Source organism: Cupressus sempervirens, chromosome 3, assembly GCF_028749045.1.
Source record: "Cupressus sempervirens isolate cs-2001-9-10 chromosome 3, ASM2874904v1, whole genome shotgun sequence".
NCBI classification, from domain to species: Eukaryota; Viridiplantae; Streptophyta; class Pinopsida; order Cupressales; family Cupressaceae; genus Cupressus; species Cupressus sempervirens.
The window spans coordinates 288,806,373-288,878,461 of NC_143120.1; the positions used below are offsets into that span (position 1 = coordinate 288,806,373).

General features: G+C 34.0%; 1 pseudogene; it reads right to left on the reverse strand.

The window, feature by feature from the left end:
• Positions 1-17,701: 17,701 nt before the first annotated feature.
• LOC149566090 (SUMO-activating enzyme subunit 1B-1-like) lies at positions 17,702-53,655 on the reverse strand (annotated as a pseudogene).
• Between the last annotated feature and the right edge of the window lie 18,434 nt (positions 53,656-72,089).

Consider the following 72,089-nt stretch of genomic DNA (forward strand, 5'->3'; position numbering starts at 1 on the left):
CATTCACAAATTTTAGATCACTAATGGTGAGTGTACTTTCGCCTCTTGAATGTGATGAGTACAAAGAGAATGGAGGTAAAAATATGCTCAAATAGTGACGTTTTTGAACTAGAGAGGGCATGGTTTTGATGCAAACTTCTGTCAAGATTAGACTTTAATAGAATGATAGTAGAAGGAGAGCAGTTGATAGTCTTAATCCTCCCTCTATATCCTCCTTCCATAGTCCCGACCTGAAGCTTCCAGAATGCTGACAAATATTATTATTATTATTTAGATATTGATTTTTTTAGAGTAGAATATTTAAAGTATTAGCTTTTTATTTTAAGGTTGAAGGGAATGCTATTGTAAAAAGAAAAATAATTATACTATTGTAGAAATTATTTATTTAAACTGTTGTTAAAAATGAAAAAATAAATGAATTTTAATTTATTTAGAATGTTGCAAAAAAAATTTAAAAATGAATTATTATTTATTACCGCATAGATACTACAAAAAATTAAGTTCTACATATTGTAATAGATTTTTATTCTATTTTTATTGCCTAAATAAATAATTAAAAATTAGAGTTATTGTCTATTTATGTTTAACATCTTAAAATACCAAAAATATTAAATTCTTCACTTTGTTTTGATTATTGTATATCCTTTTTTTTTTTGAGATAAAAATAATTTAGATTTATTTCTATTAAATTAAGATTAGAATAAAAATTCTAAAAGAAAATATAAAATATAAATGATTATATTTGATTGTTCATTAAATTATTAAAAACAAAAAATAGATTTTTTAATGCATTTATCCATTTCAAACTCTCACTTTGTTTTTATTATTAAATATCTTTTCTTAAAATAAATATAAGTTAGATTTGTTTTTATTAAATTAAAATATAAATTATAAATTATAAAAATAAAAATAAAATGTAAGGAAAAATATTTGAATATTTCAAATATAAAGTTAAATTATTAAAAATCAAAATAATCTTTTCAACTTATTAGAATGGAAAAAGTTTTTACATTTTAAAATTCACTAGAATCAAAATTAATTAAATATATAAGTAAAATGATTAAATCTTTGAAAATAACTCTTAATCCCATTCAAGATAGTAGACAAAAAAATACGTTACTTATTCCAAATTTTATACTATTCTCATACATCAAGAATTATTATTAAAATATATACATAACATTAAGTAGTACAAGTAATAAAAAAATTCTTTCCCATTGGAAAAGTATTTTCATGTTATTATTATCCATAGTTCATGGAAATTAGGTTAGTTAATCCTTTGTTTTATGAACTAATATTGTAAATTGGCTAAAGCAAATTGATTCCTACCATAGAAATTATTTAAGTTGTTTAAAACTATTTTATTTTTAAAAGAAACCTGTAAACTACACATATAACCTTCCAACAAATATAATTCATTGTAAAAAGTATCATCTAAGTCTGTTTTTCTTAAACAATAGGCGGGGACTCTAGCTCTACAAGAGCTCTTGTTTATTTAGTCTATAAAAATTGTCAATAACAACACATTTCTTTTGTTTAAAAAAAAATGTCTAGGCGTAATAGTAATTTTTAAAAAATTAAAGCTAGGTGTGACCCATATGGATATTATCAAGATTACAGCAAATAACACAGGTATAGAGCATGATTTTTTTCCCTTTTAGTTGAAATAATGTAATAAAAATTTATTAAAATAATTTTGTTAGGTTTCTAGTCTTTATATAAGAACAAATGCAAATGACTTAAGACGAAGAAACTTTCACATTGAGTTACAATGGGCAAGCCCGCGTAACTGTCGCACACAAAACTCCAGAAGGCCTCTACAACCTCTTCCATTTTTATAGATTTCAGAAGGAAATAATCTTCATCTTTAAAAAAATTTAAGTTCCAGATGTATTGACCAATACATTACACAATCTCATCTTCTTCTGTTACACATTCAATTATCCCATATAGCACATCTTCTACCAATTCCTGCACCCTAGAATACTTCATCTTTCCTACCTTCTCATGAGTAGCACCTGCCTCATCTCCAAGCCTTCTTGCTACATGACCCATGCTTTTGTTCATCTCTTTAAATCTAGTGGCATTGATGAGTGGTATATTTCCTCCTTTTAGGTTTGTCGGGTTAATCATCTCTAATTTTGGCAAACATTTTAAGCCATTTCTTGATACTATTGTTCCAGCTTGCCATACTTATGGTAAAACATCCAAAGCTGGGGTTGCATACCTATTGAGAGCTAGAGCTAGAGCCAAAGCCACATATACAAGGCCAGAGCCATATCTAGAGATAGAGCCATGTATTTGTCCAATTTCTATAGAGCCAGAGTGAGAAATTGAAATGGTAATTTATCTAGAGCTAGAGCTGGAGCATCTATTTAGAGCCAAAGCTACCATTTGATTTGAAAATTTGTGAAAAGAAGGTTGATATTGCACTCCACGTGATCAAAGACTGTTTGGCAAAGAACACTCTTTGCGGACATCAAAAATATTTAAGCCGACCTAAGATTATCAGGAAATCTAGACAATCCAGTCAATGATGCTCAAGGAGTGAAGCCTATCAGCTTAATAAAGAGACCTCATGCAAATGTTGTACATAATGATTTACAATCACATCAACCTGCAAAGATTGATCATGTAGAGAATGGACATGAGGGTTAGACTTAGCCCTCACAACAACTACAGAAGGATCATCCTCATCAAAGAGAAGCTTTATATCATCAAAGAAGTCTTCCAAGTTTGTTATGTGTGACTCCACGAACAGACTTGAAATATCTGTCAAGGAGTCATCCACTCAATGCTGAAGTTGGAAGACAAACTGTACTTTTTTGTGCTAGACCTATCACTATGGCAATGGATGAAGTATTCACCTCAAAGAGAAGACGAATATCATCGATGATGTTTCCCACATATTTAATGTGAGACTCCATGAACAAACCTATAATGTCTAGGAAGAAGTCGTCACATGAAGGTAAAGTAGGAAGACATGAAGGTTCCTACTACACTAAATCTGAAGCATCTATGGCTAGACCTAGATCAGTAGTAGCAACAATAGCATCAGGAGGTGTGATTACATCTGGAGAGGATGCAGATGCAACTGGAGGTAAAAGATCTTTTGGGAATGGAGGAATTTGGGGATCTCTATACAACTCCCAAAGATATATCCAAACATCATATGGATTAGTGGACTTCATGTGATCAAGCGAATCCATAACATCTATATCCATAAATAGACAGAGTGTATGAAAAATGAGGGAAATTGTGTCCTCATTGTAGATAAGTCCTCTTACATATGGCAGTGCATTGTGCTGACTAAGATATGTGAGAACTAATTGACTCCACTACTAATAGTTGTCTGGTGTCAAGATAATTAAATCCTCCTCTTCCATGATGTACTAATCAATGTATCCCCCCAAAATGCAAAAGAGATCAATCAACCCACCACCCCCCCCCCCCCCCCCCCCCACCTCACCCCACCCCTAATGTATGATTTGGGCACTCTATAGCCACATGCCAATTTTGGGCCTATTTATGAAAGTAGTATTTTTATACATACAACTTATAATCTGATTGCAGATCTAGAAAGTAGACAAAAAATAAAGCACTTTAAAAAAAAAGAACCTGATTATGTGTTCGGATGAGCCTATACTAAGCATTTGAAGTGGAAAAAATTAGAATTTGCGAGTTGCAAAAAAATTTAGGAACATAGATCTCAGACCATCTGCATTACTGTGTATATCATGAAATTATACCCAAAAAAAAAAAAAATTGCTCGCAAAAAGGAGTCCATATGAGGGAGATATCATTGTTTGAAAATCGTTGTTGTTATTTTTCATGAATCGTCGTCACACCTCCAAAAATCAAATGACTCTAGATTTCACCTTGGATGTCCGATTTTGATGAAACAAAAGTCAATTTAGGGGTTTATTGACCTTTTGAATGTGATGCAAATATCTAATTTTCACAAGAAAGATTAAATATTCACCTCCAAAATATCTCTCCCATAGGCCTGATGGCCAATTTTTTCAAAAAATAATGCAGATCCAAAAAAAATTGTAGAGTTGTAGATGAAAAAAATGCAGATCTAAAAATTAAATATACAGATCTATAATGATCATACCAATTTTTCCTTATGGTTGACTTTGGCCTAGGGTAGCTAAATTTATAGCTGATTTTCACCGAATTGATGTTTCGAACGCAATGGTGAGGTAAGATCTGGCTCTAGACACTTCCATTGATAGCGATACTTTGTATTCGAGCCGAGGTACTAAAGCAACAAGATGGTCTCAAATGGCTATGTGAAGAGAAATTTTCCAAGAGCTCTGATACCATGTAAGAATTTGTCTTAGGGCAAGATCGAAGAACTCAAACATAAGCACAACTCTAGACCAAAAAGATTATGATCAATAATCAAAGCATGTCCTCATACATCACTCTGTGTGTATAAACACACTAGGAGTGCCTACATATAAAGGCCTCTCAAGATGTATCTAGAATGGGTCTAGAAAGAACCAAGATAAGATAAGCATGACAACTAAGCACACCTCTTAACCTTCATTCTAGATGAGAGGATAAAAATGAAAATGTGTATCTCAAGTGGAGTTGTTGTAGACATCATGTGCTTAATTAGTGTGCTAACTCCTATCTTGTAGACACCATGTGCATAAAAGAGGTGTGAAATCTTGTGTTCTCAACATGACAACTCACAAGAGTATGCATACTCATAGGTGACTAATAAAATAAACAATAAAATATGCATTAACATAAGTAAACTTAAGTAAGTGTAAATAGTGAATACTAATTTACACCAACAATTACTTCTAGATGACTCTACATTGCCAAAAAAATGAAGTCAATGTAAAAATAAAATCAGCAAGCTTGACTTGGCATATGAGAACATCCATACATGTGTAAATGGTTGCATATTGTTTCACAAAACTCTTGGTTATGTAAAGGATCATGCTATGCCAAAAAGTGGTGATCTAAAAAAATGTAGTTCTAAAAATCTTCAAAGCATTTCAAAATCTATTCTGGCTATTTCCCCACCCATCCTGATATGAAACCAAAATATCAATACCTTTATAAGGCCTAGTATTTATTTGAATACCAACCATACATGGTCAACTTTTAAAATGTACCAAAAACATGGTTTTGGCTTGTTTTTATGTGTCTTTTTTACTTCAAAGATGTGTCTGATGACTATTTTTAACCCAACTTTGATGATATGAAAAGGGTTTCTTAAGAATGTTCTTATCTTTCCATAAATGTAATATTTGTCAAATTACAAGCTTAGTAAGTAATTATTATTCATTTTCTAATGGAGTTATGCAAGACGTGTTTACTGACACACTAATTGAAAAATAAATATAAATTTGAAAATGGTATGACATTTATAAATTCAAAAGATGTGTCACATTATATACTTCTTCTACTATAAGAAAAATAAATAAATAAATAAATTTTTTAAAGTTTTGAATTAGTTAAGGTGGTTAGACAAAAGAGTATTTTTATTCTAAAAATACTATAGGAGAAAATTCGTAATTAATTTTTTATTTGGAATAAAAATACCCAAAAATATGTTTCATATCTAGGCATGAGTTTGCTTATATCTATAATCTTAGTAAAAATATTATCATATGGTTTTATTAAGATGGTCAGACATATGCCTACTTCTTATTTTTCTCCTAAAATTTTTGTAGCATTGCATTAAAATTTGAAATTTTGATCAATCAATCTTTTCTTTCTTTAGATAATGCATAGTAGTTCAAAAACTAAATTTAATTTCAAACAGATTCTTTTTTAACAACATTTTGATTAAAAGTCAATAACAAGTTTAAAATTGAACATCAAGTTGGCATAACCCTAATTTTCTGGATTTTCATTGCCACTTAAGGGCATAGTTTGGTTGACCATGATCCTACACATACCCTCTTTAAAATGAGAGTGATTGCCCAAGATTTCATGAAATTAGGTATAGACAAGGGATCAAATCAGCTATTATTCCTAGAAAGGTTCTTTGACACTTTCCAATAATCACACAATTACTCAGAATGTATAGGTGCAAAGACATTGTTGAACTTACACAATCGAATGATAAAAATAAGACCGCTAATGAAAAAAATAAGACATGTGCCTAATTCTAAGACATGGATGGAATTTTATAATAGGTGTCCATATTTTTCTCAAGATCCTCATAATATAATGTTGGATTTGGCTCTAAATAGGGTGAACCCATTTCCAAATCAAAGTGCTAAATGGTCACCTTGGCCAGTATTTCTAATAAATAATAACTTGCCTCCATGGTTAGCAACTAGGATTTTTTTCTTAATGTTAACATTGATTATATCAGGAAAGAAGAGTGTGACTTCATAAACAATAAATTCTTATCTAGCATCATTATATGATGGGCTAATGGAATTATCAAAAAGAATTAATGTCATTTGATCTTTAATAGATGGACATTCAATCATATTCCCTTTAAGAGCTTGCTTATTATTACGATTCATGACCTTCTTACATATGGCACATTATCCGGTCTCTCTATTCATTGATACCATAGATTTTGTGCTTACAATTTTAAGGATTTTGTGATGCGCAAGTGTATTTATCAATGACATTGTCCTTACCTCAAAATGGACCATCCATATCATCAACAAAAAATATGTTTCAGTGATCAAGAAGAGAATCATGAAGTACCATTATTAATAAGAAGTGATTATATTATTTAGAATCGATAAAAAATAATGTCATTTATTAAGAATGATGGGATTATTGGAAGCAAGTATGATCCATTTAATGAAAGTGGTGTAAAAAAATTGTGCATATTGTACAAGTTTTCATACTTCAAGGACATATCCATTAGGCATAATATTGACTTTATGCATACCAAAAAAAATATAGCTTATGCTATTATAAAAACTCTTTTTGTTGCTCTTTATACTATTTCATCAAGTGAATATTTTCTAGAAATAAAAATTCATCAATTTTTTTGGGTTGAGTGAAAATATATATAAATCTTAATGCTCCTTATGTCTAGACAAGGGAGCAACATGCAAAATTATTACAATTAATGTCTTAGACTATCTTTCCTATAGGATATGTAAGTAGAAACATTAAAAGTCAAAATGACATTAATAGCTTCAGAGGCCTTAGGACTCATGACTATCATGTCATCATTGAGAATATTTTACTTGTTGTGATAAATATATCTAGACTAAAAAAGGGACCAAGAATTGCAATTATAAGGTTTCACCTTATATTAAATAGAACGAGTTAACATGTATTAGATTCTTCAAAATTTTATATTTTGAGGGACGATGTTGTTGAAATCCTTTGTCTGTTGGAATAAGAATTCCCACCAACAATATTTAACATTTCTATTCATATATTAATACATCTAGAAAATGAACTAGAGTATTGTAGCCTAGTAAGAACAAGATGGATGTATCCTATTGAATGACATATGAAATTTTTCAAAAAAGTTATCCGTACGAGGACAAAATTAGAAGGTATCATGTCTAAGGGATATTCAGTGCAAGAAGCCATGGATTTTTGTACAAAATATATGAGGAATTTTAAAAAATTTAATTGACATGTATGGGATGATGACAAAGATGAGAGAGTTATTGGTGAATTATTATAAGAAGATTGATTTCTCTTCAAGTTATCATATCAAGAAAGAAGTGCAATACATGTCTTTGTTCTTCAAAACACATCTCCATTTGATAAGTGACACACGTAGAAAAAAAATTAACAATTTTTTTCTCAATTGTATTTACATATTTATGTTATTTATCTTACTATTAATATTACATTATTCTATGTTAAAAATATTAAGAATACCATCAAATTTGGATGCAAAATTGACCTCAAAAGTGCAAATATTGTAGTTTGATTAGAGATGATTCTTTTCCAAACATTGAAGACTGGACTGCTAATGTGATCATTGATGCAAAAGAAGAAGGTGAAGATATAACAACATAGGAAAGTGAGATCTCACAATATCCACATATACAAGGGCTATAGGTTTTGGTGGAATGTGGGCCTATGGTAGCCATTTAGGAGTTGAAGAAAAAGAAAAAGGAAAGATAATTTGTGATTGTGTTGTTAGTGCTAAATTTTTTCATGGTACTGGGAAGAAAACTTATGTTGAATTCATTCATGAAATTACTCAAGTGGATTTTGGAAAAAATAGTCCTATATTATTAAAATGTAAGTGGATCCAACCATCTATAGTACAATTTGATGAATATGGATTTGTATGTGCACATACACAATAATTTTTATCAAAGACAAACATGAGTCGTACATTCCTCTTTTCAAATCAACCAATCATTATTGATTGATGATTATAGAAGCCCAAGTAATTCTTGAAGAAGTGGAAGAAGACAATGAGAGAATTCTTGAAGAAGATATTTTGATTACCAATAAATAAATTGGGAGAGAAAATGGATTACATGTCATAGATGACGATGATGAAGTAAATCAAGAAGATATATACATGAGTGATGAGGATTTTGGTCTTCTTCGAAATGCTAATGATTATTGAGAAGCCCCACTTTCTCAAGACCTTTGAATTTAATTTTTTTATGTTGCTTAATGTCAATATGATATTTTGAGGTCAAGCACCTTTAAAATTTAAATGTTTTCTAAATAGTAATATGGAATTAATATTGTACATGTTATGAGTCAAACATTTCATGTTGAGTTTCATCTTAAACTATTGTGGAAGTTAAAAGTAATGATTGAAAAAAAAAATTAATTTAATATTTTGGTGGTATTTGGAGATAGTTTGGAATCTTTCCCTCTATTTGTGGCATTTGAAAATATCTTGAAATTTTCATCTTCTTGATTTTTTTGATTGTTTTTATAACACATAATTAATGTTTCTTCACTGTCTTCAAATTTTGGTTGAAGTCTACTATATCCATTACTCCCCTTTTACATCTTATCATTGTTAATATTCCTTGGTCAATAGAAAGTTGAACATCAATCATATAATTCATTCCTATTTGCAAAAAGTAAGCATATTTCCTATAACTATTTCCTAAATTTCATATTCGTGTTTATAATTGTTTTTTCTAATTTCCATGTTACTTGTTCTATTTCTATCATGAGGGATGTCATTTTATCTTTTTGCTAATCTATAAATTAATATGATTTTTGGCATCAGAAAAATGAGGAAAAATAATACAAGGTGCACACTAGATGACAGTGACCAGAATCATATCATTCAATAACAAATTGTGAGCACCTTTGTGAAGAAAGAGTAGAAAAGAATAATGAATTTTTATCATGTCTTGGCTTGAAAAACAAGAAAGTTTTAAATCTACTTTATAGTATACTAGCATCTACTCTATTGACCTATCAGAATTACAATTTTATTTATTTTCGTATGATAATATCTATCCCTTTTTTTCTATGTATGAGACACTGCACTAGAATCTAGACAATTTCTATTTGAACAATTGATTTATTGATTTAGTTGTATGATTATTCAATTTTGATGTAGGTAGTTTAATGAAGAGGTCTCATAGGGCTATGTGGTCTATTTGAAAAAAACCTAGGGCTAACATTCTTTCCATGTCTCTAAATTTAGGTCTCATAGTAGTATGAAGTAGCTTTTGGGTTTCAAGACCTCTAGTTTGCCAAAATCTTTCCTTCTACTTACATAATATTGTAGGGGTTTACTCATGCTCTAGATCACTTTATCTTGACCTAAGATTTTAGTTTTAATCATTCCAAAAAACCTCTTTCATATTATTTTTCAAACTTTATGTTTACTTCCTTGTAGCACTACTATTTCATAACTAGCCTTCCTTTTAGGGTTTTTAGATAATTACTCCCAACTTCTCTTAAAGACTTATCAAATTAACTTCATTTCCTAACAACCATTTGGATTTTTCACAATATTTTTTTGGATTTGGATCCTGACCCTATCCACGCAACTTTGTTTCAAAAGTGAGGGTTTGTAAGGGTTTCATAGACTTTCATAGCTGTCATCAAGAATTGGTTTTATAACTCCCTTCATTTTATTAGAAAAAAACCTCCAATCATTATGAAATCACCTCCAAATATTCCACTTTCACCTCCAAAGCAATCAGGACTTGATCTCATTTCCCATGCACATTCTAAGCACTTTTCCCCTCTGCAACCTAATTGGATACATGCTTAACCTACCTAGGGCTTGCAGAGAAAATAGAAAACCACATCTTTTGAACTCTAATATTTTTTGGCATATAGTACAGGAGATCTATTTTCATTCCCCAAGTTTCACATAATTTTAACCATGGCATTGTATGTTAGGCCTTATTATCCAGGGGACTGTCTAGTTATGGCAGAAAACTTGTAGTGACTAAACAAATTAAAGAAAATGTAATCACAAATTAATAAAACTCAATCAAACTCTGTACACACCTAGGAATAGAAAAATTGTATCTACTACAATAGAATTTTAATTTAAATCCCTGATCATGTGAATGAAAGGCATTACATGTGATCTACAATCATTAAAAAAAAACTCAATTGCTCATTCATTTACTAAATGAAACTAACTCCCAACCATGCACTTGCCTTGGAATGGGATTAAGTATTCTCCAACATCTCATTACAACCTTTGATAGAGTGGAAATAAATTTTTTCACTTCCTCTTACAAACATGCAATTGTTTGTCCGAAATTGCTCAATATTCCAACATTGCAACATTTACAATATTTTTAAAATTGACAACTTTTTTAACAACATTGGGCTTCCTTTCCACAAATGGAAGGAAATTGATACCTAATGTTGAGTGAGAATTTATGAGACCCAAAATACCCTGGCTCAATCTCTTGACCCATGATGTATTGTTTGACCAAGTTTGACTGGCTTGGAAGCTCTTCCAGATGTGTATAGGTTATAGAATTGCATTGATCACAAGATTTTTGTGATTTTCACATATTTATATTCGAACCTTTCTTTCATCCTTAATTATTTAGTGCTTAACCATAAATAATCCCCGATGGTTGATTCTTGAAATGCTCATTTGTCCACTTAATTTTTTTGTGAATGATATAGATTCCTTTATAAAGTCTCTTTTACTATATGGTCATATCTCAATGCTTTTATCTTTGTCTTCTCATTCCTTTTTTTCTTCCTTTCCACCTGGTGTCAAGTGGAATCTCTTCTCTACCTTTTATAAGTCAGCCTCCTTCTTAGGACACCTATAGGATTGATTATCAAGTACTCCACAAGTAAAGCATTTACCATTGAATACACCACTGCCACTGCCATAACCAAATCTGCAACCTCCTCTCTTCCTTGCATCACTTGTTGGCGAGAGCCCACCGGATTTTCCTCACGCTGCTGCTTGCTCCAGGAAATTTTATCATCAGGAAGTTGATTTGATTGTCGGAAAGTTGGTTGCATTTTTTCTGTTTATACAACTATTCCCCAACTCCTTTCCCTATTTCTCTGACTCCACTTTCTGGTTCCCTCGGCTAGAATTCAAAATTCAATGGTTTCAGAGAGGTTAAAAGGACCAAACAATGTGGGTGTTGACTGCAACGAAAGTAACAAAGGAATCCATGGCGGAGTTCCCTGTTCGAAATTTCTCTACTATCCTTGATTGTCATATATGAAAGTCAATATTCTTGGGTTGTTCACAGTGCTTCATTTGTTCACATGATTCGTCTAACTTGAATTCACATTGAATATATTAGAAAGGGATGCCTTCTCTGGAAATTTCAATTTGGCTCTTCTTCCTCTAAAATTCAAAGTGGCATCGTCGTAAGCATTGGCAGCATCGTTTGCAGTGGAGAATGTGCCATGCCAAACATGAACTCCTTTGTAAGGGTCTCTTATTTCTGCGGCCCATTTGCTCCACGACCTCTCTCTCACTCCTTTGTAACATCTCTTCTTCTCAGGATTTGAATTTGCTTCTTCCACCACATGCACAAATGGAATGAAACTTTACCAAGATTGTATTCTTGAAAAAATATTGTTGTCACATCTTTCCCAAAGGACAACCCTACACCTCGTTTGCTGATCACTCCAATGTATTTCACACATCAGCCCAACTTTCATGATGAATAACGTAGGATTAAATATATTTTGTTCCTTGCAGAGAACCTAAAGAAAAACCTTCAAACATTCGTAAAGGAATTACTCGATTCATGATAACAATCTCACACCAGGCACTCAATTTAGCCATCCACAACATTAAATTATTAGAATTCTAAACAATAGATACTCAAATGGCATGCTAGAATAACATTAATGTCGGGAGGCACACATCTTAAAAAGCATTTCAAATAAACAAAGAGCAACATGTGTATGCAGAATATCTTGGTTATACATTTCACTCTATGATGAAAAAACGTTGAGCCTGTACATTGGATTTTTTTCATAAGAAAAATATATTTTAATTAAAAACTATTAACATAGAGCGATGTGGCTAATACAAAATTTCCATCCATTTACGTTTTACAAATGCAAAGAAAATAATGGTTACTATAAGGTTGTTTCCATCTCTGCATTCAACAGGGCCACTACAAGCATCGTTTCACTGCCTTATGCTTTCTTTGGAAGTGACATAACAAATAATTAATGTTGTAGAAAAGTCATTCAAGACATGCCCAAACTATTAACACAGTGAAGGAAGTGCTAAAAACTAATCCCTAACCACTTCATTTCTACACAATATCTTAGTGGATTTGATAATAGTATTGACATGTATAATGTTTTGAATCTCTTTTACTATGTCTTTCCTTTCATTTCATGGCTTCTATTTATTCATTTCATCAACTCTTTACATGTGAAACATTCTATTTATTTTAATCTCAAAATAACTATTATTTTAGTATGTATTTGATTTTAAACTCAAAATAATTATTATATTATTCTTTCTAGTTGAATTCTAATTTGATAACAAGTAAATACAATAGCGTGTCACATTTTTCATCATGTTGTGAAGTTAGATTTAACATTTCTTAATATTAGATTATTAAAAAACAAATTGTAAGCAATTATGATATGGTGGAGAAATAATGATTTATGAACTTACAATATAATAGTGTAAAATATATATATATATTATTTTTTGTCAAATTTTAGTAGATTTGTTTAAGTTATTTTATTTTTTATTATATAAGATTTTTCATAATATTTAAGATAGAGATTATCAAATTAATATCAAGTACATCAATATTTTTTAACAAAATTTGTCTATTCTTAAAAAATAATTATTAGAAATTCAATGCAATTCGATAGAGATTGTTTGATTTATTATTAATTATATAAAAATTTTTTAAATATTTGATTCTCCCATTTCTTATTATTTGATTTTTATGGGTTATGTTAAATGATATTAATATTTGATTTTTATATTTCTACATCAAACCATTACAAGATTGTAACAATTGGTCACAAGGATGGTCATAGGAGGCATTGCACTCAAGGCTTTATTAAATTATCAATAATAATTTCTAATTCCTATGACTTATTAAATTATGTACAAAAAACCAAAAACATAGCGAGTTGTGTATTAGTTGCAATGTCTCTAGATGAAATCAAGTGGTCAATAAAATAGGGCTTCATGGCAAAGTCAAGTATTCAAACCCTACCAAACCTATTGACTATACACTTGCACCCTACCTTGGTGCAAGCGCTAGTTTATGTTTTTGCCTTTGTCATCATTAGGTTGTCCCTTGTCATCATTGTATCTACCTCCTCTACCTCTATTTTGATTTCCTCTACCACCACCATTGCTCGAACAACCAATTTATAATATTCCTCAATTGATCTAGCGGTTAAAAGACTTAATTCATCTTGGATGTTGAATCTAAGTCCCCCCCAAATATTATGACATATTTTCTTCCAAATCCTCTTCATGGCCAACTCTATTGTCCAACTTAAATTTGTCCCATGATTTCATCCCAAATCACACATTCATGAAATAGGCATTTTGTTAAACACTTATGTGGATGTCTTATTCAGAAATCGTAACTGTCTTTTCCAAGTAATTCCTTCAAACACTTTGGATGCTTCCCCAAGAGATGTGGAATTTTACCTCATCAATAGGAGAGGGTGAGGATGTCAAATCAAATTCCAATGAGACCTAGGAATTATAAGACCTAAACATACCCAAGATTGAACGGGTATATGACCTAGGAATTATCTGTAATCCATATTTTACATCAGTTGTACCAACTATAATTGGGAAGTTATAACAATGGAGGAAACATGAACAACTAGTTCATTCTTAACACAGTAATTGATAATCCATCTTTTTGACTTTGTACAGAGAAATTGCACTCCATTAAACCTTCAACATGTAACATAGATGCCCTATAAAGAGGTACACTAATGTATGTAATGTATCATTCCAATGTCACTTCCTAAAAACTGATGCCTCTTAGCCTTGTATATTTACTATTCATTTCTATATACTAAAAATATCTTCATTTTTCAGCACAAGATATTTCTATGATTGTACTGCAACTTTTAATAGAAATTAAATTATATCAACCATTCCATGTAGGAATCATACTAGGATGTGGAGGGCTAGTGGTGCAATGTAATTGCATCCAACGATTGCAATGACTATAATACCCATGAATCTTCAATATGATGGATTCTAAAATTAATATTTTGATGCAAGCTTAGAGAAAAGGGTCAACCCAATAGTTCAGTCCCAAATACCATTCATAGAATAAGTATTTCAATACTAATTTGCCCATTTTAATTTCAATCTTTATTTTGAGTAATTCCTCTATCTATAAAATTATTGTCATTGTTCCCATGCTAACTGTTATTATTGAACTCATTCGAATTTTTGTTATTCATGTATCTTGCCACATGCTTGATATTTCCCTTTCTTTTTTTATGACAAGGTAATGAAATATTGAGTTGAATATATTGTCCAAGTTCTAGATTCTTACATGCTTATGTATGATGTGGGAACTTTATGGATCTTCTGACTACAACTATGTTGGATGTTCTATATTTGATGTGGCTGGGTAAGAACTTAGTTGATGGTTTATTTAAATTACATCTTCCCATTTGGCTCTCCATCCCTTATGTTCTCTAACTATCATATATTTTCTAAAATCCTATTATTCTCCCCCACGATTCCTTCTTTTGTTTTCCCTCGTATAGCTTCTATGGTCTCTCAATGGAATTTTTTCCCCAACCCTGATCTTACATCCCTTATGTTCTCTAACTATCAAATATTTTCTAAAATCCTATTATTCTCCCCCATAATTCCTTCTTTTATTTTCCCTCTTATAGCTTCTCTAGTCTCTCAAAGGAAGTTTTTCCCCTCCCTGATCTTCAAAATTATCAACATCTTCTAACCTTCTCTTTCCTTTCTTTCCAAGTATAGTCAATCTGCCAACTAAAGATCTCATCTCCTTATCCTTCTCAAACTACTCCCTTCTCTCTTCTCTCTTGTTCAAGGGCTACTCTCATTATTTTACTCTCTACCATTTTCTCCTTCACAAGATTGGTAAGTTCAGCATTAGTGACCCTCTAAGGGCTCCCATCAACTTCTCCTTCTAACATCTAGGAAAGGGAGATTCCAAGGCCCCAACAAAGGATCAAAATCCCAAAAGACCCCAAATTTCTTCTTATTTCTATCAACCTAGGATAATCCTAGGTTCTAAGGTAAAGTGTGGTGAGGGGTCAAATCAAGATTGTTCCCACTTAGACCTATAAGGAAAATAGAAGGTTCCCCAAACCCTTCAAAGAGAAAAAAGTTTACAAAAAACTCCAACACCTCCCCAATGACAAAGGCAGATGTCTTAGGCTAATACAAGGTGGACTCAAAGGGTTTCAACCAATTTTGAGTTCTTCAACAACACCCAATGCCCAAATCCCCAAATTGTCCAATAGGCCTAATTACTTTCTTTGTAGGTATCTAGTGATACAAATGTGAAATTTACTCCCAAAAATTCCAAGAAAAAATCCCAAAAAATGGTGGATTAAAATACCCATTTCATTATTCTATACCATATCCCAACCCTAGCATAGGTTGTTTTGGCTCAACATACAAATCTTCAGACTGTGTACCTATTTTAGGCATAAAAATGGGTCATTTTACAAATCAAGTGTAAGCCCCATTTACTCCCCAACTCTAAGACTTTCAAAAGTATTTTTAAATGGTTCCAATAAAGGGGAAATTAAATCAATTTAGTCTCTAGACCCTTGCAAGTAAGAAACTGCCAAATTGCCTACAAACCCTTAAAGATAGGGCTTTCTCAATCTACACCTTCCTAATCAAATATCAAACTTATGAGAGTTGATACAACTTCTCCATACCATTAAAAACCACTTCTAGTCATGAAACACAGACCTCCAATGGGTAGAACTCCTACTTTTACTCCATAGCAATGAATTTAGTACCCTTCACACTCACAAACTTCATTAGTGATCACCAATCCTTAAAACTTCCCATCAAAACATTGTTAGGTTTACTTTGTACATACAATTACATGATCATTCCATGAGAATCAGGATCTTAGATTCATGGAATTTTCAACATTTCATGTGAGAACTCAAAACTATAAAGGAAAATAGTGAAACCCTTTAAGAAAAAATAACAAGCTTAAAAGGAAGAAATTTTACAAATATCAGTACATTAGAAATTGAATCAGTAATCATCATGACATAATTTCAATCCAATCAATTTGTTAATCTATTCCACAAATAATATACTCTCAAACATGTTCCATACCTTGATTCTTACTATTTCTAAGTTCTTATGCTAATTAACATCCTATTGAATATTTTCCAAAGGAATCTATGGTCCTAACATACATCAATTTGTAATTTAATTTTGATCATTATCCTTATTCAACCTATCACATGTCATAGCTTTTAAGAAACCATAACACCACCCTTAGGCCTCGTTTATCTATCAAGGAACATCTTCATACACTAAACATCATTTGCCATTAAAGTCATTTTATGTAATAGGCAGTACCTATAATTCATGACAGTAGCTTCATTTCCTAAACATCATTTCTTACCATTTACAAATAGGATCACCAACTAATCAGAGTTCCATATGATGTGAGGGAAATCATTAGCTCTTCAATGTAGCATCATTCAAATGTATTTGATGATTTTAATCCATCCAAGAACAAATATTTCAACTTGGGATTGTGTATCACTTCTTGGATAGTTACAAATCGTGATCCTTAATCAATCATGATGACTAACTTTATTAGGTCATGATATATATTTTCCAAACACTGAGCATTTTGCATGAAACAAAAAATAATTATGTTCATGAAAAAAAATTAAAGTAAATGATTTTTCTTTAATATCAATGAATAGTCTCAGGTTGTTACTTCACTGAGATTAATCTTATTATAAAATTTTCCATCCTTCTACATATCATCTACATGTGTACTATCGACTACATTACTCTTAGAATTGATCATTTCCATGCATCCTATATTTAGTAGGAAACATAGACAATGTATTATATACACTATTGTGATAATTTGTATGCTCAATTTAAAGGTCTTGTACCTATACTCCCAACATTTCATTTAAAAGCTTAGAATTGCATCTCTGTCACACCTTTGTGTTACATACTTAATGTGAAACTATGAAAAAAAATAAAAATTTATTATATTAAACATAAAAAAACATTATCCTAATTTCACATAACAGTAAGATAGCATAAAATTTTGACATATATCTTTAAACATTAAACTCATTATTTGTCTCCAATAGAAATTTCTTCTATATCCCCTTCCCATCCATTACATCAAAGATGAAGAAATTCTATAGTAGATCACCGTTCTAGGATATTTCCTTACTTCCTACTCAAGGATGCCCCAAACAATGGCACAAGCAGGAGGAAGTTATCTCTTCCTAGCATCAATAATTCTTTCCAAAAGAAGATTTGGTATTCAGGATTCAAAAAACTCTTGTTCTTCTTAGAGATTTTTCTACATCTTAAGTATAGATGACATATCTATTGATATTTGATCATGAGGATCTTGACCCTCAACTTGTTCAATCATTTCTACAACTCGCATAGTAAAGTACAACTTTTATGTGTTTATAGGAAGACTACTTCAACGCACTAATGTAGCCTCCTCTAACCTTGGAAAGGTAACTCCCAACAGAGTATTTTCCATCCTTTTGTGATTATGTTGATTTTTTAGATCAACAAATATTTCTTCACAAGATTCTTGACAACTAAATAAAATGCAACCCTTTGAGACCTCTTGCAACACAAATCATTCACTTCCCTTTTAGTGGTAATTGATGTGTGTCCTAGAATTACAACATCGAACTTGTCTACAAAATTAGGCTATTTATTTCCTTTCTATTGATTGAAATAATCATTGCCTAGGTCTAATATCCAAACTGTATATTCTATATTTCATACTAAGGTAGTATAGATACATATTTAATAACTAATAAAAGCAATTAAAAGGAACAGATTGCATTCTCCAAATACTCAAAATATTCCATTTTTTCATTTATATTCCCCATGATTATTTCCACTCTAAGGAAGATGACATAAATGACTCCACATTCTCTCTACATGTCCCAATTCCTAAGGAAGAGGAGTCCTCCATAAGTTCATGAACATGCACAAGAAAAGAGTTTCAACATAGAGCCAAAAGGGAAGATAATCACCATGCCCAACAAATACTTAAAAACCCACTTCTAGAAAATGTAAATATGTCCAGCATCACAATCATTTCCAGCCATTTGAATTTTTTCTAGTTCAACGTTGTCTTCCTACAATAATCACCAATCTATAACATAAAATCTATGTCATAACATGATCAATTATTGTGACATAGTTATCATCGAGACATACATTTTCTTAGATTTGATAGTCCTCAATGATGTCAGCAACAACTTGATTGTGATATATTTCTTTCACTTATATTTTAGGCTTGTGAAGCCTTCATCATGTAATAACTACTTATAATGTTTTCGTATTCTATATACATTATTTTTGTGAAGTTCTATCTCTTGATGACATAAATATAAGTTGTCATATGATTATCCTCTCCTTCCATGAAGAAATTCATTTTTTGGAAATGAAAATTGTTGTATTAAATAAATCTCTATTTTATGATGTGGCATCTCTCATCTATTGTGTTTTATATTAAGTCTTTATTGGTCTAAGTGTTAAATTATTGACTCATCATCATTGTAGGCCTTCACTATCACTAATGTTATTTAAGATCTTCTCAAATATGCTTATTGGAACGATTTACGTGTCTCCAAACATTGATTGTGGATGTGTCTTTGACTAGATCCATTGTACTATTTAGTGTAGACTCCATATTTGTATAGATTGTATCTTTTATTCCAAATAAACAATATGTATCCCTTTTCCACTATGGGAATGGTTCCATTATTTCCCATCTTAATTTCAAACTTCAAAGTCTTCTCAATGAAATAAAATAAACTTTCATTACCACTCATGCGGTTGCAGCACTCGTTGTCCAAGTACCATACCTTAGGGCTTCCTTCTTCACCAATGTTACACATGATGAAGGTTTTGGATTTGTTTGCAATTAACATATTTACATCATCCACATTTGAATTATGCTTTGACTGATCACCCCACTTCTTCTAGCATTCACTTGCATAATGCCCATACTAATGAGAGTAATAACATTCAACATTGTTCTTATTAGAGTTGTAATTCTTCTTACCTCCTCTAGAGTTGTTTTGAGAGGTGCTTGCTCCTCTTGGTTGCTAGTGCTCATCCTTAGCTTTCTGCACTAGCATTCCTTTGACCATTCCTTCCACAACCTCTACTTCTTGAGCTTCTACTAGAGCCATTTCTTCCTCTCCCCCTACCTCTTGAATTTTTTTGAGCCTTGAAAGACTACTCTTGAGAATTTTTTGCTAATCTATTGATCCGGTACTCGTGGGTTTGTAGAGTTCCCATCAACTCATCCATGGTCAATGTGGTGAGGCCCTTTTCTTCCTTAATGGTCATCACAAGTTTTTCATATTTATGAGGTAAACTCCTCAATATCTTTTCCACAATCATTTGCTCATCATAGTCTTCTCCATTTGATTTGAGCTAGTTTATCAAAGTGGAGATTCGTGAGTTGAACTTTGCATAGGTTCATTGTGCTTCATTTGAAGGTTCTCAAATTTCCTTCTGATCATCTGTAGCTTCACTACTTTGAGCTTATCAATCCCCTTGAAGTTCATCTCAAGGATATTCCATGCTTCCTTTGAATAATTTTTTGTTGCAATCTTGGGAAAGATAGTCTCTGTCATTGTTACCTCAATCAAACTTAATGCTTTAGCATCCTTTCTCCTTGACTCTTTCAACCGAGTCTTTTATGGATTTATGAGGTAGCATACTACGCTAGTTCAGTTACATCATTGAATCCATTGATCACAAACTCCCACAAATAATTAGCAACCATATTGGTTTTCATTTTCTTTGCCCATGTATCATAATTTTGTCCATTAAAGGATGGTGGTTGCTGCCATATCTTTCCTGCATCTCCTATCATATCGAATATACCCAAAAAAAAAAAATCCCTAACTCACTTTGGATGTGGGGCCTCAAAGCTCTGATAAAATGTGAAAAAAAATACAACCTCTAAAATTTTACTCAACAACCAAGGTGTCAAGTGATAGTCTGGCTCGACACAAGAGGGTGTCAAGTGGAAGAGAGATGGTGTCGAGTTACTCGGCACATGAAGGAGCTAAGTGATATTAGAAGAAAAGGGGTATCTTGACATAGTGTATTGTGAGTGAACACGATAGGGAACTCGGCACAAAGTATGTTGAGTGAGCTCAATCTCCAAAGGGAGGTAGAGCTTGGAAAGCTCTACACAACCAACAATTAGACCGGGTGAACTCAGTTGACAAAGATATTGAGTGAACTTGGTGAGAACAATAGATAGAAGCTTAGTTAAGGAGTGAACTAAGTGAGATATTTAATAGACTTACAGTCTGAGAATTTTTTCCATTAAAATATAGAGAAGGAAAAACAATAAAAACTTGCAAGTATCAACTTCTCAAATGTTGAGCATGTAATAGCGAATAGAAATGAAACAACAAATATTAGTATGCTTGCTTTCTTTCTTTCTATTCAACTAGAATAAAACTATTACAAAATTTGGGATTGTTCGGCTTGAACTAGAAAACTATAAAATATTTCAATTCATAAAACTTAATCTTAAACTTACAATACTAAAGGCTACATACAATAATCCTGGAGAAATCACTACTTCATAGGAAAAATGACTACAAACTTATAAAATGATAAAGAGATTCAACACATGCTACTACAAACATTGAAAATGAATCTTACTTCTTTCTTATGAAATTTTTGCACTTTCTTCCAGACTTTCTCTGATTTGTTGATCCTCTTTGTCTTTTGCTCTCTTCTCTGCACTTCTCTCTTACTCTCTGTCCAGATCTGGTGACTAACCAAATGAATGAGGGTTTCATCCCTTTTTTCTTGCTTCAAAAATTTTCCCCTTCAATTCAGATTTCAAACTCACCTATTGAGTTAATGAGTGTTAGGTGGGTAGGTAGGTGTTTGGCTCTAATGGCAACCAACCAATCACATTAAATTTCTAACAAATTTCAATTTTAAATTTGTCATTAGAACCATGAGATTATCATGAGTTTTCCAAATATAGATAAATATTATTCTTATATCTAAAATAATTTAATTGCAAAATTTATTGGAAAAAGGAAAAATATTAATTAAGAGGAAAATATGTTGTAACTAAAATTATGCATGCATGTGAAAATAAATATGCTAAAAATAGAAAACTAAGTATAGTAAGGTTACATGCATGTGAAAACAAATATGCTAAAAATAGAAGGCTAAGTATAATATGGTTACATGCATGTGAAAATAAATATGCTAAAAATAGAAAGCTAAGTATAATATGGTTACATGCATGTGAAAACAAATATTTTTAAAATAGAAAGCTTAGTATAGTAGGATTGCATATGAAAACAAATATGCTAAAAATAGAAAATCAAGTATAGTATGGTTGCATGATTTGAGAGATCAAAGACATGCAAAAATACTAATTGCATGTGTATTTTTAAATTTTATATAATTTAATTTTCAAATTTGTTTATTTAAAAAAAATTAAATAATTAAAACTAAATAAATAAATAATTTATTAATTTCAAAAATTAAATAAATATTATTCATTTAGTTTAAGTGGATGTTATCATTATTGATTCTTTAAGTCTAGTTAAACTTTTAGTTGCATACAAATGATTTTATATTTATTAATGCAAGAAGAAAGTTAATAAATAAATATTTATAATTTAATTATATTTTAAGAGAAGTTGTGGTAGAGTTCACTTTGTAATCATTTAGTTAATAACTATTTGACTTTATGAAAGAAATTATAAGCAATTAAATTAAATTTATAATTTTATCTCTTGTTGCAATACAAATTAAAGAAAAAGTAAATATTAATATTAGACTTAAATAGAAGTCATGTTAATATTTTATAAAGTAAAATTAATATCAATATTTAAATATACTAATATATATTTATGTTATTAATTAAATTATTTATGATTTAAGATTATTTAAATTAATAATATGATAATATTGTAAGATATTTTATATGCACAAAGAGATTGGATATTTAATAAATTATTATTTTAAATAAGTATATTGACATAAAAATTTATACTAATATGTATATTCTTACTTTATTTCTAGACACATCCTTGTAACCCAAACTAAACAAGAGAAAATAAATTCTTGTAACCCAAACTAAACAAGAGAAAATAATGGAATTAAATCATGTGGTTTAAAACTATGTGTTTTCTAATATATTTTATTTATAGTCTTGTGATGTTTATTTTCATGATGCTTTTTCTTTGTGGGTTGTTTAGTTGGCCAAGTTAGGATGTGAATTAGAGGTAGTTTTTGAGATTTCTTTTATGATTATTTGACTGGAGGTCATGATGAACTTTATTATTTGAATTGAGATTTATGTCTTATGAGTTTTATGCTATTGAGCAATTTTGAGAACTTGAGTTTTGAGAATCAATGTCATTTTTTGGAGTGGCTATTAAGGAACCAAATTTGATCAATATTACTCTTATTGTGGTATGGGATACTATTGTGTTTTGCATTTTTTGGAAAGGTAGTCTAGGTGCATGTCTATGGGAGTGGCTAGTAATGGGGGTCGGGGCCCAAAGTGACTGCCAAGGTAACTCATTGTAAGTTGTGTAATAAGTGATAACATAGCAATTAAAATATCTTGCCTAGCCTTTTCCCTTGAGATACATTAAAAAGATAAGTTAGAGATTTTTCCTTGTCCATGCCTTGAGTGCTTGTATAGACTAAGGATGAGATGGAGATGATACCTTGAGAGGCATGACTAGTTTCCTTATCAGCATGAGAGGGTATTCTAGTTCCGCATAGAGTTACTAGGGGGTCAAGGTCCCAAGAGACTACCAGGGTAACTCTAGAGTTGACTCATGTGATGACACTCCATAGTATGTAGCCTAAGTCTCCTTCATGATTTTTTTATTTATATTTGCCTCTAGTGGTGTACTTGTTCGATATTTCTTTTGATGGTGTATTTATTGTGAATTGTTATTTATTTATTGAGTGTCATTTATTATTGATAGTTGACTTTTAATAATGAATGAATTATTCATTGGTGGTGTTTTTATTGTTAGAGTTAGTGATTGGTAGCTTACTTTGATTGGTGACATTTTTTATCTATTGGTCATTGTGCTTATGACACTTGTCATTGATTTTGAGGTGGTTGTATATTTTTGGTTTTGGTATTTGTATGTTGACTTAGTATGAGATGTTAGTATTGGTATGAGTGTCCTTTCGATTTTGATTATCTCTTCTTTTTTAGTAGTTTGTGTTAACCCTGAGGCAGTTTAGACTATCAAGATTTCTTGCCTAGGATTATTTTATGATTTGATTATCTCTATGTGGATCATACATTATATGTCCTACACAGTGGGAGTGGGAGCCTAATTAGGTGACCACACGGTTGGGAGGTAGTGTATTATTACCATTTGGGTCTCCCTCAGATTGACAGATGTTGGATGCTCCTTGATACAATGGTACCATTATCATTCTTCCTCTTATCTTGAAGACTTCTATTCATTTGATGTATCTATGTACCATGTGTTTTGAGATCCTACGGGATATTGTGTTGTATATTGATGTACTTGTATCTATTTTCACATACCATATGACATGTGCAATGGATGTTATTCATTTAGATGTATTTTCATATTATTAGTTGTACTTATGCATTTGCTTATATGACTATATATGTGTTTATTCATTTTGTGATTATGGACAATGTAATTGAGGCTTAAACTTATTAATAAAACTTTATTAAATGTGACTCAACGTAAAGGAACCCTTAAGAAATCGAAACTATATTTGTAATTGATTACGTGTTCTTGATTCGTATGTATATATTGCTTTCGCATTATTATTAATTTGATGTTGTTTTAAAAAAAAAGTTTAGTAAACACTATAACATATTAGGTTTATTTCTTTTGGGTTCCGAAGTGGGGTGTTACACCATTAATATGGTTTGATCTTGTTTGTGATAAAATTCAATTCTCTGTAAGCCATCAACAATATTTGATCTATTTTAATACTAGCTTCTTCTTCTTTTTATAATATATATCTAGGGCAACCAAGAGTTATCAAGTCTTTAATTTCTATTATAATGTATAGTTTTCAGTGTCAATTATTAGATTAAAGTCTTCAAAATTCATAAGGTAGTAGTAGTGGAAAGAACCAAATAATAATTTGTCAATCATTTTCATGTGCAATAACTAATTTCATATTTATTTTTTAAAATTAATTTTTTAAAAAGACATTCTAAATAGTGTGGTGGTATTGTTATGTCAACCAAGATTTTAATCTTCATTTGGTCATTGATAAATTCTAAATTAGTATATTTTATGTCACCTTAATTATTTTATTTCTTAAGATTATATTTTCTTTAAAATTAAAGTAATTAAAATGTAATGTCTTATATATACAATATTATTTTAAATAACATATCCAATTCACTTGTAAATATATACACTTATTTATATTTCTTTATGACATATAATTTAGAACTATTTAATTTAATAAATTTTAATAATTTAACTAATAAATATGATATTGAACATAGAACTTTGAAAATTACCAATTTGTTTGCTTATGTCAATTGGGTTAAGCGAAAATGTTAAGCTTGTCTCAGGCCTATATAATTTAATTTAGTTTTATTTAGTAATATTGTTGGAAATTAATATTTTTAACAAATGGTGTCAATTATGTATAAGATGAGGGTTGAACTTAGTATCTAGTGTTTCATTCTATTTATCTCTCTTCCCCTAATTACTCTCTCTCTCATCTATATATATATATATATACAAGTTAAAATATATTTTTTTTAATTTTATGTTTTGATCTTGAAAATTAATACAAAAATTATAATAAATATTTTTTTTACTATTAGACCTCTATCCCATAACTTTAATGTAAAATAATTATTACTTTTAATTGGATCCAAGTCAACTTCCATTTACTTTTTAATTATTATAACTCTTTTTTTTAAAAAAAATTGCTAATACAAATTTTATCTATTATAATTTTTGTATTAATATTATATATGGAAACATAAACTTAAAAATTAATTTTAAATTGAATATTTAGATTTGGATGTGTGTTTGTTTGTATATATATATATGGATCTATGTATGTGTATATTTTTGTATTACACATACACGTGTGTACGTACACACACATACATATGCATATATTTACATATCCATATATACATGTCTCTCGCTATCTTCCCCCTTTTCTCACTCTTCCTCTCTCTCCTTCTCATATCTTAATCCCTAATTAACTTCTTTCACTCTCCCTAACCTCTCTTACTAATATCTCTAACTAATGCCTCTTACCCTTTTCCTCTTCTCATCAGTAATCTCTATCTTTCTCTCCATGTCTCTCTCTCTCTCTCTCCTTTTTTATTCCATTTCCCCTAATTACCCTTTTTCAATTTATATGTATAATTTAAATGTCAATCTAAATAAAATGTAATTCTAAAACTATCATTATAAATATTATGATTGAATTATGTTAAATCAAAATTGAATTAATTTTAACTATATATTATAATTAATAATTTTAGTGTTAGATGTTATTGTTAAATTACAAATAATTAAGTTTATACTAAACATTTTATATTCAAACAACTTTCTATTTCATTTTTTATTTAACCTAATATATTCAACATTTATTTATTTCATTTAAATAAACAATCTTTTAGAAAATATTATGGTAAATATAAATTTAAAGAGCTTTCTATTTCTTTTTCTTTTTTATTTTTCCATTGAAATAGTTAATGTTATACTTTTTCTTTTATTCTGTAGTGCCTGCCCCTAGTCTACATTTTCTAGTTACATTCCTGATATCATTGCCAAACTCTTTTAGGCCAATTTATGTTTGATGATTAGTATTATTATTTTTAGAGAATATCATATGTTATTTTACACTCAATTTATTATATGATGAGATTACTTGGTACTCTATATTTCATGCATGTATGATGATTATTCAATGCTTTCAGTTATCGATGATGATTAGTTAGATGGTTTATTATTCCATGTGCTTCTTATGGATACTTACCCCATATTGCATGTGTATGGTGTGCGTGTTTTTTTTATTTATGTATGGTGTTTGTGATGTGGTTAAGGAAGGGAGTCGTAGTCACCTGCTAGTCGGGATCTACACGATGCACCACTTCCTGCCATTGTCTGTTTAGCTTAGAATATTGTGTTGTACATGCATGGATTTTATGCAGGTTGCAGGTACCGGGTATCGACTTCCTTGAATTGCCAGGATGAGCATACCCTATCGCATTATCTCAATGGTAAGAGAGGGGAGATAAACTCTTAAGTCCAATTCCTAAACCCTTTAGCCAATTGTCCTAATTGATAATTAGGACAAGTATCTGAGTTAAGTACCCTCCGAATGCATCAAATGATATAATTTCGGGATTATAACCCTTTTTGTTTTGTTTTAGTATGTGTTTTTCTATGTAAGGTTTTCGTATGTTGTTATATGAGTCCTTGATGTGTTTTCTATTAATTAACTCTAATTAAAAAGATTAATTAATGATTTAATTTAATAGAGAATTAATATGATATCTTTAATATTTAATTAATTGAGAAATTAATTAAATAAAAGAATTAAATCTGGCGATTAAAGTTCAAAGATAAATTTAGAACAAGATAATATTTATTTAATTTAATAATAATATAATTGGAGTTCATTTTTAAAATAAATGCTAAATATTATTGTTAATTAAATTAATTAAATATGTTATCAATTAAGTTTCTAAAATTAATTTAAAAAGTTGAAAGACATTAAATTATTAAGGATTTTAGATCGCATGATCTAAGCATGAGTTTAAATTTGAGTAATAAATTAAAAGATTAAATTATAGAAATTAATAATGTTATTTTAATTTCATAAAGTGCACATGAGATTAAAGTAATAAATTAATTTAAAATAGAAGTCAAGTAGAATATTAAATAAAGTTATTTAATAAATCAACTTAATGTGCATAAAAGATGAATGCAAAATAAAATAAAAGATAAGAAAGGTTAGTTTGGAGTTAACTCAGTTGTGCAAAGAGTCTTCTCGGGTGAACACACAATTAGTGCCCCAGTTTGAGGAGAAAATTGCTTATCACAACGTTGGGGGTTCATTCTTGGGGGACACGAATTTTGGACGAGAATTTTTGGGAGACAACTTTTGGAAGCGAATTTCAGAAGGCTGATACCAAGAAAGTTTTCCAGAGGAAGGTTATTGAGAGAAGCGAATTCTCTTACAGTTCTTGGAGATTGCATAATAGCATCAGGATCAAGTAGGGTCTTGTGTTTTTTGATTATCCATTAAATACGCAATTATCTTTTCCTGTCTTCTTCGTGTCTAGGGTTTGTAAATTTGAATTCTCTGTGATGAATGTTTAACATTACAATATTGGGATTTATCATATGCTTGTCAATAAACTTCTATATACATGAGATTTAAATGGGAAAGGGTTGAATCTAATACCAAAATTCTAAATTAGAAGTTTGGATGGTTGACTATATTTCTATACCAATATAATAATAAAAAGAGACAATTCTTTAATATATTTATATATTTATATATTAAAGAGGAATTGAGTTAGTATATTTATAAATTTATATATATATATATATATTTATATTTATATTTATATTTAAACAAAATTAAATTTCAATTAAAAAAAAAATTGTTTAAAAACAAATTCGTTGTTTTTTTTAAAAAAATAATATATAAAACTAAAATTAATATTTTAGTGTGGGGGAGGGATTTACCCCGTGCCCACCCCCACTGTCGGCATAGCTGACAGTACCTGCATCGTAGGTACTGCGATAGCAGGTACAGTGTACCTACTGTCGTAGGCCCTGCGTCCGCAGGACTGCGGCAGGCCGTCGGCTTGGATAAGCCGACGGTTTTAGACTATGCATTTTTTTTTTAAAATATTTTATTTCATTTTTTTAAAATTTTTATTATTACAAAACAATTTTATTATTATTTAAAATTTTTAATTAATAAAATTATAATATATTTTAATTAATAATAGTTTTATCTTTATTAATATTTAATAAATAAATATTAATGTATTTAACATAGTTTGTAAATATTAATTTATTAATAATTTTGGTTAAATATTAATAAATTAACAATTAATAAATAGATTAAAATAAGTAAGTAGAACAAGCAATTATTGATTAATTTAATTAAAATTAGTTTAATTAAAGTTAATTAATAATGAATATTATTTGATTAAATTATAGATTTGGATTATTGATTTAATGAAAGTTATTATAGAAATGGGTTAATCGTAAGGGGTAGTTGTGAAAACCTAGTTACTTGAAAATCGACGTTAAACTGAAACATAAACCTTACCTTAACTCAATAATATACTTTCAAATCCAATCTCTGAGACTTTGATGTTTTCTATGTGTTCTCTGTGTTTTGGGGTTGTTCTAGTATTGACCAGTTTAGGTTGTTACTAGAGGCTCGGGGTTGTGAATGTGATGTCATGATGATTTGGTCTCAATCTTTCTTAACCCGACCATGGTAATGTGATGAAGTGCTCTATGACATGCTTGTGTTTACTGTTTGTTATTGCTTTCCAGTTTCCTTGTGTGAAGCTGAGGTGTATGTATTTGAGATACCTAACTTAACCATTTTTGAGTCTCGATCAGTTATACTTGGAATGCTTTTCGGTCGCTTGAGAGGACTGAAGTGTTTGTTATGTTCTTGATGATGTCATGTTTTGACTTGACTATTTTGGAGTCTTCGATCAGTATTGTAATTTACTATTGGGATACTTTCTGGTTGCTCATTGGAGAACCATTGGATTTTGTGATTTATCATTGATGCCTTCAGTTGTTGATAGAGAACTGTCATGATCATATGATTATTATTTGATGCTTATCTGTTGCTCATGAAGAACTGATGTAATTTTGTGGCTTACCTTTTATGATGTCTTTTCAGTTGCTTGTATAGGACTGAGGTGGTTTTATTATGATTCTTTGATTTATGATTTCATGAGCCTAGGGTAGGTTATCTATGTGTAGAGTCGGGAAGTGGCTTGCAATGGGGGTCGGAGCCCTAAGAGGCTGCCTTGAGAAACCCATTGTAAGTCATTTTTAATAAGTGAAAACATTTACACTAAATGAGAGAAAATGAACCTAACAAGATAATTGTATTTTCTCTCCCATGCCTTGAGTGCTAGTACAGACTAGGATGGGGTAGAGAGAACACTTGGTTACGACCTTGCACTCCGTAGTATGCCTCGTCAGTACGAGAGGATACTAGTGGCCGCAAGATCAGTAGGCACCCGGGATTCCTAAGGGATTTCTCGGGTAACTTCTACATGACTTTTGCGATGACACTTTCCCACTTGCATATTAGGTTTCCTACGTGTCTTGTGGTACCTCTGGGTCTAGATGTTGATCTTTTTAGGAACCCTTGAGTTAGCATACTTATAGGATTTCCTAGACTTAGAGAGTATTTATGATTATAGGTTTTGTTATCCGATTTGGGACTTGAGACTATCTCATCAGTGCGGTGGGAGAGGACCATTTAGGTTCCACGCGGTCGGGTGGCAGTGCTTTTTACTCTTACCATTGAAATCTGTTCCGTGGTCACCGTGGCTGGAGTTTTCGTGATTGGCATTTACCTTCACTATGTTCTTGGATTATTATGATGGATGGTTAGATTTTATGATAGATGTTCTATCATTATGGATGTATGGATGTATCATGTATGGTGAATAGTTTCATATATTTTTACTGTACTTTGTATCATGAATTTGAAGATGTTGTATCTTTATCTTTACATATGTATATTCTTTTAAGCCTTTCATATCCTGTGACTTGTATAGTGGATGATTGAGCATTCCAAATTAATTTGCCAAGAGGCATTCGGAACAAATGTATAATATGGACATGGGATTTCTGATTATTCTTTCATATGTATGTGATAATTGTTAGACTTAGAACTAATTAAATTTAAACGTGACTCAACGTCTTGGGATCCTTAAGAAATGTAACTTGCAATGTATGTTTGTCGATGATTAGATGTTATTGCTTCCGCTACTATGTGTTTGATGTGTATGTTATAATTTCTTACTTTAAGAAAAAAAAATGTTTAGCAAACTTAGTGAAACTTTAGGTTAATTCTTTTGTATCCCTTGGCGGGGTGTTACATCTGGTATCAGAGCTCGAGTTTCTACATTGGGAGCTCTGGGTATATTGGAACGCCACTAGTGTTAACTAGTTGAACAAAATGTAAACCTTAAACTAGAACTTGAAACTAGTTGAATTGAAACATGAGGTAAACTATTAGTTGCATATTTTTCATACTTCAACACTAAGACTTTAAACTGGAAACGACACTTTTACTATTTGCAAAATGTGTGTCTTTTATATATATGATTTACGATGTTATGCATTATGGTTGTTATAGTATTCTGTATCTTGGATATTATTTTAGGATGGTATCTGGGATGAGATCTTCCGTTAGAGGCCGTAGCCTTGGCCATGGCAGAGGCCGTGGACGAGGCAGAGATATCAGTGTTCATGAGTCTATCCACGAGAGCCCCATTCAGGAAGAGAACAGGGAAGAGCATGTCAGTGAACATCAGGAAGAGAACCACAGAGAGGGACATGCTGACTCTGAGGAGGTTGATCTGAGGCAAATGATGTGAACTCTTATTGATCGCTTATCTCCTGTTCATGAGCAGGATAGAGCACACTAGGCAGGTCATGAGCATAGACACAGGTCTAGGAGTCCTCAGAGGGATCGACATAGATCCATTGTATCTTCTAAGATAAAGGACCTTCAGAGGTCCAAGATCAAGCCCTTTAATGGGAAAGGTTCAGGGTATGTAGCTGAGCAGTGGCTTATTGCCCTTGACATGATTTCTGCTATGCAGGACTTTGACAGTAATGTCAAAGCGAGGTTTTCCATTACCAATCTGGAGTTATTTGGGGCCACTTGGTGGACTATTGAGGAAAAGAAGTTGGGCATTAACATGGGTAGTGTCACTTGGGAGATTTTCTTGGAGAGCTTTCATGAGCGATTCCTACCAGAGGAATGGAAGCAGCATAGAGCAGATGAGTTCCATATCCTGAGACAGTTCACTATGACCATTGTAGAGTATGAGCGCAAGTTCTATGAGCTCATGCCTTTTTCAAGATTCAGTGACAACCCAGCGCAGTTGGAACAACATTTCATTCGAGGCTTGAACAACTATTTTATTGGGGGTGTTAAGGTATTTGAGCCTAAAACCCTCAAGGATGCGGTACATTGAGCTATCCTGGTAGAGCAGAGTGTCAACTTTGGACAAGGGGGTTTTGTGGGAGCGTCGGGCAACCACAACTCCGGTGGAATCAGGAAGCCTCCCTTCCCTAAGAGGAATCAGCATTCTTAGCAGCAGCCTCAGCAGCATAAGGTATTTTACCCTCAGGAACAGAGTGGTGGCAGTGGATCCAACTCTAAGATCAATCGCAATGCTCAACGTAATAAACGGAATCAGCAGTCTCGGCCTGCACAGAGCAGCCAGTCTTTTGCTAGCAGGGATAGCCACCAGCGGTTGAATGCACCACCTATAGGGAGAGGATCTGGTAGGAGCACGGGATGTTATTCATGTGGAGAGATTGGTCATATTGCAGCGTACTACCCACAGCAAGCATCTCAGTATTCAGGACCTAGTCTAGCAGCATCTGAGCCTACAGTCGAAAATGCAGGTGGATCTCATAGAGTATTTGTAGCGGTGGATCACCGTCAGGCAAACCATCAGGGGATAGTAGTTGAGACTACAGGAGCTATCCGAGGTACACCTCTCTCTATATTGTTTGATTCAGGTGCTACAGATTCTTTCATTTCTCCATCTCTAGTTGATAAGTGTAAGCTGGAGTCAGTTAAGCAAGATCATGGGTGGCAAGTGGAACTAGCTTCAGGCGCTAAAGTTTCCATAGATTCTGTAGTTCATAAGTGTGGACTTAGCATAGGAGGGTTTGAGACTTCAGTCGATCTTCAAGTTATTCCTCTTGGCTCCTACGATGTGGTCTTAGGTATGGATTGGCTTGGCTCTCATACAGCTAGTATAGACTGCAGAAAGAAGATCATTATGTGTCAAGATGACCAAGGGAGGATGTTCAGATTGTGGGGATACCAAGGCCTATATCTCTATGGATGATCTCTGCTATGCAATTAAAGTGAAGCTTTTGTAAGGGATGTCAGGTATTTGTCGTTACGTTAAATGAGCTAGATGAGGAAGACTCTACGAGGAAGACCCTAGATCACCCTATTTTACAGGAGTATGCTGATGTCTTTCCGAGTGAGATTCCAGGAATGCCTCCAAAGAGAGACATTGATTTTAGCATTGAGCTCACTCCAAGAGCGGAACCTATCTCTAGAGCTCCTTACCGTATGACCACTCAGGACTTAAGTGAGTTGCGTTTGCAGTTAGAGGAACTTTTGGCCAAGGGTAGTATTCGACCTAGTGTATCACCATGGGGAGCTCCAATGCTCTTCGTGAAGAAGGAGGATGGTTCTTTACACCTTTGCATTTATTATAGATAGCTGAACAAGGTGACAATAAAGAACAGGTATCCTTTACCAAGGATTGATGATTTATTTGATCAGATCAAGGGAGCTACAGTGTTCTCCAAGATTGATCTTAAGTCAGGATACTATCAACTTCGCATCAAGGAGGCTGATATTCATAAGACCACCTTCCGAACTCGCTACAGGCACTATGAGTTCACAGTGGTACCCTTTGGGCTGACGAACGCTCCATCAGTTTTCATGTGCTTAATGAATGGAGTGTTCCATTCCTATCTTGATAGATTTGTTATTGTGTTCCTTGATGATATACTGATATATTCTAGGTCCTAGAAGGAACATGAGGAACATTTGAGTTTGGTTTTGCAGTGCTTGAGAGATAATCAACTTTATGCCAATTCGGCAAAGTGTGATATCTTTCAATCAGAGATACAGTATTTGGGACACGTTATTTCAGGTGAAGGTGTATATGAGCAATGTTAGTATGCTAATAGAAACCAAATTTAAATAAAGCTTCTACAAACTAAACAAAATTCATAAACTTCAAGATAGACTAAGATGAGCTCTCAATTGAGAATATGAGCCATTAATGGGCTCCCTCAATGAGAAGCTCTCTTGTTGAGTAGCTTTTTCTAAATATATAGGATGTATGCTCAAGCTTTATGCTTCAAAAAGGGCTTCAAATGGAGCTGGAATTTGGGTGTGAGTGTATGGTTTTGATTTAAAATGGCTTCTCAAAATGGAATTATGACTTTACTTCATGGATTGTGTTAAAATGGCTTGGGAGGGGATCCAATTTATAGGCTAAGGGCTTGAGGAATTGAGGGCTAAGATGCAAGGATGGAGAAACACTCATGGAGGGCTTAGATTGCATGAGAGGAGAGCACATGGATTGTGCTTCCTTACAACCAATCAGGGAGTGACACATGTCACAGGGTGAGAGGATGGAGGAAAGGGCAAGGATGAGTCAACAAAGGAGGCTCAAGAGATAAAATCTTCATAAAGACCCTTCATAAGTGTTTTGTAAGAACATTTATGACTTTGTGGGCTTTATAAAGTTTTGTGGTTGAAGATATTTGTGAGAGATACCATGAAATTCGAATTTGAGGGTTTAGGGGGGTTTTAAGCTTGCTTAGGGTTGTAAAAATGATTAGAGGAAGGGTTAGAGATGGCTTAGGACTAGGCAAGTGGATGGCAAGTGGATTAAAATTAATGAGGGTGGTGAAGGAGGAGATATTTGTTAACTTTGGCTTGAGTTAGCAAGTCTTAACCCATGTTTAGGGAATGTGACAAGGTTAGGAGGGGATTAGGATTAGGGTTAAAGACATCTTCTAGAAGAGTCTAGGCTTTGGATGAGGATGAAGACTTTCTAGAAGAGTCTAGAACTTCCTAGGATAAGATTTTATGAAATAAATAAAGTTTTATTTATTTCAAGGGTTTGGGTTGAGGAGATATTTATTAAAATATTTTTAATAAATATGAGGATTAATATTTAATCTTGATTAAATATTTTGAGTTGGGATTAGGGGTAGGAAATGATGGGATTACTTTAATCAAAATTAAAGAAGGATTAGAAGATTTTGGAAGAGGTTATTGGTCTCAAGAAGATTGGCCAAGTTATGGGCAAAAAACAAATTTTTTATTTATTTTAGGATTTTTGGTCAATTTATTAATTAAATAATTAATAAATAAGGAAATAATGTTTAAATAAGATTTAAACATTTTTGGGAGGGATTCCTTAATTAAATATTTTTAATTAAGATAAAGGGATTTAATGGCATAAAAATTAATTAATTAATTAATTAATGATGATGTCATCAGGGATTTTTTCAAAAAATAAAAGTACTTTATTTTCTAAAGGATTTTTAGGTGTCTACATTTTGCCCCTCTTTGATGTGATGCCGCAAGTGGCATGGCATCAAAGATAAGAAAATAAGATGCCCAAGGCTAGAGCAAAAGAGGAGAGAATGGACTGTGAGATGCCCCCTCAAGAAGGCAGCGGGGAGAGAAAGCGAGGCTCGATGGCTTCTTGAAAAATACAAGAATCTAGGATGAGCAAGGAGACTCAGTTTGGCTTAAGAGAAGAGGTTTAGTTAGCGCAAACTCTCACTACGAGAGAATGATAAAGGGAGAATCAGAGGCACAAGGGGAAGCAAGCTTAAGATCTCAAGGATTGCAGAGGATGAAGGAGCGGAGCGCTATAAAAGGAATCCAGGATGGGGAGATGGATGAGGGGATTAAAAAGCTGATGCAACTGGATTTCAAAGAGTCATATTGGTGGAAGATGGGTTTTGGAAATCACGAGGACTAGGATTGTGGATCTCGAAAGATGAGGCTTGGTGGATTGATTTGGATTAGTGGATCCCTAAGACTAGGATTTTGGATCCCTAAAGCTAAAGGTGAGGAGTGATTCAAAGAGATACTGATGCATAAGCTGGGGTAGGAGAGATGGATGTTGGATATGGATGGGGGATAATGGAGATGAAGGAAAACCATTGAAGTTTTTTGAGTAGGGGGATACTTCAAAGAGAAGTACCACCATGTAGTTGAGCACTATATTTTCTATAGGACTGTTGGTTAATTGCCAAGGTTACCAAGAACATCAAGGCCTTTTCACCAACTATCCAGAGGACTAATGAACTGGCTCAAAACAAACACACAAGGATTGCCCCAGTATCACACATGAATCCCATAGGAAGCAGTGTGGAAACGACATTGGGTAACCCACAAGCAGAAAAGAAAACAAGAAAAAGACATGATCAAGACCTTACGCTCTAATTGCCCCATTCACAGTATACCATGATATGGAAAATCGTGGCAACCTTGAGGAGGGAACAAGGAGATTTCTTGGAAAAGATATTTCAAGACCCAACAGGGAAGATTCCAAATCAAAAGAAAGCAAAAATCCAAAAGAGAACTATTTGCCAACGAGATGGGTAGGACGAGGTACTAACAGACCAAGATCAGACATGAGGAAATCTATATCCTGCAAGGACCTATCGGAGAGCACCTAAGCTGGTGGATTTGGATGAGTGATGTGTCTAGCAAGCTAAACTAAGAAAGATAACACTTTGGTGACAGGAAATCTAGCTAAAGGATGCATTGGAATAGCTAACCAAGATGTGCGATGGGTGCAAGATGTTGATCAAAGATGAACTGACACAAACATTGGATAGATACAATGGTACTAAGCTTAAAGAGGATGTACAAGCTGATGGACCAAGATATGTTACAAATGTACAAGTTTGTTCATGTTTTGGTTTTTGTGAGATGGAAATGTTTGTCAAGGATGGGATGTCTATAATAGCTGATAGGTGGATAGGTAGATGGTTTGCGAAAAGCTTAAGTGAAAAATGGGGTTTTGTGTTTGCACGTGATCGTATACAAGCTAGGATACAAGATTATTTACAGGCTAGAATATGGTACAAACTTTGGACAAGATTTGGATATACAAGGTATGGTACAAGATTTACAAGATATAATACAAGCTTTGGTACAAGATTTTACAAGCTGAGGTACAAGATTTTACAAGTTGTACATGAGATATTTACAAGCTCCATTAGATTTTGGATATTTGGTTGGAACACCAAGAGAATAAGCAGGTGTTTTATGGGATGGTGGGTGAATAGATGAGGGATGGGATAGTGATAGATAATGGATTAGTCTTAGTACACAAGGTGCCTGAATTACTAGGTTTTCACCAAGGTACCTATCCAAGGTGCTTGAATTGCCAAGTTTTCACCATTGGACACTTATTTCTCTTTACTATTTTTTTCTTTTGTATTTTTCAAAAGCTGGGTATACCAAGGATCTTCAAGCATAGAACTTCTTGAGATGAATGATGTTAGTAGGATCATTCAAGAGTTCTCCTTCCGGTGTAGATAGCTGATAGGCTCCGAAGCCAAAGGAAGCAGTGACAACATAAGGACCAAGCCATGTAGGTTCAAACTTGCCTTTCTTTTCCCGATCTGCTTGGACTTTCATGTTTTCTTTGAGGACCATGTCACCTGGCTGAAAGTGTCATGGAAGCACCTTCTTGTTGAAATTCCTTTTGAGATGATTTTGATAGACTGTGAGATGATCATAGGCTTGTTGTCACTTCTCATCTAAGAGATCTAGCTAGGTTAGTCGAGCTACTCTGTATCCTTTATCTGATATTTGCCCTTGCAAAGATATGCGCAAGGAGGGAAGTTCAACCTCTATAGGTAGTACTGCTTCGGCACCATAGACTAGGGAGTATGGATTTGTTCCTGTGGATGTACAAAAGGAAGTTCGATAGGCCCATAGGGCTGGATTTATTTTTAGGTGCCAATCATGGCCGGAATCATTGACAACTTTCTTTAGGATTTTGAGGAGGGTTTTGTTAGTTGCCTCTGCTTGGCCGTTACCTTGTGGGAAATGTGGGCTAGAAAAGTGGTGATGGATGCGGAGGGAAGTGCATAATTCTTCCATGTTGAGATTTTCAAAGTTACCTGCATGGTCATTGAAGATGGTGGATGGGATGCCAAAGCGGAAAACAATGTGGTACAAGATGAACTTGGAGACCTGAACTCCTGTAGCTGAGACTAGGGGGACTGCTTCCACCCATTTAGTGAAATAGTCTGTAGCTGTTATTATCCATTTATGTCCATCAAATGAGAGGGGTGTGATAGTTCCAACTAGATCAAGGTCCCAACAAGCGAAAGGCCAAGGTGGTGCAATAGGCTATAGATCCTATGCTGGAGCATGCAAAATATTTGCATGCTGCTGACATGGGAGACACTTTCTGACAAAGTCACAAGAATCTTCTTCAATGGTAGGCCAATAGTAGCCTGCTCTAAGGATTTGTCATGCTAGGACAATACCACTCGTGTGGGCACCACAAAGTCCAAAGTGTACTTCCTTTAACACCATCGCAGCCTCATTTTGGTCTAAACATCGAGAGAGAGAATCATGATAACCTCGATGATATAGGGTATTGGCTATGATAACATAACGGGATGATTTTTGAATGAGGTTTTGGCATTGGGTATGTGTTAGGTGAGGGGATATGATACCATCGTTAAGGTAAGTGTGAATCTCATGGTACCAAGGGGATTGGGGACCAACCAAGATACAAACACGATTTGAATCCTCATTCACATAGGCGGGTGTGAGGAGTTGCTCCACTAAAAACTCATACTGTGTAGCTGCTTGGGGAATTTCCAAGAGCAAGCCTATAGTAGACATAGCATCTACTGCTTTGTTCTGTATTCGAGGCACTTGTGTAAACTGAAGCCTTGTAAAATACTGGGTTAGCTGATCAACTAGCTCTTTGTAGGGTAATAGCTTTTCATCTTTGGTCTGATATTCATTTAGGGCTTGCTTGATGATGAGCTGAGAATCGCCAAAGATTTGTAGCTCAGCAATGTTCCATTCTACAGCTATCTTTAATCCTGCTATGAGGGCCTCATATTCAGCTATATTGTTGGTGCTAGGGAATTGTAGCTTGAAGGCTTTTGGAATGTAATCTCCTTGAGGTGTGACCAACAATATTCCTGCCCCTGATCCATGAGATGTATATGAGCCATCAAAATAAAGTTTCCATGGGGGTTGTTCTTCAATTAGACAGATATGCTCATCTGGAAATTTTGTGATCAATGGATAAGCATCTATTAGAGGTATATTAGCTAGGTGATTTGCTATAGCTTGCCCTTTGATTACCTTTCTGTCCACATACTGGATGTCAAATTTGGTAAGGAGCATAACCCATTTGGCCAAATGGCCTGTAAGTGTTGTTCTGGAGAGCATATACTTGAGAGGGTCAATCTTGGAGACTAGTTGGATGGTATGACTTAGCATGTAATGGCGAAGCTTTTGAGTTGAGAAAACAATTGCCAAACAAGCTTTTTCCATAGGAGTGTAATTGAGTTCATAACCAACTAGGGTTCTACTGATGTAGTAGATGGCTCCTTCTCTGCTGTAGTCATCGAGCTATGCTAGAAGTGCCCCTAGAGCAGTAGGTGTTTCTGATATGTACAAAATCAGGGGACGACCAGGAACTGGTGGAACCAAGATAGGGGGATTGATGAGATACTGCTTGAGCTAATCGAAGCTGCGCTGACATAAAGGATCCCACTTGAATTTCTCATCCTTCTTTAGTAAATGTGAAAATGGTGTACACTTATCTGCAAGCTGGGAGATGAAGCGCCAAACAGATTGAAGCTTTCCCTGAAGAGAATGAAGCTGTCGTAGTGTCTAGGGAGGAGGCATGTCTAAGATAGCCTTGACCTCCTTGGGGTCAATCTCTATACCTCGTTTAGAAACTATAAAGCCTAGAAGCTTGCCAGATGTGACCCCAAAGACACATTTCTTGGGATTCAGCATGAGATGATATTTGGCTAACCTATCAAAGACTTTCTCCAGGTTAGAAATATGATCCATGAAGGTATGAGATTTGACCAAGATATCATCCACATAATCCTCCAAAATGCTATGGATGAGATCATGAAAGATGGCTTCCATAGCTCTTTGATAGGTAGCCCCAGCATTCTTTAGGCCAAAAGGCATCATGTTGTAGCAAAAGATTCCCCAAGGGGTAGTGAATGTTGTCTTATGCTGATCCTCTTCTGCAATCTTGATTTGATTATACCCAAAAAATCCATCCATGAGGGACAAAATTTCATGTCCAGCTGTAAGATCTACAATCATATCTATGTTGGGCAAGGGAAAATCATATTTTGGACAAGCTTTGTTAAGATCTCTGAAATTAGTACAGATTCTGATGTCACCAGAAGGCTTAGTGACGGGGACCATGTTGGCGATCCACTCTGAATAGTCGATAGGTCAAATAACCTTAGCAGCTAAAATTCTTTCTAACTCAGCTTTGACCAGTAATGCCACCTTGGGGTGCATTTTTCTAAGCTTTTGCCTGACGGGATTGATCTGTGGATTGACTACAAGATGATGAACTACAAGCTTTGGATCAAGCCCTGGCATGTCTTGATATGACCATGCAAATCGGCCAATATTCTCTCTTAAGTCCTCAAAGAGGAGATCAGCTTGGTCTTGTGATAGGGATGCAACAATGTGAACATGCCTAGGGATCTCTGAAGAATCAATTTTGACTTCCCTAGTATCCTCAATTAGAATAGAAGATATCTCTGGTCGATTATCTTGAAGAGGTAATGCTAAATCCTCATGTTCTGCTTGTGGCTCTAGATGTTCTTGATGAGGGGTTCTCTTCGCTACCTTAGCTAGTCTTAGATTCACCCTAGTTCCAGTTTTGGGTGTATTGGAACTAGGTTGGGGATTTTCTCCAAAATACCCCTTGGGATCTAGCTTGTAGATATAGGCAGAATCTAGCTTTGTTTTCTTGTGAGGTATTTTAGCTCCCATGAATCTAAGAAGTTCTTCCTCTGATTTGAACTCATTAATGTGTATGATGCTTGGTTGGTCCCAATCTATGAGTTGTGGATGGGCGAGTGGTAGGTCAATGAGGTGGATGGATAGTTCTTGGAGAACAGAGTCTCTGAGGGAGATTTGGTCTAGGATATCGTCGTAGGCTCTCTTTTTAACTTCCTCAAAAATGTCTTCAATTTTGACAAGGTCACGGTGAATGTTCAAAAAAGTGTGACCGTTCGTATAGGTATCCTCAGTTGTGGGTATGCCAAAGCCAAGACCTGACTTCGATTCCCACTTTTGTGCGTCGATGGGGCACTGCATGCCTCTTTCTTCTAGTCCTAGACCACCACCTTGATAGTTCCATTTGTCAGTGATGAGCTTATGTTCTTGGGGATACTTCTAGCTGAAGTGATCAAGGTGTGCCTGATTCCTTTGAGGTGCATCCTTATGTAACCAATTGTTGATATATGGAGTGAGCTCCTCATGAAGAGGTATTTTCGAGGATACAAAGGTTGTTGGGCCAAACTGTTTGTATCGAGGAGGTGGAATCTCCTTAGCTTTGTGATATGTTAGTCATCCATGGGCATGTGGATCAAGTGGGAGTGCCCCGACAACAAATGCATCCGACAGACTATACTCTCCACAGCCCTTGTTATTGATCTTTACGGTAGACAAGGTAGAGGCAAGGATGGTTTCTAGGTCATTACAAGTGTGGGATGAGTTGGCGATGGATGTGCTGATATCAATTCCAGGGCAATGTTTTGTATATGAAGCTTCAACCGCATTGCAGTATGCAAAGGGTTCTGGATCGGCATGGATGGTTACCTCAGTGCCTTGATGCAAAAATTTGATGCACTGATGGTAAGTGGATGGAACGGCTTTCATGGCATGAATCCATGGGCAACCGAGGAGGATGTTGAATGGTAGGTTTAGATCAATAACATGGAAAAGTGTTTCTTGGATGACTGGCCCAACCTTGATTGGTAGCAAAATAGTTCCTTCTGTGGTTCTTTCCAAGTTGTCATAAGCATTGATGGTGATAACCTCACTGATGATATCTTCCTCAGTATACCCAGCTTGTTTTATGAATTTTAGGGTGCAAATATTCAAGGCTGATCCATTATCTATCATTACTCTTTTCACGGAAAAATTGGATACCATGATGGCTATGCGAAGCGGAAGGGTGTGATTTGGCTCAACCATGGGTATGTCGGTGGGTTTGAACGATAGGGCACATGAGGATGAAAGGTGTCCAACAAGATTACAAAAATTAGTAGCATTGATATCAGAAGGGACACAAGATTCTATGAGAGCACTGTCAAGGATGTTCTTGTACACAGGACTAGTGCGAAGAAGGTCTAAAATGGAGATTTGGGCTGGCATGTTCCCAAGGTGTTCCAAGATATTGTACTAGCTTTTTGATGGAGCTGATGGTGTTGGTGAAACAGGTGGGCCTGCGATGTTAAATCGGGCTCTTTGAGTGGTGACTGCACACTCATTGTTTGGTCCTTGGATATTGATAACATTGATAGAAGGCTCTTTCTTGGATATACAACCTATAAGGCTACCATAGTCTATATAGGATGAAGTGTGGTCATTGTTCTTCCCATGCTGTTGGTTTGGCTGATGGTTGTTGGTGTTGTTGTTGTTGGTTTGGATAGGTGCTTTTCCAGGATTTTGATTGTTGTGAGGAGGAAAAGCATTTTGATAGATCTGTAAGCCTGCATTGGGAGAGGTTTGGGCACCAACAGTGATTTCCTTCTGATCAATGAGGTCCTGCACATAGTCTTTCAGTTTCATGCATTTGAGGGTAGTGTGACCTTTTACCCTATGAAATTTGCAGTACTCATTGTCTTTGTACCATGCAGCTTTGGATTAGCTTGGGTCAATTTGCTGGGTAGGAGGAAATTTGATGAGGTTTTCCTTGACTAATTTCTCAAAAATGACATCCAATGGCTCACCAAGGGGTGTATAGTTTATAGGTGTAGGTTGGAATCTGGGCTTTTGTCCTACAGCTACATTGATGGCATTAGCCTGATTGCTAGACCCTTGGAAGTTGGGTCTTGGATTGTGGTTTTGACAGCTTTGGTTATTCTGTTGTTGGTAGTTGATAGTTTGTTGATTGTTTGGTTGATAGTGACACCATCTGTTGCAACGTGCTTGTTTTTGTTCCAATATCTGGACTTGTCATTGGAATGTGATTGATTTTGGTTGGCCTCTTTGTAGATCTTGACCACACCATCTTTAATGAGTCCTTGCTCAAGGATCATTCCTTTCTCTTTGATATCTTTATAGGTCTATACACAGTTCATGGTCATGTGGTGAGCCAAGCTGGGATGGGCATTATCAATAAAAAATTTCACCACATGGTGCTCTGGCAAGGTGCAGGATATGCGGGTGGTAAGGGTTTTCCATCTTTGCAGGTATTCAGCAAGGCTTTCTCCACCTTTTTGCTTAGTGTGGACAAGGTCAACTATTGATAGCTCTGTTTCAACAAGATGGGCATATTGGGCTATGACTGCCTCAGATAATTTACTAAAGTTTTTAATTGTGCCATAGGGGATTCTGTAAAACCATTCAAGAGCTGGTCCAGCCAAGCTTTTGGGAAAAAGGCGCAAGAGGAAGACATCATTGTATGCCACGTCCTGGCAGTGCATGTAAAATTCTTTGATATGTGTGACATGGTCTCCTTTTTCTCTAAATTTTTCAAATTTGGGTACTCAAAGTGTTTGGGAAATGGTGTCATGGTAATGGCTCTGTCAAATGGGTAAGGACACACATTCTCAAACTTGAATGTCTTCGGATCATTCCCTTCTTGGATGGCTTTCAGAGCTGTCTTCATTTGCTCCCATTCTAAATTGATAGGTGATGGCTGGGGTGCCCCCAATGTAGGAGTGCCTTGAGGTAGGTATGCGCTAGATGGGGCCACTGAATATGGATGGCTATGAGGGATTTGCTGATAGGGATTGTACATTGTTTGGGTAGCTGCATGGTGGATGATGGGTTGTTGAGGGGGATGTGGCGCATATTGATGCATGTGCTGCGAGGCTTGCTGTTGATATGGGATTTGATGTTGGGATTGAGGAACATAAGCTAGCTGTGGGATAAATGAATTGCTTTGTGGAGGTAAGGTATAAGATGGTTGTGAACCTTGGGGAAAGGATCGGGGGGCTTGTGGAGTTTGACCAAGGTATATGGGTTGCGCCCCCATTTGGGATGGTACCTGCAAATAATTGGTGGTTGGCTGGATTGGTGGGTTACCTCCTAGAAGTGGCATTGAAAATTAGTTGGTAATAGTAGGTAATGGATTAGTTGGTGGTGGAGGTGGTGGGATTTGAAAGATAGGAAATGGAATTGATGGGGTTTGATAGCTTGGCAGCTGGATTTGGAAGCTTGGTAGAGTGGTGGTGGGAGCTTGGGTCACTTGAGAGCCAGGCAGAACATTGGTAGTAGCTTGTGGGGTTTGATAGCTTTGTGGAGTGAGGGTAGTAGCTTGTGAATTTGTGGCTGATGGCACTAAGCTTCCAAGACCTAATGGAAATGATGGGATTGTGCTTTGGGCTATGGTGAACAAGCTGGGGGTGATGAAAGGTTGATTACTTGGCCCCATGGGTGGCATCCCTGTTGTATATTGGTGAGGCTGGCCAAAGATGCTAGCACTGATTTGTGAGATGGGTGGATTTGGAAGGCTGGGTTGGGGAGCAGCAGCAGCAATAGTGAAGGGCGTGAACAGTGAGGTGTTTTGGGTAAAGGGGGTTTGGAGCGGAGAGGTATGAACCAAGGATGGAGTGGTGGTGGCTGGGTTGGCTTGCGGCATGGAGATTTCAATTTGGGTGGATGATGGTATGTTTGGGTCTGTTGGATCATATGGATTGGTTGGAGGCTCTTCTTTTGACATATATTGAGGATAATTTGGATCATAAGAGCCTATGGGTGGTGGCAGCTGCCCAAACAACGGGTGAGATGGATCTGATAATGGAGGGGGTCTTCCAAAGTCAAAGGTTCCTACATTGTCCCTTTGAAAATTAGCCATGATTGTCTCTTTGTTCTTGTCTATAATGGCATTTACCAATACTGCATTTCCTGGTTGGTTCATGAAAGCTTCAATGTCAGTAGGTGATGGCATAGATTTCTCTGGGCTGAAGGATGGCTGAGTGCTCAAGGGGGGTGAGGCTGTTCGATCCAAAATATAGGGGTCCATTGTTTCTTTCTTCTTGGCTAAGCGAGTGATGGGTGGCATGAAAAATGCTCCTAGGGATGAGATGCAACAAATGCTGGTGGATGCAAAAGGGGGAAGGCTTTTCTATGCAAATGATTTCCTAGGTTGAGGCAAAGCTATATGAAAAAACCTAAGGAGGATTGGGTTTGGGATTCTAACTTCAAAGATATGTTGCCAAAGCACAAAAGGTTTTCTTTCCTATGTGCAAGCTTGGTGGTGATTGTGTCAACTTAAGGATAGACTGATGATCCTTTAGGAAGAACACGAGATTGACCACTTCTGGATCTCAACCTTTAGCTCAAGGTGATGAGGGATAACAAGTGGCAAAGCTAGATTACCCTAGACAAAGCTTTGTCAAAAGGGATAACCTTGGTGAGATTGGTGGTTTTGAAAGTTTTTAGGAATGGCAAACTTTTAGCAAGGTGACAACAATTTTGAAAGCTTAGATGTGTAGTTTTTGGATTGTTGGCTAGATGGTTTGATTCTAAATGAGATGGATGAGCTAATAATTCTTAAGGGGATAACCTAAGATGGCTGGCTTTTCTACAAAGATGACTCTAAAGTGAAGCTTATCCAAGAAGATGTGGAGAAACAAGGGTGTCTAATCATAGAAATCATGCCTAGTTGGTAAGGCATAAGCAGGATTAACTCTTGGATGTTGGCTAAATTTGATGGTGCACTCTAACCAAGCCTCTTGAAGTGCTTCGTCAGCAACTTTGTCCTCTACTTTGTGGAGTTTGGCAATTTGCAGGCTTGGTGTTATTTCTTTTCTCTTGGCTGAAAGTTCTTGGTATGTCTAAGATGGCTTGAGTTTAACTTTGTGAAACTTTTGTTTGGGTTTGGGTTGCTCTGACATGAATTCTTGAATCTACTTGGCTTTGAGAGACCTTGATTATTTTGCTTCAACTTGTTCAACTTCTGGAATAGGAAGTGACTACGCTAAGTGTACCCTAAGCTAGGATTGACCAAGTTTGGCAAACATTCATTCAATAAGTAAAAGACCAAGCAATAGATAGAAACAACTAGATAGAAGTTTTGATTCCCAGAATGTGATACTTGCGCCAAGGAATGTGTGTGTTCTACAAATGTTTTGATCAGTCACTTCAAGCACATTAACATCCTAGATGGTTGTCTACAAGGCTGACAGCTGGTTTAGTTAGGGAGTCCTCGATATACCCAAGGTACGTGAGGCCCAAATCCGTAGATGAAACCAAAAATATGTCACACAGCCAAGAGGAGTAGTAACCCACTTCTCCTCTTTCACTTCTCAAGGGTATAAAGTTCCTTGAGGCTTAGCCTGAGTGACAAAATCTTGATCCCAAGAGAGGTGTCTTTCGATTCACCTCTTGGTTCTTATACTCCGCCAGAACTCGGGAGTTGAGGTCGTCCAAGGTGTGATGAAATCCCCAAGCAGGCCTCCTAAAAAGAAACAAGGTTTTGGATCCTAATCTTATGCACCCAAGATGGCCTCGAAAGATGACAAGGGGAGAGAAGACTTGGATGACCTTGGGCTAAAAAAAACATGCTTGTTCTTTTACCAACTGACTCTTATGTGTGCTAATCTAGACTTTGCAAGCACTCATGTTTAAGAGACAATTTTCAATTCCAACTTGAAGCGCCAACAAAAGTAAATCGATCAAAGAATGAAAACAAGAAGAAGAGTTAGGGTCAAAAAAAGCAAACTCGCACACCCGGAGGCCCTCCACGTCAAGTATTGATTAATTTCCTTTAAAGCATTCAAGAGTTGGTGTGATTTTGTTTTAAGCCCAAAGCAAAGATGTGTGAGACTCGATTTGTCAAGCGCGCGCCCGGAGGCCCTCCACGTCAATAGTTGTTCAATTTTAGTACCCAAATGAAGTGTGATCGATTTAATCTAGATTTTTGGTCATTTAAAAATTTTGATAAAGTTAAAGCAAACGTTCAAAGACCAAGTGAGTGAGTTAGATTGTGGAACATTTAACACCTTTTTCAAGTAGACCCATCCCTATGAATGGCGCTGAGATTGCAACCAATGGTTAATATTTGATGGGTGATTAGAAAAGAGGTGAGTCCAAGGAACTACTCAAATTGATTTTTGCAAATTTGTGTTTAACTTAACGAAGTTTCTTAAATGTCCAAAAATCAAACTTTGCCTAAATTGCATGTGGAAAAGAGATTTGTTTTGTTCAATTTTAAAAGCTCCAAATGAAGTGTTTGATATTGCAATGGTTAATTGATCCTTGGAATTCAAGATTGGATTTTTTATTTTAATCATGGATTCAAGGAAAATTTGATTTTAATCCATGGCATTCAAGAGTGTGTTTAGCAACATGCATTCAAAGACAACTGATTAAACATTCAAGTTTTTTTCCTTTGAGCATTCAAGATTGAGATTTTGTGTATTGTTTTAAGAACTTTGAACTGCTTTGTTTTAACCTTAGATCATTCAAGATTTTTTTTGGACTCAAAAATGAAAATGACTCTTTGGAATTTTCTTTTCATTCAAGATTTGGTGTTCTAGTTTGCATGTTTTAAGCCCAAAAATGATATTCCTAGATTGTTTTGATGCATGAAAAACCTAAGAAACATTCAAGATTTTGCAACAAGACATTTGTTTGAAACAAATAACAAAACTTTTAGGACAATTTTTGGCAACCATTTAGGACTCTTAGTTTTCATGAGATTTTTAAAAGAACTTTAAAATATTTGGAAATGAGGTTCATTTTATCCTTGATTGATGCTTTGAGTTTGATTTAGATTTTAGTGTGCACTTAGTGTTGATTTTGAACCTTTTGAAATGGAAACTTGAAGTTCTTTTTAAATTCCCAAAAATGAAGTGTTCCTAACTTTGCATGAATGCATCTAAAACCTTGATGTTGCAAGGATGCAAATGATTAGATTGGTTTAGTTTCACTTGTTAAAAGATTTTTTCTTTTTTGCAAATTTTTAATTTTTTAATGGATTTAGGTATGATTTGGGGGTTCATTTTAAGCACTAAAAAGAAGTGTGTATGATTTTTCTTCCTTAAAAAAAAATGGCCAAGATCTCCTTCAAGAAGAAGAAGAAGAAGTAGATGGAATAAGAAGAATATAGACAAGAAGAGGAAGAAGAATTCCAAGTGCTTTGTCCACTTATAAGCTTGAAAAATATGCAAATAATATGAGATAGACTATGAGTTCCTTTGTCTTCTTCATGCTCATGTGGACCTACAAAACTAATTTATACAATCCTACCAATCACAAAAACAAGCAAAATTAGCCAAAATCAGCAAATGACATACAAAACTTGACTAAAAAAGCTAATGAAGATGACCCATGCGGGGTCCCACCAGGCGTGCCAAAATATATATGAGCAATGTTAGTATGTTAATAGAAACCAAATTTAAATAAAGCTTCTACAAACTAAACAAAATTCATAAACTTCAAGATAGACTAAGATGAGCTCTCAATTGAGAATATGAGCCATTAATGGGCTCTCTCAATGAGAAGCTCTCTTGTTGAGTAGCTTTGTCTAAATAGATAGGATGTATGCTCAAGCTTTATGCTTCAAAAAGGGCTTCAAATGGAGTTGGAATTTGGGTTTGAGTGTATGGTTTTGATGTAAAATGGCTTCTCAAAATGGCATTATGACTTTACTTCATGGATTGTGTTAAAATGGCTTGGGAGGGGATCCAATTTATAGGCTAAGGGCTTGAGGAATTGAGGGCTAAGATGCAAGGATGGGGAGAAAAACTCATGGAGGGCTTAGATTGCATGAGAGGAGAGCACATGGATTGTGCTTCCTTACAACCAATCAGGGAGTGACACATGTCACAGGGTGAGAGGATGGAGGAAAGGGCAAGGATGAGTCAACAAAGGAGGCTCAAGAGATAAAATCTTCATAAGTGCTTTGTAAGAACATTTATGACTTTGTGGGCTTTATAAAGTTTTTTGGTTGAGGATATTTGTGAGAGATACCATGAAATTCGAATTTGAGGGTTTAGGGGGGTTTTAAACTTGCTTAGGGTTGTAAAAATGATTAGAGGAAGGGTTAGAGATGGCTTAGGACTAGGCAAGTGGATGGCAAGTGGATTGCAATTAATGAGGGTGGGTGAAGGAGGAGATATTTGTTAACTTTGGCTTGAGTTAGCAAGTCTTAACTCATGGTTAGGGAATGTGACAAGGTTAGGAGGGGATTAGGATTAGGGTTAAAGACATCTTCTAGAAGAGTCTAGGCTTTGGATGAGGATGAAGACTTTCTAGAAGAGTCTAGAACTTCCTAGGATAAGATTTTATGAAATAAATAAAGTTTTATTTATTTCAAGGGTTTGGGTTGAGGAGATATTTATTAAAATATTTTTAATAAACATGAGGATTAATATTTAATCTTGATTAAATATTTTGAGTTGGGATTAGGGGTAGGAAATGATGGTATTAGCCTTTAATCGAAATTAAAGAAGGATTAGAAGATTTTGGAAGAGGTTATTGGTCTCAAGAAGATTGGCCAAGTTTTGGGCAAAAAATAAATTTTTTATTTATTTTAGGATTTTTGGTCAATTTATTAATTAAATAATTAATAAATAAGGAAATAATGTTTAAATAAGATTTAAACATTTTTGGGAGGGATTCTTTAATTAAATATTTTTAATTAAGATAAAGGGATTTAATGACATAAAAATTAATTAATTAATTAATGATGATGTCATCAAGGATTTTTTCAAAAAATAAAAATACTTTATTTTCTAAAGGATTTTTAGGTGTCTACAGAAGGTATCTTTCTAGACCCTGTGAAGATCCAGGCAATAGTAGATTGGCCTGCACCCACTACTGTGTCGAAGATTCGTAGTTTCATGGGTCAAGTTGGGTATTATTGCAGATTTGTTCAAAACTTCTCCAGAATAGCACACCCTATTAGCTCCCTTCAGAGGAAAGGAAAGAAGTTTCTTTGGACAGAAAAATGTGTAGAAGCATTTCAGAAACTCAAGGAGCTTCTGACCAGTGCATCGATCTTAGCAGTACCTGATCCAGAAGGTGATTTCATGGTGTGTACAGATGCTTCCCTTGAGGGTATTGGAGCAGTTCTAATGCAGAATGATCGAGTGATTGCATATGAATCACGCAAACTCAAGGATCATGAGTTGAATTATCCTACACATGACCTTGAGTTAGCAGCAGTAGTTCATGCCTTAGTGAGATGGATACATTTCTTGTTGGGGCACAGATTTGAACTACATAGCGATTATCGTAGCCTTCAGTACATATTCACGTAGCCTAATCTGAATGCTAGGCAGAGATGTTGGACGGAGTTTTTGTGCAAGTATGACTTTGAGGTAAGTATATCCAAGGGAAGGAGAATGTAGTAGCTGATGCTTTGAGTCGCAGGAAACATGTGATATCATCTATGACTCTTAGTGTTGATTTGAGGTGTCAGATACTTCAGGCACTCCCCACTGATTCATGGTATCTGGAGGTGTGCAGTGAGATCAATTCAGGGAGACCTTTGGAGGGTAAGTTTTCAGGCTATGTCCTAGAGTCAGATGGCCTTTTGAGACATTCAGGAAGGATCTATGTGTCGCTATTGGATGAGCTTCGCATATTGATCCTATTAGAGGCCCATCATGCACCTTACTCAGCACATCCAGGTGTCAAGAAGATGCATGCAGATTTGTGACATTTATTCTATTGGTCTAGGATGAAGCGCGACATTGCTGATTTTGTGGCTAGATGTCTTGAGTGTTAGAGAGTCAAGGCAGAACACCAGCATCCGGCAAGACTTTTGCAACCGAATCTCATTCCTTCTTGGAAGTGGGACATCATCTCTATGGATTTCACAGTAGGATTACCTATGACTCCTCGTCGTCATGATGCTATCATGGTCACCGTTGATCGGTTGACTAAGGTGGCACATTTTGCACCAATCAGGTCTTCCTACACTGCAGCTTCTGTAGCTAATGTCTTCATGCGTGACATTGTGAGACTACATGGTATTCCCCAAAAGATCATTTCGGATAGGGATCATGTTTTCACTTCTGCATTTTGGACATCACTGCAGCATGATCTTGGAGCGCAGTTGAATTTCAGTTCAGCATATCACCTAGAGACAAATGGGTAGACAAAGAGAGTGAATCAGGTGCTCGAAGATATGTTGAGGATGTACGTGATGGATAGGTAGACTCATTGGGAGGACTATCTCTACCTAGTGGAGTTTGCTTACAACAATGGGTATCACAGTTCTATTGGCATGGCACCTTTCCAAGCCTTATATGGATGCCCTTGTCGTATACCTTTGAGTTGTGATAGCCTTGAGGATCGCATCCTGTTGGGTCCAGAGATGCTTCGTGACATGGAGCAACAAGTTGTGCCTATCCGAGAGCACTTGACAATGGCACAGGATAGGCGAGGAAAGTATGTTGATGCACATAGGATAGATAAGCAGTTTGTTGTGGGAGAGAAGGTTTTCTTGAGAGTGCATCCACGGAAGAGTCTGATCCGTTATGGAAAGGGTTCGAAGCTAGCACCTCGCTTTGCGAGACCATTCGATATTCTTGAGAGGATTGGTCCAGTTGCCTATTGTCTTGCTTTACCACCCAGCCTTGCTCGCATTCACAATGTTTTCCATGTTTTAGTACTTAGACAGTATATCCCTGATGTTGTACACATTCTTGATTGGAATGCATTGCAGGTAGAGGACGGGCAGCTGGCTTTGGAGCCAGTTCGTATTCTGGAGCAGCGGGAGTTGACCCTTAGGGGTCGAACCATAGAGCAGGTAAGGGTCCAATGGGACCCTACTGATGACTCTTCAGCTACATGGGAGGATGCATCTAGATTACGGGATTTATATCCATATTTGTTTATAGGCTTCCAGAAGTAAGCCTAAGTCTAGGGGGGGTGGATGTAGTGCCTGCCCCTAGTCTACATTTTCTAGTTACATTCCTGATATCATTGCCAAACTCTTTTAGGCCAATTTATGTTTGATGATTAGTATTATTATTTTAGAGAATATCAGATGTTATTTTACACTCAGTTTATTATATGATGAGATTACTTGGTACTCTATATTTCATGCATGTATGATGATTATTCAATTCTTTCAGTTATCGATGATGATTAGTTAGATGGTTTATTATTCCATGTGCTTCTTATGGATACTTACCCCATACTGCATGTGTATGGTGTGCGTGTTTGTTTTATTTATGTATGGTGTTTCTGATGTGGTTAAGGAAGGGAGTCGTAGTCATCTGCTAGTTGGGATCTGCATGATGCACCACTTCTTGCCATTGTCTGTTTAGCTTAGAATATTGTGTTGTACATGCGTGGATTTTATGCAGGTTGCAGGTACCGAGTATCGACTTCCCTGAATTGCCAGGATGAGCGTACCCTATCGCATTGTCTCAATGGTAAGAGAGGGGAGATAAACTCTTAAGTCCAATTCCTAAACCCTTTAGCCAATTGTCCTAATTGATAATTAGGACAAGTATCTGAGTTAAGTACCCTCTGAATGCATCAAATGATGTAATTTCGAGATTATAACCCTTTTTGTTTTGTTTTAGTATGTGTTTTTCTATGTAAGGTTTTTGTATGTTGTTATATGAGTCCTTGATGTGTTTTCTATTAATTAAGTCTAATTAAAAAGATTAATTAATGATTTAATTTAATAGAGAATTAATATGATATCTTTAATATTTAATTAATTGAGAAATTAATTAAATAAATGAATTAAATTTGGAGATTAAAGTTCAAAGATAAATTTAGAACAGGATAATATTTATTTAATTTAATAATAATATAATTGGAGTTCATTTTTAAAATAAATGCTAAATATTATTGTTAATTAAATTAATTAAATATGTTATCAATTAAGTTTCTAAAATTAATTTAAAAAGTTGAAAGACATTAAATTATTAAGGATTTTAGATCGCATGATCTAAGCATGAGTTTAAATTTGAGTAATAAATTAAAAGATTAAATTATAGAAATTAATAATGTTATTTTAATTTCATAAAGTGCACATGAGATTAAAGTAATAAATTAATTTAAAATAGAAGTCAAGTAGAATATTCAATAAATTTATTTAATAAATCAACTTAATGTGCATAAAAGATGAATGCAAAATAAAAGAAAAGATAAGAAAGGTTAGTTTGGAGTTAACTCAGTTGTGCAAAGAGTCTTCTCGGGTGAACGCACAATTAGTGCCCCGGTTTGAGGAGAAAATTGCTTATCACAACGTTGGGGGTTCATTCTTGGGGGACACGAATTTTGGACAGGAATTTTTGGGAGACAACTTTTGGAAGCGAATTTCAGAAGGCTGATACCAAGAAAGTTTTCCAAAGGAAGGTTATTGAGAGAAGTGAATTCTCTTACAATTCCTGGAGATTGCATAATAGCATCAGGATCAGGTAGGGTCTTGTGTTTTTTGATTATCCATTAAATATGCAATTATCCTTTCCTGTCTTCTTCATGTCTGGGGTTTGTAAATCTGAATTCTCTGTGATGAATGTTTAACATTACAATATTGGGATTTATCAGATGCTTGTCAATAAACTTCTGTATACATGAGATTTAAATGGGAAAGGGTTGAATCTAATACCAAAATTCTAAATTAGAAGTTCGGATAGTTGACTATATTTCTATACCAGTATAAAAAAAAAAAGAGGCAATTCTTTAATATATTTATATATTTATATATTAAAGAGGAATTGAGTTAGTATATTTATAAATTTATATATATATATATATATATTTAAACAAAATTAAATTTCAATTAAAAAAAAATTGTTTAAAAACAAATTCGTTGTTTTTTTTAAAAAAATAATATATAAAACTAAAATTAATATTTTAGTGGGGGGGAGGGATTTACCCTGTGCCCACCCCCACTGTCGGCATAGCCAACAGTACCTGCGTCGCAGGTACTGCGATAGCAAGTATAGTGTACCTGCTGCGGCAGGCCGTCGGCTTGGATAAGCCAACGGTTTTAGACTATGCATTTTTTTAAAAAATATTTTATTTCATTTTTTTTAAATTTTTATTATTACAAAACAATTTTATTATTATTTATAATTTTTAATTAATAAAATTATAATATTTTTTAATTAATAAAATTATAATATATTTTAATTAATAATAGTTTTATCTTTATTAATATTTAATAAATAAATATTAATGTATTTAACATAGTTTGTAAATATTAATTTATTAATAATTTTGGTTAAATATTAATAAATTAACAATTAATAAATAGATTAAAATAAGTAGAACAAGCAATTATTGATTAATTTAATTAAAATTAGTTTAATTAAAATTAATTAATAATGAATATTATTTGATTAAATTATAGATTTGGATTATTGATTTAATGAAAGTTATTATAGAAATGGGTTAATCGTAAGGGGTAGTTGTGAAAACCTAGTTACTTGAAAATCGACGTTAAACTAAAACATAAACCTTACCTTAACTCAATAATATACTTTCAAATCCAATCTCTGAGACTTTGATGTTTTCTATGTGTTCTCTGTGTTTTGGGGTTGTTCTAGTATTGACTAGTTTAGGTTGTTACCAGAGGCTCGGGGTTGTGAATGTGATGTCATGATGATTTGTTCTCGATCTTTCTTAACCCGACCATGGTAATGTGATGAAGTGCTCTATGACATGATTGTGTTTACTATTTGTTATTGCTTTCCAGTTTCCTTCTGTGAAGCTGAGGTGTATGTATTTGAGATACCTAACTTAACCATTTTTGAGTCTCGATCAGTTATATTTGATAACCATTTTTGAGTCTCGATTAGTTATACTTGGAATGTTTTTCGGTCGCTTGAGAGGACTGAAGTGTTTGTTATGTTCTTGATGATGTCATGTTTTGACTTGACTATTTTGGAGTCTTCGATCAGTATTGTAATTTACTATTGGGATACTTTCTGGTTGCTCATTGGAGAACCATTGGATTTTGTGATTTATCCTTGATGCCTTCAGTTGCTGATAGAGAACTGTCGTGATCATATGATTATTATTTGATGCTTATCTATTGCTCATGAAGAACTGATGTAATTTTGTGGCTTATCTTTTATGATGTCTTTTCAGTCACTTGTATAGGACTGAGGTGGTTTTATTATGATTCTTTGATTTATGATTTCATGAGCCTAGGGTAGGTTATCTATGTGTAGAGTCGGGAAGTGGCTTGCAATTGGGGTCGGAGCCCTAAGAGGCTGCCTTGAGAGACCCATTGTAAGTCATTTTTAATAAGTGAAAACATTTACACTAAATAAGAGAAAATGAACCTAACAAGATAATTGTATGTTCTCTCCCATGCCTTGAGTGCTAGTACAGACTAGGATGGGGTAGAGAGAACGCTTGGTTATGACCTTGCACTCCGTAGTATGCCTCGTCAGTACGAGAGGATACTAGTGGCCGCAGGATCAGTAGGGACCCAGGATTCCTAAGGGATTGCTCGGGTAACTTCTACATGACTTTTGCGATGACACTTTCCCGCTTGCATATTAGGTTTCCTACTAGATGTCGATCTTTTTAGGAACCCTTGAGTTAGCATACTTATAGGATTTCCTGGACTTAGAGATTATTTATGATTATAGGTTTTGTTATCCGATTTGGGACTTGAGACTATCTCCTCAGCGCGGTGGGAGAGGACCATTTAGGTTCCACGTGGTCGGGTGGTAGTGCTTTTTACTCTTACCATTGAGATCCATTTCGTGGTCACCATGGCTGGAGTTTTCGTGATTGGCATTTACCTTCACTATGTTCTTGGATTATTATGATGGATGGTTAGATTTTATGATAGATGTTTTATCATTATGGATGTATGGGTGTATCATGTATGGTGATAAGTTTCATATATTTTTACTGTACTTTGTATCATGAATTTGAAGATTTTGTATCTTTATCTTTACTTATGTATATTCTTTTAAGCCTTTCATATCCTGTGACTTGTACAGTGGATGATTGAGCATTCCAAATTAATTTGTCAAGAGGCATTCAGAACAAATGTATAATATGGACATGGGATTTCTAATTATTCTTTCATATGTTTGTGATAGTTGTTAGACTTAGAACTAATTAAATTTAAACGTGACTCAACATCTTGGGATCCTTAAGAAATGTAACTTGCAATGTATGGTTTTTGATGATTACATGTTATTGCTTCTGCTACTATGTGTTTGATGTGTATGTTATAATTTCTTACTTTAAAAAAAAAAAAATGTTTAGCAAACTTAGTGAAACTTTAGGTTAATTCTTTTGTATCCCTTGGCGGGGTGTTACATCTTCATTAAATAATATATACAATTTTTTCACTAATAGTATAATATGTAAGGGTAATAGCACAAACTTGGGTCACAATTTCATGAAAGTCAATTTTGTAGAATGAGACCTTTCCATAAATGGGTACCCGATTTTAACAAATTGGGTAGCCATTATGGTTTGGGCACCTGATGCATATTCAAAAATTGGGTGCTCGAAGCATGTTTTAAAAATCGGGTACCTGATTCTGAAAAACTATAAAACCCATTTTTTTGAGGGTTTTTGGTCATTTTTACTATAGTGTAAAATGGGAGCCCGATTTTAGCATAGAAATGGGAGGCTATTTCCTGATTTGTAGCAACCCCCTGTTGCTCTTTTTCAGTGTACTATGTATTTCACTTTTTTTTCTATTATTTTATTTTATTGTTTTCAATTTTACGCTTTTAATTCTGTCAATTTTTTATTATTTTTTCACTTTTAATTTGTAAAATTATAAATTTCCGTTGTTAATCGTTTTATCTTTAGATTATTCTATGTGTTCATTTAAATAGTTTCATATATGTTCATTTATTTTTTTGTTGTAGATGTTTATTTAAAAATTATTATTTTAGATGTTTCGATGTATTTAATAAAAATTACACTATTGAATGATTAGATAGATGTAAATTAGATTGTTTAAACAAATAATTACATTGATATTCTAGATTTATTTCAACTAAACAGTAATTAATTATATATTAGTTTGTAAACCATATAACAAAAAAAGTAAAACTAACTATATTCCTAAGTCTAACCTCAACCTAACCATAACTATACAATAATTTAATCCAAACCCTAAACATAAAAATAAGTATTTAATTTTCTCCCTTACCTTAAAACCATAATTTTAACTCCAAACCCTATATTCATGTAACTCTAATCGTAAGTTCAACTCCTTAATCCTAACATTAACTAAATCTCTAATCCTAAACAATCACATATAACCATTTATCCTTAACACAACCTTAGCCCTAATTATGACATTTAAATGTAGATGAGCTCTTAAATTCTATTTGTGATTTTCAATAACTAATGTTTCCTTTCCAAATCAAATTTAATTTTAAATTCCCTACTCCAAATTATCAAGACCACCATATCCATTTTTTCATTTCATTATTTAGTTAGATAAATTTTACAACAAAATTTTCAATAATTTGATGACCATATCTTTTTAATAAAACTAGACACTAACCATAAACATAGTATTAACCTTGATGTAAAATCTCACTCTCACCATAGTTCTAAGTCTAACCCTAACACTGATTAAAATTTTAACCAAAATATATAATTAAATTTGAGAAACCTCAACCTAATCATTAATAAACTTAATCCTAAATGTTAAACCATGATTCTAATTGTAACTTCAAATCTTAAACCTAACACTTGATCCCTAGCCAAGTAACCACAATAGTACCCATAATGAAAAGTAATCTTAATCCTAACCATAATTAAAAATTGTAATCCTCAAAGCTAGCACATGATCCTAAAATGTAAACCCTAATTTTAATTCTAATTTTTAAACACTAGAATTATAAGTTTTAAACTATATGATCTTAAATTATCATCCATTTCAATCCTAAATCAAAACCTAAACCATAATTCTAAATTCTAATGCCTAATCTTAAACATGACAAGTCTTGAAATAGTAGTCGTAATCCTAAATCTTATTTTTTGTGCCCCAATAATTTAATGTTAAAATTTACTCTACCCTAATTCTAAATGGATAACCCTAAATCCTAACCCAAACCACAATCTTATTTATGTTAAATTCTAGTCGTTTTAATATTCAACCTTAATCATAAATGCTAAAGCATAATCCTAAATATTTAAATACAAATGTTAAATGCTCATATTAGATTTCCTAGAAAATACATATCATAATCCTAATTATATTTCTAATTTAATGGTGTAAACCCATACCATAAGATCTTTACCCTAGCCCTAATTCTAAGTGCCAAATCATGATTATAAATGGTAGACCCTAATTTCTCAATAATTGCCCTAAATGAGCTAAAATCTAAATTACTAAACACTAAATTATCCCAATCTGAACCATAATCCTAATTATTCTAATATTAAACCGTATGGTATTTAAATTAAATTAATGGTATATTTTGACAATTAATTTATGGTTTCTTAATCATAAATTAATCTTTAAATGGTATATTAAGTGTTATGGTAAATTAATTTATGGTATCCTAATCTTAAGCTTTATGGTAATTAAATTAATTTATGGCATATTTTGTGCCCCAATCGTAATGTTAATTACTTTGTACCCTAATTTTAAATGGATAACCCTAAATCCTAACCCAAACCACAATCTTATTTATGTTATTTATCCTAATTATTTTATTATTAAACCTTAGTCGTAAATGCTTTAAAGCATAATCCTAAATATATAAATATATAAATGTTAAACACTCATATTAAATTTCCTAGAAAATGCATATCATATAATCCTAATCATATTCCTAATTTAATGATTTAAACCCATAACATAATCTTTACCCTTGCCCTAATTCTAAATGCTAAACAATGATTATAAATGGTAGACCCTAATTGCTCAATAATTGCCCTAAATGCTAAAATCTAAATTACTAAACACTAAATTATCTCAATAGATTAACTATAATTAAAAATCAGAATCCTTAAAGCTAGCATGTGATCCTAAATTTTGTAAACCCTAATTCTAATCCTAATTTTTAAAAAATTATTATAATTTTAATCCCAATCATAAATGCTAATTACTCTTATATTTTGTACCCAATCATAATGCTAATCCTAAATCTTATATTTTGTGCCTCAATCATAATGCTAATTACTCTACCTTAATTGTAAATGGATAACCCTAAATCCTAATCCAAACCACAATCTTTTTTATATGTTCATTCCTAATTGTTTTAATATTGAACCTTAATTGTACAAATTTGCTAAGGGATAATCATAAACATGTTTATATTAGGTATTTTTAGTTCATTCACATTTAAGTTGACTTATTTATATAATTTTTTGGAGTATTATTTTATGATTAGGCTTCAATTTGGTATAATGTTCAGTTAGCCTTAACATTAAAGTTTACTTAAGTGTTTAACTTTATTTATATAATTGATATGGTTTTAAAGATCTGTGCATTTATATAATTGATATTTTAGAATTATTTTATTAAATAGTAATTTTGTGATTTTTTATGTTGTTTAAACATATATGCATATTATAATTAATGCACCCACCCCCACCCCCACCTCTGCCCCCTCTATCTCCACCTCCACCTCCACCCCACCTCCATGACCACCTAGTCCTCCTCTAGCACCTACTGTAGAGGATCTAAGGGAGAGCATGAGGCACAACCTTCACAACCTCATGCGCGATATTTAGACCATTAAGTGTGAGGCCCACCCCCACCACGTAGTTCTCCTTACATACATAGTATGCAAGGCATTGTTCACTCCTCTATCGAGCATTTGTATTGTGATATTAATAGCTTTAGATTATGGAGGCAAAACATGTGCACCTTTTATTTTGATGGCCTATCCTTTTGAGAGGTCCATAAGTTCAAAATAAATAAACAACATTTTAAAAGATATTTTATAAACCTTAAGAGGGGTCTTGAGATTAGCGAGACGAAGCCTCACATTTTTATTAGTTGGCACATGCATCCACATATATCAGCACACTTTTGGGAGCGGTGGTGGATGGTATTTGACCATCCACCACACATAAATCAAGAGGTGCCCATGTACTTCTTTAGGCCTGATGAAGGTACTACTCTGATACCACTAATGTAGATACGCTCTGATACCAATGACGAAGTACGACTTTGATACCACTGACAAAGGGCCGCACCACCCTTACCAACTCATGACAAAGAATGCAACAAGATCTCTCAAGATCCAATCCAAACCCAAGCTAGCCTAGATCCACACTCTGGTAGAAACCTCTGAGATCTCAACTTGTACTCGCAAGCCACCAAGCAATCTCCTTGTTTCTAAACCGCAGTCACTAGCTCTTCTCTAACCTTATCCAAGATCCAAGTGTAAACTGCCTCACATTCAGCGCTCTGTCTACACACTCACAAGTCCATCACAATCCTGCTGTAAACTGCCTCACATTCGGCGCTCTGTCCACAGACTCAGGAAAACTCACTCTTCACTTCTTTCTTCTCTTTCACACTTTCCAACTTCACACCTTGAAGCTTTTCCTTCCAAAGCTTTCACTTCTCAAGCTTCACCTTCCACAGCTTCTACTTCTCAAGCTTCTCCTTCTCGAGCTTCCACTTCTCAAGCTTCTCCTTGAGCTTCTACTCCTCAAGCTACTCCTTGAGCTTCTATTTCTTGAGCTCCTTCTTGAGCTTCTCTAAGCTTCCCCTTGAGCTTCCACTTGAGCTTCTCCAAGCTTCCAAGCTTCCACAACCTTCTACAACTTCCAAAAATTTCTACAATATTCATAACTTTCTAGAATTCTACCCACTCACCTCGATAAATGGAATGACAACCATTTTTTATTTTTATTTTCCTATTATGCCACCTATGCACCTCGAAAATAGAAATCACCTTTTCCTTTCTTTTCTCCTTTTTCCCTTTTTTTATTTTTTTATTATTTCTCCTCTAATTTTCGTCACTTTTCTCTCTCCTCCAAAAATTTTTTTTTTTTTTTTTCATGCAAGATGCTCCTGCATCAGACTCCCTCGGTAAATAGAAAAGTGTGTCCCACACTTTGATGCCAAAAGAAATATCTACCACCATCTTCATCTTCACCAAAGGCTTCCACCTCAATAGGGACAACAAAACCACCATGCAAATCTTCCACATCTGCATTACTCTATCAAACACTCGAATCTCAACCATCCAATTAGCATGCTCACCCTTAGAAACAAACTGAACATAATGCTTCATTACCAAACTTCCATTCACATTAACAACTAGTGAATCCATACCAGCAATAACAATCTCTACATTAGCATCAACATGTAGATCTCCATCAACACATTCCACACTCACAACATCAGCAACCTCATTGCTCACAACAAGATGCTCTGCAACATACAAGTCACCACCAACAACAACTGGTTCATCCATAACCAAGTGCTCCACAATCTCCATGTCAGACTCAACCAACTGATCATGAAAACCAACCTCTGTCCCAACATCATTAGGAATATCTTTAGAAACAATCTCTAGTTGCTCTACAGGTTCTGCATCAGGCTCCACAAACTGATCAGCAAAACCAACCTCTTCCACCTCAACCTTGTGATGCCATCTTCTCTCACTAACCTCCTTAACTTGATCAGCCAATCTATCATCCAACCAAGAAATCATCTTAGAAAAATTCCTCTCCACTATATCATGGATTTTGGCAATCATCTTAGGGTCCAATCCTCTTGGAGCCATCTTCCAAGATCTTCGTAAACCCTCTGCAACAAATCCTTCCCACGCTCCTTGTGACAACCAAATTGTTTGCAAGTCAGATCGCAACTTGCCACCTTGCACGAACAATCAAGAACCACATCACAAGTCTAGAACAACAGATTTGTAGTCCACCAGCTCTGATAAACTTTGCCCAACCAAGGTCCTGGTACAAACTGCCGCACACTTCGGCGATCTGCTTGTACACTCAAGATCTCCCGCTCTGATAAATTTCACCCAACTAAGGTCCTGGTACAAACTGCCTCACACTTTGGCAATCTGCTTGTACACTCAAGATCTCCTGCTCTGATACCACTAATGTAGGTACTGCTCTGATACCACTAATGTAGATATGCTCTGATACCACTGACGAAGTATGACTTTGATACCACTGACGAAGGGCCACACCACCCTTACCAACTCATGACAAAGAATGCAACAAGATCTCTCAAGATCCAATCCAAACCCAAGCTAGCCCAGATCCACACTCTGGTAGAAACCTCTGAGATCTCAACTTGTACTCGCAAGCCACCAAGCAATCTCCTTGTTTCTAAACCGCAGTCACTAGCTCTTCTCTAACCTTATCCAAGATCCAAGTGTAAACTGCCTCACATTCAGTGCTTTGTCTACACACTCACAAGTCCATCACAATCCTTTTGTAAACTGCCTCACATTCGGCGCTCTGTCCACAAACTCAGGAAAACTCACTCTTCACTTCTTTCTTCTCTTTCACACTTTCCAACTTCACACCTTGAAGCTTTTCCTTCCAAAGCTTTCACTTCTCAAGCTTCACCTTCCACAGCTTCTACTTCTCAAGCTTCTCCTTCTCGAGCTTCCACTTATCAAGCTTCTCCTTGAGCTTCTACTCCTCAAGCTACTCCTTGAGCTTCTATTTCTTGAGCTCCTTCTTGAGCTTCTCTAAGCTTCCCCTTGAGCTTCCACTTGAGCTTCTCCAAGCTTCCAAGCTTCCACAACCTTCTACAACTTCCAAAACTTTCTACAATATTCATAACTTTCTAGAATTCTACCCACTCACCTCGATAAATGGAATGACAACCATTTATTTTTTTATTTTTTTCCTATTATGCCACCTATGCACCTTGAAAATAGAAATCGCCTTTTCCTTTCTTTTCTCCTTTTTCCCTTTTTTTATTTTTTTATTATTTCTCCTCTAATTTTTGTCACTTTTCTCTCTCCTCCAGAATTGAATTTTTTTTTTTTTCATGCAAGATGCTCCTGCATCAAGGCCTATGGGTTGAATTTGAATTTGGTTTGAAATCCAATTATTTTGATATTATATCATTTCAAGGGGGTTGGTGGAGGGATGCCTCAGGATAGGCCTAGGGCAAAGCTGAGCGATAATACGAGGAACTGCATACAACCTCAACCTATTGTACCTCTTTCGGCACTAGTTGTCCTAGTGCCACACCATCATCGAGTAGTGTCATCTGCTCTTACTTCATTGAGTACCCTTTCAAGAAATTTAGTAGAGTAGTGGACATAGGCGAGAGATATTTGTCCACTTGGACACATTTGTACTAGTTGTGGAGATATATGTAGAGGCCCCCAAAGCAATGTTGATGCGGCACATGATGACCATTATGTTGAGGGTGCTGAATTTGATGATGATGCATATGCTGCCCATAGTGATGGTAGTGATGATATTGATGTGTCATCATTTGTTGACCTTTTGCAGGGAGAACCCAGAGACAGTCAGGAGAAATAGGTAAATTTTGAATTTAAATTTAAATAAAGTACATAATTAATTACTTTCTACATACATGTGTAATTGGATTAACCATATTAATATATGTTGATTTGGAAATAACAGAGGATGGATGATAATGTTCCTCCTAGGAGGCAGAATAGTCTTTTTTTGAGACCTACTGATGTTGGCATCCCTCATACGATATGTACTTTGAATTACACTATAAATAATGTACATTCAAAGTCAAATTTAATATTTTTTTCTAATATGTTCTTTTTATCTAATTTTGTAGGGATTGTCTTCTGCTACACAGTTTGATATTTGTACAGGTCATGATCCATTGCCACTGAGGCACAACCTCAAATACCTATGGTATGAACTTTTGACTCAAGACAAATAATTTGTACTATTTTTATGTACACATTGTTATTAACTTATAATCTTCAACTTTGATTCATGTATAATTTTATGTGTTTTGGTGTTACAAATAGGAGATGGATCATACTTATCCATATAGGCCTCAGTATAGTTTATTTTTGACTCCATCTTTTGACCATTTGAGACATGCCAAAGATCATCATGGTAGCATGTCTTTAGACACATCTATGACATTGGCTACAATTCAAGTATGATATATATGTTTTTATAGTTTATGAAAAATGTAGTGTAAATTATGTACTTTTTAGTTGACATACTTTGTAATTCATGTATATATAATTTTGACTCAATGTTTATCTATCCATAATTTTAGGACTATGCCACCATGAGTGTTGTTGAGAGTATGGGATTGAGCCAGATGGAGGTACCTACATCATCCTTTAATGTCAATATTGTGATTTATGTACATAATTAGTTCATTATGCTCTTTATCAAATTTCAAAAATGTACATATTGTAAATAATAGGACCTCACCACTACCACATTGGTATGTTTCACAGTGCACCTCCTCCTATTATAGAGGAACACCCATCTCATGTGGTATTATTTTTACTATGTAGCAAATATTTAATTTATTTGCAAGCTATATTTTGAAACCCATTTCAATTAAGCATGTACATGATGAGACACCTCATGTTATAGAGGATGATCCATTTTCCTCAGGGGGTGCCCCACATGATGAGACACCTCATTTTACATAGGATGATCCATCTGCCTCACAGGGTGTCCCACATGATGAGATGCCTCATGTTACATAGGATGATCTATCTGAGTCCTCTTCATGTGGTGTAAAGAGGACTACAGATTAGATAGATTAGGTCTTTTTGGCACCTTTAGATTGTGTTTTTATGATGCATTGTTTATTTTGATACACTTTGTATTAGGATAGTTAACTGTATTATATGTATTTTTGACTTCATAGATCATGTTATGACATGCTAGACCATGTACTATATTTTTACAACTTCTTATCTTGCTAGTGTAAGTAGTATAGATTATTATCATATTGTAAGTATAAATTGTTTTCTTTATTGTGACATATTTTATTCATGTTATGACACATTTTGTAAGTATATGGTACATGAAAAATAATTTTAGTTATTTTAGTTATTTATATAGAAACATTAATTTAAACATGTTTGAATGTAAAAGTAATGGAAAAAATAGGAGGTCATTACTTGAATTGATAGTTAATTTATAATATCAAGTGCACACTTTTAACTTTCAAATAGAAGTAAATTCCCATTTTAAAATGTTTATAACATGTTTCACAATATATGTAAGGCAATGTGAATGACATAAATAGAAGTGAACTCAAAATATAAAATTGGTTCAACACATTTCTCCAAATGAGGTCCTGCAAAATAAAATTGTAAAACAAAAACATGTGTTAATAAAAGCATAAATTAATATGAGCTATCTGAATGATGTAAATATGTGTAATTTGTATATACTCACTATGTGTAATTGCACAAGATTTTGATGTTGGATCCACTTTAAACATTTAAATTTGCATAAATTTTAATTGAGACATGAATAAGAGGTATATATAAGTTCTCTAATTTGCTATTGATAATGCATACATACATTTAATTAAATTATATAAGTACATTTATAAAAATAGTACAACAATGAAAAAACTTACACATGTTTGATTTAAATGTAGTCATCCCACTATACCATCTACATCCTCTCTCTTTTGCAATGCATCTATGATTGTCTTGTGCTCGTCCATTGAAATTTTCCATAATACCTTATTGGCAGGTCTCCCTTTGTATCTTTTTAATTTGATATTCATTGCCACAAACAAATGAGAATAGTGTAAACTCTTCTTTTTGGATTGGTAGTCTTCAAATGTTGGTAAACCATTTCTTCTTGCTAGGTATATACATAGCCAGGTGCCAGCTACAATGATAGACCAAATTTGATACTCAAAACCATCATCATCTACTTGATGACATATCAATTTTTTCTTAGGTTCCACACATCTAGCTAGACAATAATCTATTTGTTCATCATTATCATTAAGTGAAATAACATCATAAAAATGTCCTACAAGATAAGATAAAGTACATAAACACTTTAATCACATGTGTACATATATAAATAATATATTAAAGAAATATACTTGAATTATATTAATGACATGTACATAAATAAATAGTGTAAATTGAAGCACGATCACAACAAAATTTAATTTAATTGGGCATACCAAGTTGTATGAGGTCTGAAATACGACCATAGTCTTCTGATGCAAAAGTAACATCCTGCCCTTCATTTACTATATCATCTTGAAAATGTGTGTCAGTAGGTGCTAATGATTTTTATTGTCTATCTTCAACCCATTATCTCTTCTCACATTCTTCTCATTCACCTGCAAGACAAAACTTGCAAAAACAAGCAAGCTATCGAGTCCATATAGTCCAAGTGTTAGAATCTGAACTCCTAAATGGATTCCATTTAGCTAACCAGTTAATTGTATCACAGTCATATCTTGAAAGGATATTCTTCTCTTCAACTAGGTAGAAGAAATGTTTGATTGTAGAGTTCTGACTTAATCCTATGTATAAATATTTGTTATACCATTCGACAATCTCATGTGCATTTTTGAATTTGGCTTTTTCCTCAAATTTTAATTGCTCTCTACTAAGGGCTCTCTTCGTGCATGCACTAGCACCATCATGTTCTCCTTTACCATGTCTAGCCTTAAAAAAACTCCACACATGTTGGATATTAGTTTGCCTATGTGTCCTACTCAACCACTAGAACATTCTAGCATTCTTAATTGTCTTGTACAATTATCTGACCATATCCAATCTTGTGTCATTTGAATATGTCTCTCTTTTAAATTATCATAACAGACCTTGAAAAAATTTTGGACAAACTTAGATGAATTAAGTTTATTATCACTCATATAGAAATGGTACTCTCTCAATATTTTTGGATCCTCCTCTATACTAGCAGGTGCATGCCTATAAACCATATGAATATAAATTGTTACTTGCATTGAATTTTAATATTGTGGTTGTACCCCATCTTGTGGTGCAAGTGTGTAGTTCTCTACAAAGTCAACAATTGAAAGTATAGTACCAATTGGAAATGTATTCTTACATATGTGAAATTGTCCATCAAGCCATCTAGCATATTGAGAGTGTCTAACATATTTTAGTATGATCACACTCTTAAACTCATCCATAAATGCATGACAAATAACTTTATCTATAACTAGATCACACCTTCTTCCAATATTCCCATCCTTCAATAGATATTCAATAGTTTTGAATATTTTTACATCAACCAATTGTTGTCCAAAAATATTCAAAGCATTTTCATGCAAATGTTCATCTAACAAACAAAGATTGCCTCACATATCACATGTACCAGAAAGACATGCATTGAAAATAAAGTATTGATCATTAGGTGGCTTACAAAACAAACCTGATATGGAATTCTTTATAGTTTGAGGTGGTATTTTTATACCCCATTCCTACAACATTTCTTTACTATGCATGGTACCACATATAGATCAAAATACATCATAATGGTAATGAAATTGAATAGGAGTTTTACAACAACATGTGATTCTTTCCTTGTTAATCCTTACATACGATGGTTTACAATTTTCAAAAGATCTTCTACTAATGGTAATAGTTAACACATTACCATCTACAATTTTTTTGAACAATTTAATTTGAGTCATGTCCAAAAGGTGTTTAGGATGTGGATCATGTATTTTTTAGCCAACTCATAATTTAAGAACATCTCTTGAATTAGGTGATACTCTTGCATTATCATGTCAAAAAAATTCAATCAAACTTTTGACTTCACTCTTAAGTTTCATATCACATCTTAGGAGTCTACCACTAGTAGTCCACAAAATATTTGTTGGATCATATTCAAAGTTAACCCTTCTCTTTACAACTCTTTCTAAAGTCTTGTGATTCACATTAAGATATCCATTTATGTTACTAATCAATCTTTTATCATTTGTTGATTTGTTAATTAAAGCTATTGTTATTGCTCGTTGTGTTGCATTCTTATCTTTAGAGGGACTTCTCTTTCCAATAAGATTAAAGGCACTAGTAATTGTGGATACAACTTGTTTTAAAGACTCATTTTTATTCTTGGGTTTTGCATACATTCCTAACCTTTTCATTAATTTTCACATTTTAGACATTTTAATTAGTTGCAACATCAACTAACATTGAAACCCAAATTTCTTATTATAATAAAAATGTCTATATAATCTATTAGCATATGTCCTAAATTTCCTCCATGAAACCAATCCCTCAAGATTATCTAGCACATCATTAGGAAAATGAAAATTATGCTTAGGCACTTTAGTATCATTCTAAATTGTTTGTTTAGTAATTAGTGTTTCCATGTCTTCATTCATACAATTGTTATTTTCAATTAGCATTTTATTTTCACTATTATTTGGAATTCGAATCTCATCTTGATTTTTTCTTGGTAATTCTTTCATGGCATAAATTTCCATTGGAGTTTGTTGTGCATGATCACTTGGAAATCTATTCTCATGAAGAAGATCTAAATCGTTTAAATCATAACCTGCTTCTAAAAAATCATCAATTTCATCATGAGAAAAAACTCAAGGGTTTGGAGACACACCTGTATTGAATGTTTGATTAGAATGTGCACCTGAATCTCCTTGTATTGGGTTCTCTTCTTCAACCTCTTCATCCATCATGGTATCCTCAATGTCTTTCTCCTCTAAAACATTGCTCAATTCTCTAATTCATTGTCTTCTCTCTCATTGATGTTGTACTACATTCTCTTTATTTGTTGCAATCTCCTCATTTGTCAGAACTTTTACTTTCTTCTTTCTTCATTGTTTTGATTCCATGTTTGCACCAATTTTAAATTTGAATCAACAGCTTGCAAATTGTAGAAGAAGACAAGAAAACAAAATAACTATGATAGAAATTCGTTGTTGCAGTTTGAAACTGTCACTCAATCATTGCAATCATTAAAAAATGGGCTATAGGGCATCTTTTGGGGCCCGATAGGTACATTAGAATTGGGTAACTGATTGTTTAAAAATTGGGTGCCCAATTTGGTTAACAGCTAAATTAAAATCGGGTACCTGATTTTGAATTGCAAATCGACTACCCGATTCTAGTGCCACGGGCAAGAATTTTCCATGGGCATGAATTTGCATGGATTTTTTCCTTGGGGAAAGGCATGGAATAGGCTTGGTCCCACCAAGCTTATGCCTTTATGAACCACTTTTTGACTAAGACATTTAATTGACAAATTCAAGGATTATTATAATTTTTATATGGTTGTCCCCATTGATTTTTTTGACAAAATAAACACCCATTATAGGTCTTACTATTCTTATTACAAAAATGTAAATTTTATAGTGTTATGAGTTCATTTTCTATTTTTCCATTATTTATTAATCAAAAGTATCTCTTTAACATTAAATAGTGACATTCACTAAAACTTTAATAACTTTGAAAATTTATCACACTTTGTAAATTTATTTACATGTCATCAATATTCACACAATTCTTTTAAAGTTTTAAAAAAATCCAAAAAAAATTGATTAAATTATGGCGTCTTTATAGGAGAGGTTTTAGAAATTACCTTAATTGTCAATTAAAAATTAATAAAAAAATATTCATTAAAAAATTCAAGAAAATTATTCTCATCAATCTTTCATGTGTCAAGTAACTTCATTTCAAAGTATTAACAAAAATTCATTTAATTGTGTCAAATTATGGTGTCCATACATGAGTGTAGTATGGCCCTGAAATAAACATTTTGAAAAAGTGGTTTTTAAAGATCCATACCAAAAAAATAATCTATCATATGGGTATACAAATAAATTACATATTCAAAAAGAAGATCCTAGGCACTACAATTTTTATTTCTAAATTTTTTTAATATTTAATTTCTACATGGCTCAAATTTTGGCATCAATTGACAATATATTTTAAAAATAAGAAAAAAACTTCCATTTTTTGGCCAAAAGTGAGACCCAACTTCTTGCACTGACCCATATGCTTCAAGTGTTTGTATGCACACTTGTGCACATGTGCACCCTCAGAGGGTGTGCACCTTCAAAGATGCACACCTATGGAGGTGTGCACTAGGCACCTAGGGTCTATATAAGACCCAACCCTCCCTCCTTCCTCACTTCTCTCCCACTCTCTAACTTGATCGCTCCTCTGTATGTTTGCCCACTATGATCCTTTGCTTCCTATTCCACTACACACAAAAAAAAAAGCACTAAGGTCAGACTAGGTGTGGAGGTGTGCACCCCCACATCTCTGTAAAATATTTTAAAACCCTAAAAATTAAAAAAACCTAACACCTAAAGCACTCCATGAAGGTGCGCACATGTGCACCTCCGCACTATAAAAGAAACTAAGTAGTTCTCCCCATTTGCACTAAGGTAAATGTGCATATGCACACCTTGCATAGGTGCACTTAAGTGCAACTACACAAAATAGTTATTTCAAAGCTATTAAGGCACACTAGCACACCTTTAAAGATGTGCTAACTTGCATAACATGTCTTTTGAGTGGGGGGGACTTCTTTTGGTTCCTTTTGACTATTATTTGATTGATTTTGACATATTTTGATAACATTTTAAGTCTTGTGGAAGCTCATTTTTCCCTTCTACCTAATATTTGCCTCTTTCATGCAGATCATATGGCATCCTCATCATCTTCCATGGTGGATAAAATGGAACCAAAATTGATTGCATTCAAATATCAAGGAGCACCCAAGAAGTCACAATTTTGGGATGGACATGTAGAAATCTGAGAAATAGAGTTGAGACAAATAGACTGGAACGTATTCCTTACAATCTATAATAAACCAAGGGAAAGGTATGTTATGGTATTTGCACTCACCTGGTTGGGACCAGTAAATGCAGCATCACATGCTACGTTAGTTCAATCTTCAAAATTGATAATGGCAATAGTGGAACACTATATGACTGAGGAAAAGGTCGTAAAGAGTGTAACAGGAGAAATAGTCCTGGAACTCCGACCCTAAATCATAGAGAAACTGTTTCACCTCCCAAAGGCAGACCAATACCTAAAAATCTCATATGATGGGTTAGAATGATGGGGCAGAATGATGGTACAAAGATAATGAGAATGAGGTGAAGGAAATAGTGCAATTCTCTTTCCTAATCAAGAGGACACCTATGGGCCCCAGAATATGCAAGGTAGATATGACTAGAGGCTACATGAAAGATGACATCATCCCCCTGAGTAGACTCATGGGTCTTCTAGCAATGGGTCACCTTCAGACTTGGATGGTTCATTTTATTGAAACCATCAGGACCACAAAGATGCCCATTGATTGGGCCACCATCGTAAATGATAACCTAGATGAGAAACTAGTCACTATCAAAGTAGACCTTGGCTTCTACATGACATCATACATGATGTAGTTGTTGGAAGCTAGAATCATAGATTATCCAAGCCTTTATAGAAAGGGAAGCGTGTATTGAATTACAAATTTTTGATGTTTGAATTACCCATTTCTTGGAGTGTATCATGTACTATTTGAGGATAGATTTCTTGGGTATGTCTAGATTTGTGTATCATATTGTGCCACTTGTAGTAGCACTTTTGGCAACATTTCTAAGAACTTGGAATCATGTATATAGTTACTAGTGTCTCAAAAGGATTTTGTTCTCTTGGTTAGTCTAAAGCATGCAAGGATGGATCCTCAAAAGTTGGGGAAGAGGGTATAGAACATGGAACAAAAACAACTTCTATATCATTAATAAATTCTAAGGAATTATTTGAAGTAATAAAGTTAAGGACTAAATTATTTGAAGCTAAATTGATTAAATCTTCCTTAGACATAGTTGAACCAGTTTGGAGTGTAAAATTGTTCAAGGGACTAAATTCTTTAGTTTCTATGAGATGCTAGATTTCACTTCTAATAAAATACAGGAGTAAAATGTAATCGTACCCAGTACATACCATTATTCTAAATTCAGAATGTGTAGGTGGCCTCTATAGTGAATACCTAGGTTGTGAAATAATATCAATTAGGTTAGCTATATTAGAAGCTATGGTGTTAGCAAATATTAACTCCTAAGCAGTTATGAACAAGGAGGAAGAGCTAGCATCCAAGCTGAAGTTCGTATTTCCAATAGTTGTTCCCTTGTTTGATCCACAATCTATAATCTCATCCATTGAAATGTAAACAACATTAGGTTTTGATTAAATAATTGAGAATAGAAAAAGGATGTAGCACACAATAAACCCAATCTCTTTTCTCTCCTCCCTAATTACACCTCTTTAATTTTAGAACCTTTTTTCTTTCCTAAACTATAGAAAAGGGAGAAATCAGAGTTGCAGCTCTACGGGCATCAAACTCATGTAATTTGTGTAGTGAAACCTCTTCAATAATTCTTCACCTTTGAGTGGTTGCAGTATTCAACACATATCCATTTGTGTTGCAAATCCATTTACAAGGAAAGCATAGTTGAAACTATTCATATTTTTCCATATGAGGTAATTTATGTTTGAAGAAATGATGTGTCTCAGCGGGCTCTATTTACATACCTAAACATCATTCCATTATAACT